Below are 72,089 nucleotides of genomic sequence, written 5' to 3'. Positions count from 1 at the left end.
TACCCTAGAAATAGATGCTGGCAGCAACAGTGATGTGGATGTGAAAAATCACTAAAAATAGTAGGAATGGAATTAAATAGTGAATAAATTATGTAAATGAACCTTAATGAATCCATTTTCATATGGAAGAAACAAAACGGTCATATGAGTTGTATGTTAAAAGATATTTGGGTTTTCGTGAAATAGGGCCAGAACGGTTTCTGGATTCCCTGTTCCGACTTTTAAAATTCATTATAAATTAACCAGAGATAATTAGGAGTCATACCATATATTTATAAATTCCACTTTGAGTCTAGTTTCTATAGAAACAAACGACATCAGTATTGAAGCCCTGCACAGGGAGTTATTCGAGTTGTAACTCACGAAGGTCGGTGTAGTCGACCCCTGTAACATAGGAGACTTTAACTAATAAAATGTACTAATTGGCTCGACCAAAAATTATAGAAAAAAATATGTAGATGGAAATATGAGTGTAGTTTCAGGGAAAAATTACGAAACTGATTTTCAAGTTGTAAAACTCAAGTTATGATTTTTTAAGCGACTAGTACACAGATTGGCAGCTTGTCTGGGAAATTCTCAATAAGTGGTTTGAAGTCTGTTAACACCTCGTGTTCGACTCGTGACGGTCTCGGGTTCGGGTGTTACAATTTTATTAGTATCGAGCTATGGTTTAGTCGGTTCTAGGACTATCATAGCACGTATGAGTCTAGCTATACATGCCTTAATGTTAATGTTTAAATGTGTGATGACTTGACGGTTAAAATTATTGTTTTGATTAGTAAATGGATCCGGTGTAGAGAGAACCTTGGCGGATGACGTTGAAAGTGTAGCGGCTGCTCCTGCACAAGGGGCGTCGCTGTTGAACCTCGGTCATCTGCGAATAATCGGGGTGAGGGGCTAGACAAGCCTTCTTTACCATGATGAATGAGTGGGTCGCATAATATGCCCGAACCAATCCATTGTCCAACAATTCCGAATTTGAATAATCCACCCCAAGAGCCGTAATGCCATCGATTCTCGACCACGTGAAATTGAGTAAGCCACCGTAGACTTGATTAGGAAGCGCGGGCTAAAGAGTTCAGGCCATAGTTCTTGATGATGCCGAAAGGCCGAGTTCGCTTGATAACACTATTCGGTGTTTGATGAATTGTCATGCACACGATGAATGTCTAAAGTGTGCTATATCCTTGTTAAGAGGCCGAGCCTACTATTGGTGGAGGACCTTGATTTCCATAGTTCCAAACGAACAAGTTACTTGGGATTTCTTTCAAACGAGTTTGAAAGAAATATATTAGTCAACTGTCATCGATCAAAAGTGTAAGGAATTCTTGGAACTCAAGCAAGGCCGTATGACATGATCTGAATAAGAACATGAGTTAAGTAAGACTCGGTCGGTATGCCCTAAGTGTGTGGCTGATGAGGTTGCTATGTGCAAGAGGTTTGAAGAAGGATTGAATGAAGATCTAAAGCTACTAGTGGGTATTTTGGAGATAAAAGAATTCATAACACTAGTTGAACGAGCACGCAAGGCGGAGGAACTTGGAAAGGAGAAGAAGAAGGTGAATTTGAAGCTAGAGACTATCGCAAAAGATCGACGGGTAAAGCTCCGTTCTCGGCTGTAAAGAAGTTCGGGAGGACACCAATAAATCGAGGACGATCGCGGAATTTCCATTAGAAACACGACCATTGATTTTACTCCAGAGCTACTTGGTAGCTAGTGTGGGCAATAACCGTCAAGAGAAACACGATGCCCCAATGTGGGAGAAGACACATAGGTGAATGTTGGGGTAAGTCTACCAATAGGGCTTGTTACGGATGCGGTTCGAAGGACCACTTCATTAGAGATTGCACGGAGCTTGATGAGAAGAATAGGATGCAAGGTGCAAGACCTAGTGGAATGACAGCTAGAGGTAAACCACCAAGAATTTCAGGAGGTAGGGATGGTAGTCAGAGAGGGGCCACTGATACGGCTGTTCGGTCTGAGACCCGTACTCCTGCTAGGGCATATGCCATCCGTGCATGAGAGGAAGCATCCTCCCCTGATGTTATCACTGGTACTTTCACTCTCTTTGATACTAATGTGATTGCTTTGATTGACCCTGGTTCTACTCATTCTTATATATGCGAAACCTTAGCATCCAGTAAGACTTTACCTATTGAGTCTACTGAGTTTGTAATTCGAGTGTCAAATCCTTTGGGTCGTTACGTGCTTGTCGACAAAGTGTGCAAGAAATGTCCCCTAGTAATCCGAGGGTCCTGCTTTCCGGCGGACCTGATGCTTTTGCCGTTTGATGAATTTGATGTTATTCTTGGTTTGGATTGGTTGACCGTGCATGATGCAGTTGTGAATTGTAAAAGCAAGACTATTGATTTGAGGTGCGCGAATAACGAGATAATCCGAGTTAAGTCTACGGACTTAAAGGGGTTGCCAGCTGTAATATCAACAATGTTGGCCCAGAAACATGTAAGAAAGGGGTGCGAAGCATACCTTGCGTATGTACTTGATGATAAGGAATTGGAAAAGAAACCCGAATCAGTGCCGGTGGTTTGTGAATACCCGGATGTTTTTCCTGAAAAATTACCGGGTTTACCACCTGTTCGGGAATTAGAGTTTGGTATTGAGCTTGTACTTGGGACTACGCCAATTTCGATAGCTCCGTATTGTATGGCACCAATCGAGTTGAAGGAGTTGAAAGCTCAGTTGCAAGAGTTGACGGATAGAGGTTTCGTTCGACCAAGTTTTTCACCTTGGGGTGCACCAGTGTTGTTTGTGAAAAAGAAGGACGGAACCATGAGGTTGTGCATCGACTATCGTCAGCTTAATAAAGTGACAATAAAGAACAAATATCCGTTACCGCGTATCGATGATTTGTTCGATCAACTGAAGGGAGCCTCAGTGTTCTCAAAAATAGATTTGAGATCGGGCTATTATCAGTTGCAAATTCGGATTCGGACATACCCAAAGCGCCTTGAGCGAGATATGGTCACTCGAGTTCTTAGTGATGCCGTTTGGGCTCACTAATGCCCTGCGGTATTTATGGATTTGATGAATCGGATCTTGGACCGTATTTGGATCAGTTCGTAGTTGTGTTCATTGACGACATCTTGGTCTATTCAAGAGATGAGACCGAACATGTGGAGCACACGAGATTAGTGTTGCAAATTTTACGGGATAAGCGGTTATATGCTAAGTTCAAAAGTGTGAGTTCGGTTAAGAGAAGTTAGCTTCTTTGGTCATGTGGTATCTGCATCGGTATTCGAGTCGACCGAGCAAAATTTTAGCCATACTTAACTGGAAGCCTCCAAGAAATATTCTTGAGGTTCGAGCTTTTTGGGACTTGCCGATTACTACCGACGGTTTGTAAAGGATTCTCGATGATAGCCACACCCATGACGAAACCGCTTGAAAAGATGTCAAGTTTGAATGGATGGAAAAGTGTCGGAAAAGTTTGACCAATTGAAAACTCATTTGACGGAAGCTCCAAAGACTAATACTGCCGAATCGGCAAAGAGTTTGTCATCTATAGTGATGCCTCCCTACTTGGGTTAGGTTGCGTATTGATGCAAGAAGGTCGAGTTGTAGCCTATCGTCGAGACAATTAAAGCCACATGAGAAAAATTATCGACCCATGATCTCGAATTAGTCGCCATCGTATTCGCCTTGAAAATATGGCGACATTACTTATTTGGTGAGAAGTGCCATGTATTTTGGATCACAAAAGTCTCAAATATTTGATGACTCAAAGAGACTTAAATTTGAGACAAAGACGTTGGCTTGAGTTGTTGAAAGATTATGAGCTGGTCATTGATTATCACCCGGGAAAGGCTAATGTGGTTGCGGATGCCTTAAGCCGGAAATCATTGTTTGCTTTACGAGCAATGAATGTACACTTGTCTATCCTACTCGACAATGTGTTAATAGCGAATTAAAGGCCAAACCATTATTGACTCATCAAATTCGAAGCTCGAAAAGTTGATGATGAGTTGGTTGCAAAAGCGGGTGAGTGTGTTCGAACAAGGAATCGGAGTTTCAAATTGATGATGACGATTGTTTGAGGTTCGAAATCATTTGTGTGTTCCAAGAAATTCGAACTCATTTCGATGACTCGAGCGAAGCTCATTGTAGCCGAATGTCAATTCACCCGGGAGTACGAAGATGTACAACGATTTGAAATGTCGGTTTTGGTGGCATGGTATGAAACGAGACATCTCCGACTTTGTTTGAGATGTTTAATATGTCAACAAGTGAAAGCGGAACATCAAGTGCCTTGAGGTTACTTCAACCGATCATGATACCCGAGTGGAAATGGGATCGAGTCACAATGGACTTTGTGTCCGGCCGCCATTGTCGACTAGTAAGAAGGATGCGATTTGGGTTGTTGTTGATAGACCGACTAAGTCGGCTCACTTTATCCTGTCGTCGGATTTTCATTGGATAAACTAGCTGAATTGTACGTTTCTCGATTGTGAGATTACAGTCCGATTTACATTGTGTCGGATAGAGATTCGAGGTTCACCTCGCGATTTTGGATGAAATTGCAAGAAGCTTTGGGTACCAAGTTGCATTTCAGCACCGCCTTTCACCCCTAAACCGATGGTCAATCCGAGCAAATAATTCAGATACTTGAGGATATGTTGAGATGTTGCATCCTCGAGTTCAGTGGTTCATGGGAACGACATTTACCTTTGATTGAATTCTCTTACAACAATAGTTTTCAATCAAGTATTAAGATGGCGCTTACGAGGCCTTGTACGGCGTAAATGCCGTACACCATTGTTTTGGACCGAGCTCGGTGAGAGCAAAATTTTCGAGTGGATTTGATTAAAGATCTTGAGCAGAAAGTAAAAGTAATCCGTGAAAATCAAAGATAGCCTCCGATCGTCGAAGTCGTCGCGGATCTCAAACGAAAAGACATTGAGTATCGGTGGGAGATAAAGTGTTTCTTAAAGTTTCGCCTTGGAAAAAGATACTCGATTTGGGCGCAAGGGCAAATTGAGTCCGAGGTTCATCGGGCCATATGAGATATCCGAACGAGTCGGTCCGATTATGTATCGTCGATTTTGCCCCGAACTTGAAAAGATTCACGACGTCTTTCATGTTTCGATGCTTCGACGCTATAGATCGATCCGTCATGCGTAATTAGTCCATCGAGGTTGAAATTCAAGCCGATATGAGTTATGAAGAAGAACCGATTCGTATCCTAGCTCGTGAAGTGAATGAGTTGCGAAACAAAAGGGTTCATTGGTGAAGGTGTTATGGCTTAAACACGGGATAGAAGAAGCTACTTGGGAACCCGAGAACTCTATGAAAGAGCGATACCCAAATCTATTTACGGTAAGATTTTCGGGGACGAAAATTTCTTAAGTGGGGAGAGTTGTGACACCTTAAAACGACCCTAGTCGGAATGTGGTTTCGGGACCACAAAACCGAGGCATAAAAATAATTTAATATTTATTTTATTGCCTATAATATGTGTTAACTCATGTGTGACATTTTGATGTTTTGATTTAGAGCTATAAATGTGAATTTCACTAGAAAGGACCTAGTAGAAAACTTTGGAAGTATGATGGGGAATGTGTAATGACTAATTAAAGCATGCATGCAAAACAATGGCCTTGCATGTCAAATATCCCTCTTTTATAAGAGGTGGCGGCCATGACAATGAGGGATGGGCAAAACATGTCATAGACATGTTTTGTTGGTGCATTAGGAGAAAAGAAATAAACAAATAAGCATCGGTAATAAAGAATGAAAAAAAAAATGTGTGTGAGTGAACCCCTATTGCCGTGTATTGAAGAAAAGAAGAGAAAAAAATTGATCATCCTTTCATTCTCACTTGACCGAAAATCCTAAGGAAGAAGAGGAATTTTTGCTTCATGTTTGGTTTGGAAGAGGATTAGGAAGGGTTTGGCTATACTTGCATCAAGATTAAGGTATGTTTGAGGTTGTGCCATGAGATTCATGCATGTTTTAGTTACTAGCTTGATGTTCTTATTAGCCCATGGTTCAAATCTTTGTTATATCATGGGGATGGTATTTGGCCAAGGTGGATTTTGTGTTAATGCCATTGCATGTTAAATATGAAGCTTGTTAATGGTATATGTGATGGTGGATTGATGGCTCTTGGACTTTCTTTTTAGTATTTTTGAGTAAGACATTAAGTTCTTTGCTTAATCATGACCAAAATTATGGTGTTGTGATGTATTCGGTCATGGTATATCCATAAGTATGATTCATGCATGTTGCATGGTAGGTAAGATTTGAGCTTTGGATATGTGTTTATATTTGGATATAAACAACTTGAGATTCGGCCCTTGCACCTACATGAATATGTGTTTGCACATGATGAATTGGTATGACATATATACTATTTCAAGGTGTATATTTGCTTGTGATGATGTTTCGATTATGTAGTAAATGAGAGATGTGTATTGAGCTACAATATGTAATGCGTTAGTTAGTAAAATGTATGCTGTTTTTTTTTTGTGTGGTATTAAGTGTAAAATTGGCCTCAACATAGACATGCATATTCGGCCAAATGAAGTAGATTGGTGTGCATGTATTCGGTTAGAGGCAACCGTATTGAAGTCTTATCTTGGCTTAGATAATTGACTAAATGGGTAATAAGTGAGGATGGTTGCCGAATATACAAACATACATATGCATGTGTAATTGAATTATGAATGTTTAGCAAGATGGTTAAACTAGTTGATTTATTGATTAAGCTCAAGGAGTTAAAGAAGGAGAATCAAGCAAGGGAAAGACGAAGGTCATCGAGTAGCCGACTTGGACTGTTTTACCCAACACAAGGTAAGTCACTAAGCATATATTTTGTATTGATTTGAATAGACATAATGTCTATGTAATTATGCCGAAAGGAATGATGAATTTATATACATGTGTGTATGTGGTGATGGAAGTATTGAATGGAAGGAAAAGAGGTGAGATGTATTGAGTTGTTGATTTCGGCACTAAGTGTGCGGGTATAAACATTTGTGATCATGAGAATGGCACTAAGTGTGCGGGTTTAAAACTTGTACAGCACTAAGTGTGCGAGTTTGATCATGTAGCACTAAGTGTGCGAGTTGATTATATAGCACTAGGTGTGTGGACTCACTATATGCTTTTGAATCACTATTGACACTAAGTGTGCGACACTATTGAGCTGATCACGGACAGTGGATCGGGTAAGTACCTTGAGTTCATGGCTAACAGGCGCTAAGTTTATATTTGGGGTCGAGCTTGGTAAGTTTGAACCTATGTGACAATGTAAATTGAAGTCACGTACATAAGAATTATCGCGGAATGAGTGAAAGGTCATGTAGATGTATGATTGAATCGAAAGGTCTAAGGAACTATGGTATAGTTCGGTTTGAATGGAGTAATTAGCCTCGTTCCATTTTGTTTCCTCTTGCGATAATGTTATTAATGGTTGTTAGTGCATTGCTTATGACTTACTGAGTTATATACTCATTCGGTGTTTGCTTGTCACCTATTTTAGGTTTCTTGGACTCGACTTTTTGCGTGTTCGGGACCGTCATCGAAGTCATCACACCGGCTAACAACTTTTGGTATTTTCTTCGTAGTTGGTCTTGGAGTACATTTCGGCATGTATAGGCTATTATGTTTTGTTTGAACTGGGTATGTAAAATTTTGAATAGCCATGCGAAAATGGCTTATAAATGTTTTGAGCATAATGTTATAATCATTTGGTATGTATATGCTCATTAAGAAGCACGGAAATGTTTGGCAATGAATAGCCATTAGAATGGGTCATCATGATTATATTTTGGACTATATATGTAAAAGGGGTGGTTGAATCATAGAAACTATGTGTTAGAGAAAGTCTACCCTAGAAATAGATGCTGGCAGCAACAGTAATGTGGATGTGGAAAATCACTAAAAATAGTAGGAATGGAATTAAATAGTGAATAAATTATGTAAATGAACCTTGATGAATCCATTTTCATATGGAAGAAACGAAACGGTCATATGAGTTGTATGTTAAAAGATATTTGGGTTTTCGTGAAACAGGGCCAGAACGGTTTCTGGATTCCCTGTTCCGACTTTGAAAATTCATTATAAATTAACCAGAGATAATTAGGAGTCATACCATATATGTATAAATTCCTCTTTGAGTCTAATTTCTATAGAAATAAACGGCATCAGTATTGAAGCCCTGCACAGGGAGTTATTCGAGTTGTAATGCACGAAGGTCGGTGTAGTCGACCCCTGTAACATAGGAGACTTTAACTAATAAACTGTACTAATTGGCTGAACCAAAAATTCTAGAAAAAAATCTGTAGATGGACATATGAGTCTAGTTTCAGGGAAAAATTACGAAACTGATTTTCGAGTTGTAAAACTCAAGTTATGATTTTTGAAACGACTAGTACACAGATTGGCAGCTTGTCTGGGAAATTCTCAATAAGTGGTTTGAAGTCTGTTAACACCTCCTGTTCGACTCCGGTGACGGTCTCGGGTTCGGGGTGTTACAGGCCTTTTCTCCACTAAATAAGCACATCAACTTGAATTAATATCCTGAAAATATTAAAACAAGAATTAAGAAAACATAATTAAGAACAAGAACAAGTATTTATCATTAAATTCAGAATATTAAATAATAAGATCCATACTAGGTTTCATCCTCCCTAGGTATTTAGGGAGTTTAGTTCATATTGTAATAGGAAAACATCTCAAAAATAGGAAAACAACAAAACATAAAGAAACCTAAAAACTTCGAGAGAGAAATTGGAGGAAGATCTTCAGTCTTGAAGGTGATCCTACTTCCGAGCTGAATCCGTTAGCGTTCTTCGAGTAATTCCTGTGTTCTACTCTACGTGCCCCCTTAGATCTTCTTCTAGAATGTATTTATAGACTTTTGAATGCTCAGAAACCCTAAAAATTGGCTTTTTCCGCGTGTTTGGGAAACAAGGAGCGATATCGACACAGGCTGGCACATGGGCGTTTGGCCTGCCTGTGTGGATCCTGAAAACTCTGATTTTGGCCCATTTTTCTCTCCTTTTGCTCCCAAATGCTCTCCTAAGTATAGAAACATGAATTTAAGGGATTAGGAGCATCAAATTCACTAAATACATCATTAATCATCCATAAATGCATTAAGAATGGGATTAAAATATGTTACATTTATGGTTTATCACAATCCCTTGGGTATGGTCCTTGGAATACTTCCGTATATCATTGTAAATTTCTATATTACAACTTGACTTATACACTTGTAGTAAAACCACTCTTTTAATTTATATATATATATATATATATATATATATATATTGTTTATTTCAACTCACATACGATGGTCATTACACTAAGGGCACTAGATCCCAACAAGTATGACATGGCTTGACAAGTGTACATCATAATTGACATGACTAAGAAATCTACCTACTTGCCACATCCCAAGTCTGGCGAGTCCAAGATTTAGGCATATTCTAGTAAAATAATTTGTTTGGCGAAGTATAATCCGCCCAATTGCTTACTTTGGCGTATACGTGTAGGCATATAGAAACCACCATATAAGTAAGTGGAGATTTTATTTTAGGATATTATACTATTTAAAGGAAAATATTGTGTTAAGCGAAAAGGGGTAAGCATGATATGAGTTATCGCCAAAGGTATAGTATGCCTTGTTTTTCTGAAGTACTGTGTTAGTTAGGTTGAAAAGTAACCTAGTTAGGAATCAACTGGACAGATTAGTATGATATTTGTAAATGTAGGACTCTCATTTATGTTTCTCTTGAAAATTGTAAGCCATTAAGAAGGACAAATTCTGAAGTTGTGACAATTTTTTAGTTCCACTAAATAGGATGGGTCATATATATGTGTGAGAATGATTCTTTTTTTGCCTTCAATGCTAAGGATTCTTCTTCTTCCTTCAATGCTATTTTTTTATTATTTTTCTTTAAATCCAATGGTATCTTTTCCTCATTAATTTTGAAGTTAAGAATTCTTAGTTTTCTCAGTGATCATTCCATCTCTGGTTAGGTATTATAGCTCTGCATGTTAGATGTTTTGAAAAAGTAAGTCTATATGTGGTATATGAATAGTAAGTTGTAAGTATAAGGTTTTACATGGGGGTTATCAATGATTAAGATGATATTAATTTGTATGTAAATCAGTTTTAATGGTAATCCTATATTATGTAAGTAGTTGTTGCTACTGGTTCGAGAAGGATGGTTGAGTCTGGAGTTTTAAACTATAGTAGGTGAGTGTTAGGTGAGTCTCTATTTTGACTCTTTCATATGAATTGTTCAAATAAGAAATATATATATATGGGATGATTATGTTTACAAAAATTGGTAAGAGTATAAGTATAGTAAAGATGAGAAATGTGAAATGATTATATGTATAAGGTTTTTTTAAAAGAATAATGTTTGGTAAACAAGCAGGTAAGGTCTAATAGACGAGTTGTATGAACCAGAAAAATGTGATCATCTAATTTAATGATCACTGAGCAAATGTTCCTTTGTGATGCATCTGGTAGGGCAATTATATTGCAAACTAGACTGGCAGATCACGATATGAAAACAAGAGTATGACCATGAGGTTGAAACCCATGGCATCTTAATATGATTTGGAACCATTAATGGTGTAGCCTCCAGTAAGATGAAGACTGGAATGGTAGATCACGATACATGAACTTGTGTATAAGTCCATGTGGCTAAAACCCATGGCAAGATATGTTTGTATGTATGTTCATGCTGTAGCCTTTGATAATGTATGAATCGAAATGGCAAATCACCATACATGAAATTATGTTTAAGTCCATAAGGAAGAAACCCATGGCATCTTCTATGATAGTCCGCCGGGATAGTAAACACTTGATTTTGTATAAAACTTTTATGGCATATTCTAGTTGATCCATGTGGCATGTTCAGCTAAGTCTATCTGGTAAGATGTAATAATCTGCTTTTTTGGTACGTTCTGGATAAATTTTGATCACTCTGTAATAAATATTGCTAAGATAAGGTTATGATATGCCTAAGGTTATTTTGGTTGAATTAGATTTATGAAGTAATCGAATAAGTTAAGGAAGTTCTTGGAAAGAAGTATGTTTCTGTGTGTTTAAAAAGGGTATCTACCATGATATTCTATTATTGTTGAAATTAGGTGTATTCGTAGTTATGAGAGACATAAGAAATTGTTAAGTGAGTTCATCTGTGTTATGTAATAGTTAAATCTGAGTTATCTAAAATCTTCCATATCTGAGTTGTATTATGTCCTCTTCTGAAATCAAATCAAATCTGAGTTATTATTATCCTAAGCATTTGGGGTCTTTTGATAAAGTGGTTGTTGAATTCATCTAAATGATCTATGAATTATATTATCATTGTGAGTTTGATGGTATTCAGATCTACGGAAGTATTTTCCAAATGTGTATGTATCCTCCAATGATTAATATATGTGAATAACTATTCTAGAGTAAGTATGTGTGCTAAGAGATGGTCTGTATGAATTGGCTCTGAAGGTATAGTTCTCTTGAGGAATACCTATGATTTATGAAATGTTTAGAAGGATTTTCAATTAGAAAGAATTGGTATGTTAAGAGTATGATAATTGGTGTGTAACTGTATGTCAGAACTGTGATAGTTTCCGCTTGAAATAGAAGTAAGTGATTTAGAAGAGTAGCTAGCGCATTGATGTTCTTTCAATCTTATAAACTATCCTCCAAGGTATTTTGTAATAAAGCTCACTAATTTATCTTGAACTTACAAGATTTGTGTTTGTTTTCAGGTTTGGCAGTTGTTTGAATACGTTATGAGGGATAGGCTAGGAATGCGCCAAGGTAATGGCAAAGTGGGTTATTGCATACAGTGGAATAATGGCATAGTTTAAGGTTATGCCCTAAGAGTCTATCTTTAACAAACTTTTATACTGTAATGAGTTGTAATAAGCCTGTTGTAATATTTTATTTTATTTTATTTTATTTTATTTTAAATATTTTCCTCTATTCTTAGATATTCAATCTTTCATCTAAAATAATAAGAAAAATGTTTTCAGTAAAAGAGTATTTGTCAACTGTTTCAATAATTCAATTAAGTATTTTGTGTAGTAACATCCAAGATCTAAACTCAATGATTCAGGCCGGGTTGAGGGAACTACACTACTAAAATAGTGTCTTTGATAAGGTTTGATCCATATGTGGCCACATCAAAATGGCAATATGAGAACAACTCTTGAAATAGTGATGTTCAAAACATATTTGGTGATTATGAAATACACCAAGAGGCACCTCTTGAGCTAGAAAACTTGTAACTAAGTGTGTAGAACATTAAAAAGGAACTATGTGATTTGTCGTATGTGACAAGTTTGGGTGTGTGAATACAATCTGTGATAGTGTGTGGCCTTACTAGACTTAAATTTTGCACTACTACTTAAGTGTGATTATGCATAGGGATAGAAGGGAAAAGTTTAAGATCTGTGAATAGTGATGGAGTAATGTTAAGACCTTGTTATTTGGAGTAGACTTTTGAAAAAATTCTACTTGTATAGAATCTATTTTAATAAATAAGAAATTATCTTGGAAATTTTGAGACTTTATGGCTTGTGCCTGAGATAAGTGTAATATTGGGTTCTATGAATATGATTTTGAAAATGGATCTTAAATCTGAAAGGTGTAGTAAATTATTGTATATGTGTAATGGGTATATGAACTTTTAGAAGTCATGATTGGAAGAATTCATTTTCCTAGCACATCTGCGGCAATGCTCATGAATATTGAAATATGAGAGAACAACATAACATGTTGATTTAAGGTTGAATTGGCTTAAAGTCATGAATGTTTAAAGGAAGATGGATTCATATCGCTAGTAATTGCCTCGAGGCTTCACTGATGCTGTAGAGTCAGTAGGACCTAGAAGGTAGGGTCAAGAGACGTCATTCTAGTCCAAAACCAAATAAAGATATGAGAATTCTTTTAAAACATTAGATGAGCCTAACATCTCCAAGTGGTCGATCCTATCCCAAAAATGGCTTTGGAGACAATGATGAGGAGTATGAAAGTCAAAATCAAAGAGTAAAATAAAAGAGATGAACACAAGAATTAGTTACATAGTTTAGAACTAACCTGTCATAATTTGATACGTCAAATTAGGCTCTTTCATATACTTAATGAGCTTGTTTTCAATTAGTTTAAAAGTCTTTTTAATGCATTTTATCGATTCTTAGATTTTAGTTTCAATGTTAGCTTTTATTACATTTTATCACTTTTGAGAACCAAACCGGAAAAACTATGCGATTAGAAGTCTAATGGTTAATTTGAGCTTGTATAGGGAGGTGATTGAGGCAAAACATCAATCAGGACCTCTACTATGGTCGAGGTCACGATAGTGGAGCCTATGTGTCACGACCATTACCACGAAGGAGTTGGACTTCACCAAATCTCAACTTGAATTGGATTGTTGTAGATGTCGCGACATTATGCCTTAAAGTCGTGACTTCAAGCTTTCAAGGTTGTAGCTTCAAGCCAAACATCAAAATGAAGGGGATCAAGTAGATTGTGGCCTAGATCATGACACCAACTAGCCAATGTCATGACACTAAGTGCTCTTCAAGCCTTCTTTAAGTCAATTATTGTAGAAGTCAATACACCAAAGCTTGGTTGTCACGACACTAAAGCCTAACAAGTGAAAAATTGCTAGGACAAATATTTTTCCAAATAAGCTCAAGTCATCCACATTTTGAAAGCCATTTTTGTCAATATAAGGGTTGTAGATCACATTTCATTTAAGCTTGCCTATAATTTGTTCATTTTGTAGATCACATTTTGAAGGCTAAGAAGATCGAGTCAACGCTAGGAATCACACTATCCGAGAATCTTGGTAGACTTAATTTCTCAGTTTTGGTATATTGCATGTACTAGGACCTTATGTATTGTCTTGGTAGACTTAATTTCTCGGTTTTGGTATATCGCATGTACGAGTAATATGTTGTGATATGTTATGCACTTGATCAACTTGTGAACTTTTACTTATTACTTAAATGTGTTTGAAAGGTTATGTGTAAAATGGTATGCTATGAGTCAACATGAGCTTATAATGAAATGGATGTATGTTTATAGAAATAGATGTGCTTGTAGCTATAAGCTGGGAATGAATTGTAATGGAATACATTGAGGTGTCAAGGTTGCTAAATGTTTGATGCATAGAGTGAATATGTGATTATGTTAGAGTGTGTTTAAATTTGAATTGCAATTTCCATATGTGTATTTGAAGTGTGTAGGTACCTATGCAAAAAATGAGTGAAATTGAGCAAGAAATGGTTCATTATGGGTTCACACGGCCTGAGACATGGGTGTGTGACTCAGCCATATGAGGTACACGGGCTTGCGGCATGACCGTGTGTAATCTAATAGTTCTTTGCATGCAAGTCAATAAGTTACATGGTCTATCACACGGCCTGGCACATGGGCGTGTAGAGCAACTCAGAGAGTTACACGGCCTAACACACATGCATGTGACACAACTGTGTGACCCTACTTAGAGAGTTACATGGGGGAGGACATGGGCTAGGACATAGTCATGTGTCCCTTGTTCAAAAGTTACACAGCCTGGCCACACAGTCGTGTGCCCCCTGTTTCAAATTTTGCTTCTTTTTCCTGAATTTCTAATTTGGTTTCAAATTAGTCCCGAATTGCTCCCAAGATATTTTTAAAGCCTCGAGGGCTCAGTTTACGGATGACATGTATAAGAATGAATGGTTTATGATATTTTTGAAATTATTGAATGTTATAATGTTTAAAGGTTTCTAATTGATCGATAGTACTCCGTAACCCTAATCTGGCAATGGATACGAGTTAAGGGTGTTACAATTAGAACATGTTAAACATACTTTAAATAAACTTTAATAATAATTAAACATGCATTAAGACCACTTAGCAAAATATCAAAGCAAGTCACATTGGTATCGATACTAGGACAATGGTATCAATATTTTCCTAGTACGGTATCGATACCGTTTGTAGAATCAGTACCAAACCAGTATCTATTTTTTGTCAAAAATCAAAATCTCAGAAAACATCGGTACCTTTGCAAAAGTATTGATAAAATGACTTTGAGTATCGATACTCGTGATATGGTATCGATACCAATTTACGATTTTGACTTCCTACACATTTCAAAAACATAGAGGTATCGTTTTTTACAACACGAATATCGATACCTCTGCTTTTGACCAGAAAAATATAATATTTTTAAGCATATTAGTCATTCCAACTTGTACCAATTCATCATGCTATCATACCATCATCAAATAAACATCAAAACGGCCATAATAACAATCTCAAATATTGAAAGTAAGTTTGAGCAATAATCGACATAATACGAAATGAATCTCATAAACTTAGGAACAAATAGTCTATGGAGGCATCCAAAACATCATGGAAAATATCAGTAAAAGTCTACCACATTACCTTATTCCCAAAATGAAAACAAATAATAATAACACCTACGAAATAACAAAAAAAGGGCTTGCTTGGATCACCCCTTGGAACCATACCGCTCACACTAACACTTAACTACTCTGCAAGGGTTTAAAAGGAGTGGATGAGCTTAACAAGCTCAATGAATGCTCAGAATAACCACAATGTACACACAATATCAAAGGTTAAGCAAGAGCATACTACAACACGCTCACAACAATATTCTAATCAAGTCAAATTAACATGTTAATGTTTCACTAAATCATAAAACTAACATATTCTACTACATGCAATTACACTCTACTCGCTTATATATATAATTCATTTAACAATAATTCATCAAGACTAAACAATGTTTACATGCTTAAATAACTCATAAGTCTAGCTTAGATACTCACAAGCATTCACAAGTTAAATGAAAATGACCCAAACCACAATTACATACATAATTTACTATGAGAACATAATAGCATTTTCATGAAACTTTAATCAACTTATTTAGCATATTATTCACATATTTTTGCATCCATCACCCATCGCATTATCACAATAAATAAGATTATATTTAAATAATAATTTGGCACTTGAGGCTATGAAATATAAAAGTAGGCTCTATCACCACACATCAGATACATGGATCTCCAACAAACCAAATGACTCACCGAGTCAAACATATCCAAAAAGTGAAGCATAAAGCTAACACTCTCTAATGTATCCACAATGCATGCTTATCGAATTCACATTTAATTGCACTTAAAGTGCCATAATAATGCTCATTGAGCCATCATGTATCCAACCACATATGAGTGCATTAAAATCAGTTTATCACATACATAACCTACTACATTAGCATCACACTCCATAATTTAACACATACATATTTACCAATTTTTGCACACTTTCATTGCACATTTATATTGCTAACACAACATCATCACTATTGTTTGGCATATTTAATATGCCCACAACACAATATAATTCACAATAGTCATCATCTCATATCATAATATCGTATCATAATAACCAATCCATAAATATTCTTATAATCACATAATTTACCAAAATAAAACAAGGAAAATAGAAAGTTTACATCGGAACTTAGTTAGAGGTTTAGGCTATTCCTAAGCTCCCATTTAACACTATGAATCATGTCTACTAGCAGCGATTCCGAACACTCACCAATCACGCTTTCGCCTAATTTCTGAAAGCTTAAACTAGTTTTTCCTTACCCTTTTCCTTACTCGTAAAAGGCTCTAACGGTTCTGATGCTTCAACATAATAACCACACGATATACATTCAAAAAATCAGCCAAAGACTCACCACAAGCAGTCAAAAACAAAATTCTAAACTAAGTTCTCAAATAACTAAAACCTTTAACATAACAAACTTTAAATTCGAATATCTCGGTCTATACTCAATCTTTTCAGCTGAAACAAAATCCGTTCATCTTATAATTCACCTACGACTAATTGCCAACTTTTAAACTACATAAAACTACTCAGTTCATAGTATCGACTTTTTTGACATGTTTATGGCTATTTTTTGAAAATTCATTAAAACTCAAGAAATATTTAACGAAACTTAAAAATAAGTTTAGAAACCTCTTAATCATGTCAAAACTAATTAAAAACACTTTGAAACCACGTTTTTACTTAAAATCCCGAAATCCACCATTAACGACTCAATTTTTGACTTTTATTCAAAACATACAATTTAATTGCTAAAAATTCAATTTTAAAGACTGATTACATTAGAACTCATAAGGAATCGAATTGTCGCCTTAGTTGATGAAAATCCAATATTTTGAGCGAAAACCCGAAAGCTTGACAATGGAAAAAACTATGGTGTTTTTTGGTGTTTTTCTTAACTTCTATGGAGATTTATAACTTAAGAGATGATAGAAATCAAAAGGAATTAGAATTTGGAATTCAAAATCGATTGGGAGAGTTGGGAGAACTATGGATGGCGCAAGTATGAGAGAAGAAGAAGACTAACGTGAAAATAAAACTATAAATGGGGTTTTTAGGTTGGATTCTAAAATCTGGTCTAATTGCCTCTTAAAAACTCTAAGTTTTGACTCTTTTACAAATTAGTCTTTTTTTAAAAAAAATTAAAGGTATTTAAAACTCATTTTTAGAAATTGATTTAATTTTCTAAAAGCCATAGATGAAAACATTATCGATATACCTTGTAACAAAAATTCGAACACTTTAAGACTAAAATTCCTAAAATACCCCTAAAACTCCTAGGCCATATTTTGGGGGTGTTACAATTGTAGATGTCCAATATTGTGCCTTAAGGTCATGACTTCAAGCTTTCAAGGTTACAGCTTTAAGCCAAACATCAAAATGAAGGGGATCAAGTAGATTGTGGTCCAGGTCATGACACCAACTAGCCAATGTCACGACACTAAGTGCTCTTCAAGCCTTCTTTGAGTCAATTGTTGTAAAGGTTAAGATACTAATACCTGGGTGTCGTGACACTAAAGCCTAATGAGTGAAAATTTGCTAAGGCAATTATTTGTCCAAACAAGCTCAAGTCATCACATTTTGAAAGGCAATTTTGTCAATATGAGGGTTGTAATGTCACGTTATTTAAAGCCTCTTTATGGCACAAAAATCTAGACATTCAATATTCCTATTATCATCTTTTTCTTCCCTCAATCATTTTAGATTCCTAGGTTTTCCCTTTTCTAGGTTAGATCTATTTTGCCATTTTCTTTATTTTTCTACATTTTTCTTTAATTAAAAAAGGTACAATGGCCTCTTGTGTCATTTTGGGTTTTTCTTCATGATATTCAATAGATTTAAATGTTTTGGTTATTCAAAGTTGCAAAAAAATATTATTTTGGATTATGGATTATTCTTGCCTGTCATCAATTCCATCAAGGACCTCTTCAAGATTTACTAAGCATTTCTTAACCCTTACCTCTTTTGTGATTATTTGATGATTCATTTGAGCATGAAATTGGTTGGACTTTTATGTTTTGATGATGAGTAGGAACTAAACTTTATTGTGGTTGATTGATTGAAATGTTGAATGATTAATTTTAGGGTTAAAAACTAGATTGTGAAAATTAGAATAAATCAAATAAACTTCAAAACCTTGAATTGACAAATCTAAGGGAACATTTAGATAGGTGAAACCGATAGGAGATCTTATTGTTAACAACTTTCATTATCCCGGTTTAGTCTAGTGAGGTCAAGAGATAAATTGGATTAAATTGTATAATTGGGTAAAATGGTGTTTGAGAGATAAAATTGGACCAATTAGGAGTTTGAGCAGTTTAGATCCCTAATACGAAAGCTAATTATCAACATTGATATTAATCGACTACTCTATTTTATCTGATTAATACTTTTGTGATTTTGGTATTTATTTGATTTAGTCATTTTAGATATAATTTAGCTTAATTCAACTCATTATATGGATTGTCGTAATATACTACTTAGTCATTAGCATGCTTGATTGTTGTCCATTCACCTTATCACCTGATCTCCATTGGGTTCGATCCTTGGACTGCTCTAAGTGTTTTAATGTACAATTACAAATATTTCAAAGTGTTTCATTGTACACTTACAAATATTACAACTAACATGTCACATTTGTAGTCAAAGCCACTTTTAAATCTCTATATTTTGTGCTAATTCTCTTCTCGGTGTTGTACATTAGTATGCGGTCAAGAACCCTTTCCTACATCTATGGGGCCTTGTCTAGAGAATATAATACAATATGGATCAATAGTGCAGGTTGTAATCTAACTTCAACCTTACTCCTATGCATCCATTAAAATCATTTTTCCCACTAAGACTTTCCCCTTAAAAGCTTAGTTACAAATTGAACATCAAAATTGTTTGTTTACGATCAATTTAACCTTAATACAAGTTCCTATAATGAAAAAATAAGTGTTCTTTCTAATTCGCCATAGGCATATAAACAAGTCTTCTTTAAATATGCAATTGTAGATTTATAATCCTCTAATTAGTGTACTCAAAAGATAGCAATGTAATTGTGCTCCAATTGATTTTGTTTAAAGCATACAATAAGAAGAGATCTTTAGCAATAGAACTTCTATGGAAATAACATCTCTTCAAATATGGTTGTTGGATCTCACTAGAAGTCTTTGAAAATATTCGTACTTGATCACATATCTTTACCAATCACAAACCAATTTTAACATTGCATATTGCTGCTCAAAATATTCACAGAGATGAAAGAAACTAATAAGATTTTTTTGGTCAAAATATGCCAACATATAAAGCAAATTTGCTTAATAGCTAGATCCAAAGTGAATTGTAACCAATGATGCAACTAACACTAACAAGAGGTTCATTCGACAAGAATTTCAATGCAACTTTTAATCCAAATACAAGAATAGGAGGTATTAGAGTCAGGGGCAAAGTTAAAAAAAAAAATTGGGGGCAGGGGGCGAAATTAGTTTGTAATTTTTACGATAGTAAAAATACAATTTCTCCATTTTAATAGCCTCTATCTTTATAATTTTTAAAGGATTAAATCAAACTTTTATCATTTTTAGTGGGGACAAAGTGCAATTTTACCTTTACTAATTTAAAATTTTAAAATTTTTAAAGGGTCTAAATGAAAATCTTTCCATTTCAAGGGGGCTGGCAGGATTCGCCCCTGATTGGAGTAGTTTATCAAATACTATGAAGGGTTTGTGATGGCTGTTGCAATCTCAAAAATAGATGAAGCTATAGGATGCATGCATGGCCGAGAGACACTTGCAGCAAACAAAGCATTGGAACTGGGTTATTGTAGAAGACAAATTAACCATGTTGCTGCCAAGTCATAGCGGGAGATTACCCTTCTACTATTCATTGGAATCTAATGAAATGGTATTAAACATTACCTAATCAATAAAGCTTCTCCAAAAAAGAGAAAAAAAAAAGTTTATTTAAGAACCGAATCATATATAGATGGAATTGGAAAAAGAAAATATAAAAGATGGAATTGCTCGGACCCACTAGTTGGTTCAATTATTAAAAGGATTTTAGAATGATAGATCCGCCATGGTGCACCCGCCAGCAGCGAATCGCATCACCAAAATAACTCTCATTCAAATTTAAATAAAATAAATTCAACATATTCATTCGCCAATTGCCTGTTGCCTTTCTAGACTTCTTTTTTCTTTCATGTTCAACTCCTCTTAATATTTTTTTCTCACTGCTTTTAATTTAAAAATTAAAAGTCTAATTGCTACAATTGTTATTTTTATTAAATTAAATATATGATATTTATTTAAGTTTATTTTAAATATTTTATTGAGTTGATGTTACAGGTCAATGAACACCAACTCAATTATAAATTTATTAAAATATTCTCTCATATAAAATTTAAGAGTATTATTGTTTTTAAATATAATAAATCAATAAAAATTGATCATAATAATATGTGATCCCAAAAACACGATGTATGATAAATAATTAATTTTACTATTATAATTAAAGCATCAAATTTTTATATGAATTTTAATAAATATATTTGTTAAACCTTTTCACCCACGTAATGAATGTGTCGTAAATCTAGTTCTAATTATAACATAATTGAAATTTAGTAGAAACCAATTAAAATTGTTGTTAATCAGTCTTCAATTTAAAATCACAAAAGTAGAATGTGACTAGATTTTTGGCATTAAAAGTGAAAAGATTAAATTTAAAAAATTTAAAGAGTATAAGGACTGAGAGAAATATTAAACCATAATAGTTATATAATAGCATGAGTTAATTGCATTAGGCATCCTCAAACTATGTTCCTCATTAAAAATTAATCCTCAAACTTCAAAACATTTAATTACATCTCCAAATTAGTGTTGTTATATCAATCAGGGCCTTTTATTATTAAAACTGTTAATTAAATCGTTAAATGACACGCCAGATTTTACATAACTAAATTTAGAATAACAATTTTAAAGATATAGAACATTGTTGCATAAATTTCAAAAGTAAAAACTAAAAACTAAAAATAAGGTAAAACTAAACAGAAAAGAGTGAACTATAAAGTTTTTATACAAATTTTGAAAACCTCAAAACTAACACTTTTAAAACATCTATCTTTACAATATTCATTTTCTTAAATTTTATTTTAAATTATGCCACGTAAGATCCGAGTGTTATTTAATTGTCATTTCGAATAACAAAGGACTTAATTGATATGACTTCAATAATTTAGGGATGTAATTAGAATGATTTCAAGTTTAGGGAACAATTTAAAATGAAACTCATAGTTTAGGGATGTTTGATGTAATTAACTCTAATAATATTGCTTAGAAAATATTTGTTACTTTGTATAAAATGGTTTTTATTGAAAACATGTGGAATAAGCCAATTTAGCCCGGGCCCAAATAATAAAAATAAATCAAACCAAAAAACTAGAAATATAATAACAAAATCTACAGCCCAAGTCCATTTTTAATATGGCCCAATACGGCCTAAATGAAGAAACCCTAAAGCCCAACAACCTAAACCTCTTTTCAGTAAAATCAAAAAACCTTAAAGTCCTTGCACCGTTGCCCTTGTCCACCTCAGCAGGCGCAGGCTCGAAAGCCTGATGCACCTTGGCCGCCGTTGCACCGAAATGTCAAGGGCTTGCTTCTCTGCTCGTCGTTGACTCTACCACCCCTACAAAAATGAAAAGAGTGAAAAGACAAGAAGCAAATGAACAATAGTAGATGAACAGTAGATATAATAAAAAGAAAATATGTAAATCGGCTATAAAGGCCGAATTCAAGATTTAATTTTTTTTACATGGAAAAATACAAAAAAAAATTCAAGTTTAAAAAAGGTAGCATATTGTTTTCTAATTTTTAATTTCGAAGCAATTAAAAAAATAATAAGTAAAAATAAAACAGGGTTACCTGCCTTTTCGTCTTCGCACCGCCTTCGGTGTCTTTTTCGATTCGAGAGGCCATCAAATCCTTGGGGATTCGACCAAGGCCGCAGCAGAGGGCGTCACGAGTCGAAGAGTTTCTTCTTTTTAGGGGGGTTTTGGCTTTAGTTTTTGGTAGTTTCAACTCCAAATCAGAGTTCTACGCAAAGAAACAAAAAAATTAGAGGATTTTGGTTTTTTTCTGGCCACCAAAGTTGGCGGTCGCCGTCGCCGATGACCGGTGGCCATGGCGAACGGACGACGACCTTGTGGCCGGAAGGGGAGAAGGTTTTGAGAGAAAAAAAAACAAGAGAAGAGTTTTTTTTAAAAACAAGGTTTAAAATTATTTTTTGGTCTAATTTTTTGCTTTTATATAGGGTCCTATATGACGTCGTTTTGGGCTCAATTTTTAGACGCCAAAAGAACATCGTTTTAACGCAATTCGAATATCCGACCCGACCTAATCCTAGGATCCGCGTGTTTTCCCAGCAATGGGATATTTTCGCTCCTGGTCCTTCTACTTTTGGACCCCTTTTTAATTCAGTCCTAATTCACTTTTTTTTTCTTTTTTAGATTGTACCTTTTAATTTTAATTCATTTTTAATTTAGTCCTAATATCGTTGACCCCTCGAGGAGTGACACATGTACTGTTTTGGACTAATTATCCACAGGGTCCTTGAACTTTTTCTCTGCATTTTAATTTAGCCCCTTTTTATCATATTTTTTAATTTAGACATTAGATTTTCTTGGACCTTCAATTTAGTCCTTTATTCCCTATTTCTTTAATTATGTTGCGATTTATGGCTTAATTTTAGTTTAAATTTCAATTTAATCTCTCACTTGATTTATTTTGCCTCTTTCATTTATATTAACACTTAGAGTTTATGTCATTTACGTGTCTTTTATTTATACGTTTGATTCTTATTTTATCATTATTGTTCTTCTTCTTCTCATTATTGTTATTATTTATTGTATGTTGATTATTTATATTAGAATTAGAATAGTAATTATGGATTGATTGATTTATTTGTTTGTTTATTTATGTATTATTTCCTTACCCTTTTTATTTTAAAATTTTATTACTCATTTTCTTTTATTTGCACATTTTTGTTGCCCTACTACTATTATTATTAGTAGTAGTAGTAGCGATAATATTATTGACATTATTTATTTTTCTTTGATTATTTATATTAGTATTAGAGTAGTAAATATTATGTGATTATCGCCATTATGTTTATTATGAATTGGTTTTATTATTATATTTGTATTATTGTCATTAACTAGCACGACAATTTTTTATTTTTTGTATATTTATTGTTCCATTTTAATATACTACCATTTCATTTTATTTCATTATAACCATGTCATGACCCGTGTTTCAATATATTTATCCATTGTTGTACTATACCCAAATAAGATAAATACTTGTTGTTTTAATTTGTTATTACTTGATAAAGGAAAATTTTAAAACTAAGGCAATGTTTCGTATTTGGAGATTCGAGAAGTCGTGTCGTAACTTACGGGTTAGACTTTCTCCTTGAACCTAGATAACCGAACATCCTTTTTAAAATGAAAACACATGAGATTTAATTAATGATCAAATAATGAGCAAGCTTATTTTTTAGGCTTATTTTTGAGGATTCGAAACGTCGTGTCCTAACTTACGGGACATGGTCATTTTGTTTACCTTTAGATAAGAAGGCCTTTCACATATGTTTTGATTTACTTAAGTGATTTAATTAAAAATATTACTATGCAAGGTGGGATCGTGTTTTAAATTCTCTTCAAATTTTCAATTCTCGACACTAGGATATCAGTTAATTAACTAGGTACCAATTTTGGGCGTTACAAGTGTGCTAATCATTCCTCGTGCATAACCGACTCCCGAACCCAATTCCTGAATTTTGTAGATTGAAAAGTATCGTTTCACTAAGTCTAGCATTTTATTAAAATGCTTTTAAAGGTGATCCAATCATACCTAAATAAAAAGATTGGTGACGACTCCATTTTCATTTATTTAAATAAAAAGTCGAACTCAAGAAAAAGGTTTCAACAGCTTGGCGACTCCACTGCGGACAAAAATAAGAGAGTCAAGCCACGAGTTGAATACTTTTGGTTTTTTGTCAAAAATTAATAATTTGGTTTAAATTTACGACCCCTCCATTGCATTTCATCCTTCATTTTTGTGGTCTTCATCCTTTTGTTATATAATGATATGTTTGTTTTAATTGGTTTCAGTCTCTTAGTATGTTTCTGCATATTGCATTGCATAATCGTTCGATTTTTCCCTTCTTAAATGGGAGTGAGAAGCTATTCCTTCTTGGGGTCTTCACCTCCATATAGGATAGTTGCTTTCAGGATATATTTGTACCTATGTCTTCGTAAAATCTTTGTCTCCGTAAGTCATAGGAAATGTATTCCCATTAACCGAACTTGGTCCGTATGAGCCTATAATGGGTGAGGATCGTACTTTATAACCAAACCGCATAAATGAGCCCTAAGAGCCTACCCTGTAATGACCTAAATTTTATGGGTATCGAAAAGTGTATTTTTAGGTCTCCGTTTTCATGAAACGGATTCGTAAATATTTAATAAAAATATTTACGAAGTTAGTTGTGTGACTAATTAGGTTTTGGATAGGTGAATTTGTCTAAATTAAGAGTAATTAGGTATAAAGACTAGATTGCAAATAAGGTAAAAGTTGAATTATAGATTAAAGGAAAAGTAAATGGACTATATTAATAATTAAGCCATAATGAAAAGTGTATGGTAATTGTAAAATACATGTGTAAAAATAATAATCATATGTATATAATAATAAAACATGTATTCCTTATTATTTAAGTAAATGTTATTTTATTATTATATTATATTATATTATATTATATTATATTATATTATATTATATTATATTATATTATATTATATTATATTATATTATTATAATTAAAACATAAAATAAAAGAAAAAGAAACAAAAAGAACACAAACGTAAAATGAAACAGAGAAGAATAGGGAGAAATAGAAAGGAGAAAAGAAAAAAGGGAAATTAGAGTTTTTAAGGTTTGAAGTTTAATTGGTACGTAAATTTAGCCCCTTTTCTTGTAATTTTGATGTTTTTCGAATCCTAGAACAAAATACTACTTGATTTATGTTGAAATTTTAGAAGTTAGTGAATTTCTAGAAGTTGTTCATGTTAAATAAATTGAAGTGTTAGGGGCCAAATTGATAGACTTTCAAGTTAAAAGTGAAAAAGGGATTGAATTGTAGAATAAATCATAAGTTTTGAGCAATAAGGACTAAATTGTGAAATTTCAAAATTAGGGTTTTTGTGGTGAAATTAGAGAGTTGAAATTAGTCTAAAGTGGAAATTGAATAAGATATGGAATTAGTTTTGAAAAAATAAAGTTAGTCTCGGTTTAGGGATAAAATTGGAATTTAGGCCAAAAGTTGAGTATAAATTAAAATATTCAATGTGAAATTGTGTGTATTGATGATTTTAAATTGTTTTAATTTTCGTTGCTAACGTCGTGCCGGAAATATCAGCTAAGAAGGGAAAAGAGAAAGTTGACGAGGAGTGACTCCGAAATTACAGTTTGTATTTCTATAATTCGAATTTAATAATTAATCGTTGTAATTATTATTTCATGTGAATGGTAAGTGGATAGAGGTGAGTATTGGTGTTATGGTATTGAAATGAATTGAATTGAATTTATGAGTATTTCTGATTATTTGAACTGAAATATATATATTGGTTGGAAATTGAAAAATGAATTGAAACCCTATTAACTGTATCAGGCTGAGTCAGATATAGTTGGCATGCCATAGGATTGGAAGTGTTCAGGGATTATTTTGACTTCGAATCAATGAGACACTGGGTGTCAAACTATTGCTTTGGATAAATTCAATGAGGTACTGGGTACCAATTTACTTCGGCAAGGCAGATGAGACACTGGGTGTCAATTTATTACTTTGAATTATTCGAAAGGCCATGGGTGCCAAACTGGTGTTTTTGGTTAGATCCGTGTATCCGTGCGAGTCCAAGTTGTGTTAATAGGGGTAAATAAATGAAATGGCAATATGAATGATATTGGATGATTTTGAATATGAATTAGAATGGGATATTGAATTGAAATATGAAAATGAAATGTATGAACCATGGGTTCATGAAATGGTTATTAATATAGTTCATGAAATGGTTATTGATATAGTGAGATGATGTGTGAATCAAAGTGGAGAAAAGCTATTTGAAATAGCTATTGATGAGAAATGAAAGTTTAGTGCATGAGTTGATTTATTAAAAGACTAATGTTTTTGTAAGGTTAAATGTGCTAGTTTTATTATTTTGCTTTAAGAATTTGGATTATAGAAATACCACTAAGTTTATACTCAGTGTACGGTTTGTTTTTCGTGCGCAGGCTAGGTTAAGATCGAATTGCGGAATTAGCATCCAAAGCTGACCCCAAACTCAAAATGTAGTGACGTATATTTCTTTTTGAAATTGATATGTACCTAGGATGTTGTGTTTGTCATTTTGAAAAGTTTTTGTAAATAATATTATAAGATGATATTGGTTGGTTATATATAAACATATGTGTTATGTTGAAGTTATAAAGTGCTATGTTAAAGCTATTGCAAAGTATAAATGAATAGGCAAAATTTAGGTTAAATTGGTATGATTTAGAAATTGGTTTAATTGACGATTATTTGGATTGTCTTGATAATATAAGGTATCTATGAGGGTTCAATGATTAGACACTTAGGATGTATATTTTAACAAGTTTTAGAGATGTTTAATCGTGTTTTGAAGTGGTTGAATGATTGGATTTTGAGTTGCTTGTTGTTTGAGTTTGCAGGGTTGGTAAACTTGATGTTTAAGGTTTATTTTGAGTCTATACGGCCAGACACACATGCGTGTTACTAGACCGTGTGAGACACATGGCTAGCACACGAGCATGTGCTCTGGCTGTGTGAAAACTGCACTTTATTTTCAAAAACTAAATTGACCACACGGCCTAGCACATGGGCGTGTAAGTTAAATTAGAAAGTTACACAGGGTAGGACACGGCCTGAAGCACTGGCATGTCATAGGGTCACATGGGCATGTCCCTTGGCCACACGAGCATGTGTGCCCTACACCTAGGAAAAATTTTAAAATTTCGCGAAAAATTTTCAGAGAACCTAAATTAGTCCCGATTTTTTCTAATACATATTTAGGGTCTCGAGGGCCTATAAGAAGGACGATATGATTAATTTTTTATGTGTATGCTAACTAATTTGTTTAATGTTCATATTTGATATGAAAAGTTCGGTAATGCACCGTAACCCTATTCCGGTGACCGGTAAGGGTTAGAGGATGTTACATACCCTAGGTAGAACTATATCTAACCCCTAGTGGTCACCCAATTAGGTGTTCTATTTCTTATTTCTTGCTTTGAATTCTAGATTTGTATGAAATATACTGATTTATTTCATTTTGTTTTGGCTGTGTTTGCATTGCATTTTCATCATAAAAAAGGGTATTAATTCATGTTCAGTGCTAAATAAGAGTTTATCATGGAATAGAGATTTCTTGATAAAGTGGAGGACAATGCAGCCATCTGAATATGGTCTAAGAAGACACAACGAGAAAAGGGTGATAGCCTGTGAGAGGGGCAGGTCAGAGATATAGACCACGTTATGAGTGAAGCTTTGGTCCGAGAACAAGAAGTAGCTGACCACTTGCAGACCCCAGCCAGTCAAAGCCTGAGATATGAATCGGAGTCTGATCGGGGCCAAGAATTAGCTTTGTTTCTTGGGAAAGTTAAGGTTTTGAATGTGAAGGAAAGGTTGTATATGTATCCGCTTTATGTAAAGAGATTCATTTTCTAGTAAAGTTATTCTAATAGAATTGAATCAGAATCAACATCTTTTTTTGCATTCATTTTACATTCATCAGCATTACATTACATTTCATCATATGCATAAAGTTTCATAAAAAGACCCTAATTAATCAAAATTATGACAGTTACCCTAGAAACCAATAAGAATTTGCTAGCCGAATATCGTTATGATACCCACAGTAAAACTAGAGCCATGGATCAAAGGTTAGAGAGATTAGAACAAATTCAGAAGGATATGCAAGATCAGTTGCAAGCGCAGTTACAAGAACAATTAGCTAAGGTACAGCAAGACATGAGGGATCAAATACAAGAATCCCAACGAAGCATGATAAGCCAGTTGACCCAGTTGCTAGCCGAATGGATTAAAAATGGAAAAAGTACTGTAAATAACTCTGAGGATGATAATGAAGATGCTATATACCCTCCAAGCTTTACCCCAGTAAATGTCCAAGCCCAACTGGATACATATCCATGAAGAGTACCCATTACCATTAGACCACAACAATATCAAGTCGGCCCCTCAACACCGGTTAATTACTAGACGGGTTCATGTTCTGATCCTGAGGATAACCTGACTTATCCAGTTGTGCCCAATTTAAATGACATGATTGAAATGGATAGAACAAGAGTTCACTTTTCGAAATAGCTAGAAGATTGGTGCAAGTGGTTGGAGGAGAAATTCAGAGCTATGAAGAATGCTGACTATCTTTGCGGGGTTGACGCTAAGGATTTGAGCTTAGTCTGAGATCTAGTACTCCCACCAAAATTCAAAACTCTAGAATTCAAAAAATATAATGAGACTAGTTATCCTAAAGCCCATATCACAATGTTCTGCCGAAGGATGACGGGATACGTCAGTAACAACCACTTATTAATCCACTGCTTCTAGAATAGTCTGATCGGGTCAGTCGCCAAGTGGTATAACCAGTTAAGCCGCGCCAAAATCAACTCTTGGAAAGACTTGGCACAGGCTTTCATGAAATAATATAGTCATGTGACCGATATGACAACCAACAGAATTACGCTGCAGAATATGGAAAAGAAGCAAAGTGAAAACTTCAGGTAGTATGCTCAGAGATGGAAAGAGGTGGCAACGCAAGTCCAACCACCTCTTTTGGAGAAAGAAACGACAATATTTTTCATAAACACTTTAAAAGCCCCGTTCATTAACCATATATTAGGAAGTACTACCAAAAGCTTCTCAGATATAGTAATGGCTAGAGAAATGATTGAAAATGCAGTAAGGAGTGGAAAAATAGACGTGGGCGAAAAAGCTAAAAAATCAGCCTCGAGGAAGAAAGAAAATGAAGTGAACACCGCAGGCATGTATAATAAAGGCTATTTAAAATTGGTCACTATGGGCCCACTAAGGACCAGTGACTGCCACAACTAGCCATCAAGGCCCTTCGAGGTAAGAATCCAACTCAAGATCAAACACAGAAAAACTTCAGTTCACACCCAACCTAATGACATATAGGGAGTTATATCAAAACTTGTTCGATGCACATGTGGTATCCCTATTTTACTTCAAACCTATGTGACCTCCATTCCCAAAATGGTACGATGCGAATGCTCAATACGAGTACCACGCAGGAATAATGGGACACTCAATTGAGAACTACACCACATTTAAAAAGTTGATTGAGAGGTTCATCAAGATAGGGATCCTAAGGTTCGATGATCCATCGGGACCTAATGTGGCAGGAAATTCGTTACCCAGTCATTCAGATTAAAGGGTAAATGCGATAATTCAGAGTGGAGAAAAGAGAACCAAAACTGACATGACAGAAGTTAAAACCCCACTAAAATAGGTTTGACAAAAGATGATAGACGGAGGATTAATCATGCAAGATTCAGAGGAAAGACCTAAAGAAGTGAGGAGTTACTGTGAGTTCCACGCTGAAGAAGGTCATGAAATCCAGGAGTGCGCTGAATTCAAAGCTTTGGTGCAAAGTCTAATGGATAAAAAAAGTTTGGAATTCTTTGAAGAGGTCAAAAGCCTGGAAGGAATGTTGAGAAACCAAAGCATCAACGTCATATCGGAAGAAAAAATTGGGAAAGAAAACCTATCAGGCATTCGTTCCTATATCCCCGGAAGTGTTCTGAACAATTGGACTGCGGAAGAGAACCCTGTAATTTTTAGAACTAATTCAAAGTAATGTTTAAAACACACTTATTACTCTAAGCTTGGGAGCAATAAGAATCCTTTTATGAAATAGGCATATCTCCAATCTCTTTATTTCAATAAAATGCATCTTTGTATCTCATTTTGGTAAATATTCTTTTATTTTTTCCATTTCATTCATACTCATACCATACAGATAGTTATTCTTAGATTAATTTCTTATTTGGGTCTTCCTTCATTCCTATAACAAGTCTCCAGATATCAATGGTATGAGTGACGCTGCTACTAACTTAGAATCTCTGTTTGAGCAAGATATGTGTCCAGAAAAACCTTAAAACTTTGAAGATGATTGAGATTGTAACCTATCTCCTGATTTGTTAAGGATGGTAGAGCAAGATGAGAAACAAATCCTACCTTACAAAGAGTCAGTAGAAATTGTAAGCTTAACAGAAGAGAAAGAGGTGAAAATTGGAGCTTACATCACCGCAGAGACAAAGAGAGACCTCATTGAGTTACTCCAAGAATTCAAAGATGTCTTTGCATGGTCGTATCAAGATATTCTTGAGCTAAGTACTGATATCGTGGTACACTGGCTCCCTATAAAGGAAGAGTGTAAGCAGGTCGAATAGAAACTCCGAAGGATGAGGCCTAACGTCCTGTTAAAAATAAAAGAAGAGGTTAAGAAATAATTCGACACTGGTTTCTTGCAAGTGGTCAAATACTCGGAGTGGGTAACTAACATAGTCCCCATACCTAAGAAAGATGGGAAAGTACAAATGTGTGTAGACTATAGGAATTTAAACAAAGCCAGCCTAAAAGATAATTTCCCATTGCCTCATATCGACACCTTAGTGGACAACACGACAAGTTGTTCACTGTTCTCCTTTATGGACGGCTTCTCCGGATACAACCAGATTAAGATGCATCCTGAAGATATGGAAAAGACCACATTTGTAACCATGTAAGGAACATTTTGGTATAACGTTATGTCATTTGAACTAAAAAATACCTGAGCAACATATCAAAGAGCCATGGTAACTTTTTTTCATGATATGATGCACAAAAAAATTGAGGTTTATGTTGACGATATGATTGCAAAGTCCTGAGCAGAAAAGGAGCATGTACAAGTCTTGAAGAAATTGTTCTTGAGATTGAGAAAATTCCAACTGAAGCTCAATCCAACAAAATGTACCTTCGAAGCTAGATCTGGAAAATTGCTAGGGTTTGTAGTCAATGAAAAGGGGATCGATATCTACCCAGATAAAGTTAAGGCTATACAGGAGTTGCCTCTGCCGTACACTTAAAAAAAAGGTCCGGGGCTTCCTAGAAAGACTAAATTACATCACCCGTTCATTTCACAATTAACCGAGAAATGCGAACCCATATTTCGTCTCCTTAAGAAACATAATCCAGGTGTATAGGATGAAGAATGTCAAAATACTTTTGACAAGGTCAAACATTACTTGTTTAATGCCTCAGTACTGATGTCAGCTAGTCCAAATAAGCCATTGATGCTATACTTGGCAGCATTTGGGAACTCTATGGGATGCATGCTTGGCCAACACGATGAGTTAGGAAGAAAAGAAAAGGCGATATACTACCTCAATAAGAAATTTACTGAATGTGAGACAAGATATTCACTAATTGAGAAGTTGTGTTACGCCTTAATCTAGACAACTCGGAGACTAAGACAGTACATATTGTACCACACAACTTGGCTAATCTCAAAAATAGACCCTCTAAAGTACATGATGGAGTCAATTGCTTTAAATGGAAGAATGACCTGATGGCAAATTTTGCTTTCTGAATTTGATATAATTTATGTGAACCAGAAAGCAGTAAAAGGGAGTGCAATAGCAGATTTTCTAGCCAGTAGAGCTCTAGAAAATTACGAGCCTTTGAACTTTGATTTCCCGAATAAAGATCTAATGTATGTTGCAACCACTGAAAAAAATGCTCAAGAAGGACATCCTTGGAAACTAAATTTTGACGAAGCTTCAAATGCTATAGGTAATAAAATCGAGGCAATCCTGGTATTCCTAAATGGAGATCATTATCCCTTTACTAGTAAATTGCATTTTGATTGTATGAACAATATGGCAAAATACGAAGCATGCATCATGGGTATCCATGCAGCCATAGAACACAAGATCAAAGTACTAGAGGTATATGTGGATTCTACACTAGTGATCTATCACCTCAAAGGTGAATGGGAGGCGAGAGACCCCAAACTGATCAACTATCATAGGTTGGTTCTTGAGTTAATTGAGGAGTTTGTTGACATCACTTTCTGCTACCTCTCACGAAATGAAAATCAGATGGCTAACGTGCTGGCTACTTTAGCTTCCATGATCAAAATGAACAAACAAGAAGATGTAAAACCTATCCAGATGAGTATTTTTGAGGCTTCGACTCATTGTTACAACATCAAAGAAGAAGAAAAGGATAATCACTCTTGGTACCATGATATACTGTGATATGTAAAGAACCGTGAATACCCCGATCAAGCAACTGAGAATGATTAAAAGATGTTGAGGAGGCTAGCCAATGACTATGTCTTAGATGGAGAGATCCTGTATAAAAGAAAAAAAGATCAGATGCTACTAACATGTGTGGACGCCATTTAGGCCAAGAAGATTTTGGAAGAAGTCCATGAGGACGTTTAAGGAATGCATGCTAATGGTTTTACAATGGCCAGACGAATTATAAGATTCGGGTATTATTGGTCCACCATGGAAGGGGATTGTATCAATTATGCCAACAGATTTCATAAGTTCCAAATTTATGGAGACAAAATTCATATGCCTTATTCACATTTTCATGTTATGACTTCTCCATGGTCTTTCTCCATGTGGGGTGTAACATCCTAAATTAGGGGCTAGTCGAAACAGTGGTTTTGAGACCACAAATTCGAGATAGAAATAATTATTTTATGGTTATTATGAGGTCTATGATATATATGCATGCTTGCGTGAAAATTTCATGAGGAAATTCTATGCATAAAATGTCCAATTGAACTTTAGGGACTAAATTGAATAAGAAGCAAAACTTGTGTTCTAGAAGCTTTTAGTATGAAATTTCTTTAGATTATAAATTAGAAGGTCCTAATTAGCAATTTGACAAATTTCTATAATTTTGGACAAAAATAGACATGCAGAGGAAAAATTTGAAAGAAAGGCTTTAAGGGCATTTTAGTCATTTGGTAATTAAAAGAATAAAAAGGGAAAAATCAAAGCAAAATTTTCTCATCTTCTTCATGTGGCTGTCGAAAATTCTAAGCACTCCATAGCTAGGGTTTTTGACATTTTCAAGCTCAATAGTAAGTGTTCCTTAGCCTGTTTTTAATGTTCTTTACATTTTTGAAGTCCTTCTAGCTTGATTTACCTATTTCTACCCTTATTTTGAAGTAGGGTTTATGTTTAAAAATTTACCCATGTATGACATACATGTATTTTGATGTTTAATAGAGGAATATGAAAGTTTGGTGTAAGATAAACATCTTAAAAAAAATATGATTTTGATGAAAAATATGGGCTGTTATGAGTACAAGAAAAATTCAGCTAGGCTTGGGTAACAAAAAAAATGCATGCATTTCATTTTACGAGCCTAGGGACTAAAATGTAAATAAGTAAAAAGTTAGGCGTAAAAAGGTCAATTTTACTAGAGTGTGAATTATGGGTTGATTTGAACAATGTGAATATTAAAAAAATTTAAATTTGTCATTATAAATCAAGAAAAATGTGATTTGGGTCTTGACCAGGGAAAGCATAAAGTTTACGACGAATAGGCTCATTTCTTATGATTTTGTACCGATGTAAGTACATGTGTAAATAATGTGGTATTGTTGCATATTTCTAATGATTTGATATTATGTGATAAATAATTGATTTCTATTATGTATGTTACGCTTAATGGGTGTTATCAAAGTATAAATGATATTATGATTGTTATTCACGACATCACAGGCAAGTACGATAAGGATGCCATGTGCAAGTGAGGAAAATCTCGTTTGAACCTTAGGAATAGTTTAGGATACAAGTGACATGTCACTAGGGACAATGTGATCCGAACTCATTGAGTATGGTCTGAGTTCGTGATATATGTGATTCATGTAATTTGGTTCGGGTGCTAGTCTTGGGCATCCCACCGGTGGCTAGGTAGTCCTGAGTGTGTCGAATACCTGACAGCTTGTATGAGTAGCCCGTGTAGTTACGCTCAGACCTACAGCTTATGTGAGCAGGCCCGTGAGTAACTCTATTATGAGCGTTACATGTTATGAGGTAACTTTGGCTATATATGTATGTGTGGCACTTATGTTTAAGTTTTCGCGTATCCAATATTATTCCGAGTGTTCAAGGGTAATCCAATGGATGATGTGGTGAAAGTCCCAAAAAGGGGCATGTTAAAAAAGGCAGATTATGAGTTATTCTACGAGATGGTACAGGTATGTACACTAAACTCATGAGTAATGCCTTGATATATGATGTTTCATGATAAAGAGGTATATAGGTAATAAGTAAGGCAAAATTTTCAAATGATGAAAAAACTTATGTTTAGGTTTATAATTATGTTTATTATGTTATTGCATGATATTTGTTTGCTTACATTGCATATTATTTGCATATAAACTTACTAAGCTTTAATGTTTACCCCATTTCCTCTCCATCTCGTGTAGTCCCGCCAAGCTAGCTAGGGGATCGGAAGTTGTTGGAGTATTCGATCACACTATCAAAGGAACATTTGGGTATAGTGATTTTAATATTTTTTAGTATGGCATGTATAGGGGACTTGGTTAATTTGTGATATGTGTCATGCTATTTTTTCGAAATTGATGATTCATTTTGTAATAGGCATGTAATATGGCTTATTTTTTATTACTGGGTTGTAACATCTAATTGTTCATACATACATGTGCTAATGCCTTGATGATGTACTATGTAATTGTTTGATGGATATAAGATGAGATGTGAATTAAATGTTTGAAGATAAGGGATGACTTAATGACTTGAGATGATCATAGTAAATAGTTTATAACTTGGAATTAAAATGACAAATCTTGTTTATGCATGAAATTGGTATGGAATACTTCTAAAAAGGTATGGCTAATTGAATGTGAAATAAAATGATTCTAAGAGGACATGATAGTGCCATGATATTGAATATTTGAGTGTTTAAATAGGTTATGTTGCATGCTATGAAACATGTTTGAGTAAATGAGTGCTTAAGGGTGGCAATTGGCTTGGTAGATAGCCTCTAAATTGTCCATACGAGTAGACATACGGGGATGTGTCTAGGCCGTGTGTGACACACGACCTGCCCCATGAGTGTGTTGTCTGGCCTTGTGTCCCCTGTACCTTTTTTTCCAAGTCAGTATGCCCAATAGTAAACACACGAGCTAAGACACGGGCGTGTGTCTTGGCCATGTGAGGGACACGGCCTACTCATATGGGCGTGTACTCTAGCCGTGTGAAGTCTGCACCATTTTTATGAAAAATTCATTTTTTTTTTAATTCACCACACGGTCTAGACACATGAGCATGTGATACAGGCATGTGACATTATTTTGGTGCTGACGTCATAGTCAGAGAGTTACACGGCCGGAAGACAATGGCGTATCGAGAGCACACGGGTGTGTCCCATGTCTCACACGGGCGTGTGGCTCTGTATTAAAGAAAAATTTTTCAAACTTTTCTAAAGTTTCCGGTTTGGTCTGGAACTAATCCCAATGCATGTTTTTGGACTTCGTAGGTCCATAAAAGGGATAATGTACATGTGTTTGATTCATGTTAAATTGAATGAAATTTTATGTCTCGATTTTGTAAGAATGTTTATGTTTAAGTCCGATAACTCCTCGAACCCTTTCCTGGCGTCGGATACAGGTAAGGGTGTTACATTTAGTGGTATCAGAGCTACGGTTTAGTCAGTTCTCAGACTACGTAGCGTGTGTTTGAGTCTAGCTACAATACATATATTATGATAGTGTGACAACTCCTGAAGATTTTAAAATATGTTTTTATATAGCAAATGGATTCCGATAGAGCAGTGGCAGATGATGTAGAAAGTAACGAACCTACTCCCACAAAAGGAACAGTGTCATCCGATAGTAGACCTGAGACTGTTTGTAGAGGAGAAGGAGGCAGAGAAGCCTTTCTCCACATGATGAATGCCTGGTACATAGAGTTCGTTCGAAAGAACTCGAATGCTCAACCTCCCCCACCTCCTCCAAATCCTCAACCTGCACCTGTGATACCTCAAGGTATAGATTTTATGAGATTTTCTAGAACACAAGTCGATAAATTCGAAAGCAAGGTGCTGAGGAGTTTAGGGCAAATACTGATGATGACTCTGAAAAAGCAGAGTTTTGGTTAGAAAATTCGCTACGGGTATTTGATGAATTGTCCTGTACACCCGAGGAATGCTTAAAATGCACTATATCTTTATTAAGGGATGCAGCCTATCACTGGTTGAGAATGCTGGTATCTGTGGTACCTCCAGAGAGGGTTACTTGAAAATTCTTCAAGAGGAATTCTGAAAAAAGTACATTAGCGAACGGTTTATCAATCAGAAGCGTAAGGAATTTCTGGATTAGAAACAGGGTCGTAGGACAGTAACTAAATATGAGAGGGAATTCGTCATACTCAACAAATATGCTCGGGAGTGTGTATCTTCCGAGGCTAAAATGTGCAGAAGATTTGAAGATGGACTTAATGAGGACATCAAGACGTTAGTAGGCATTTTTGAGTTAAAAGAATTTGTAGTACTTGTTGAACGGGCTTGTAAAGCCGAAGAACTAATTAAAGAAAAGAGGAAAGCAGAGTTTGAGGCTAGAGACACAAGAAAGTGGCATACTAGTGAGTCATTTCCATCCCAATCTAAAAAATCTAGAGAGATGTACTCTCGTCCACATATGTCAGCTGGGCATTCGCACGAGAACTATAGAAAGCATAATTCGGGCTTTAGATCCCAGGCTACATCTATGGCTAGTGTGGGTAATGCTAAACCTTTCAAACCCGAGTACTAGCAACATGGTAGACGTCATTTGGGTACTTGTAGAGTGAGTGATGGATCTTGTTTCAAATGTGGTTATCTAAACCACTTCATTAAAGATTGTCCCGAGATGATGGAGAAAGAAAGATTTTAGAGTTCAAGACCGAGTGGCATAGCTCCTAAGGGAAGACCCCCGAGAAATACTGGGAATAGGTCCGGTAGCGAATGTGATAAGAGACACAGCAGTGAGGTCTGAAGCTAAAGCTTCGACTATAGCCTATGCCATACGCACGTGTGAAAACGCATCTTCTCCCGATGTGATCACTGGAACTTTTCTCTCTTTGAAACTACTGTTATTGCTTTGATAGACCCTGGCTCTAATCATTCTTATGTGTCTATGAAATTGATATCTAGCATGAATATACCTATTGAGTCTACAGAATTTATGATTAAGGTGTCAAACCCATTAGGAAAGCATGTGATAGTTGATAAAGTATGTAAGAAATGCCCTTTGGTGATTAGAGGTTATTGTTTTTCGGCCGACTTAATGTTTTTGTCGCTTGATGAATTTGATGTCATATTGGGTATGGATTGGTTGACACTTCATGATGCTATAGTGAATTGTAGATGGAAAGTTATTGAATTGAAATGCGAAAATGGTGAAATTCTTCAGGTTGAACCAGATGAGTCAAATGGGTCGCCAATTGTAATTTCCTCTATGTTAGCTCAAAAATGTATAAGAAAGGGTATGAAGCCTATTTAGTATATATATTAAATACAAAGGAATCTGAATTGAAAATTGAATTAGTGCCAGTTGTATGTAAGTACGCGGATGTATTTCCGAAAGAATTAAGTACACGGATGTATTTCCGAAGGAATTGTCAGGTTTGCCTCCAATTAGAGAAGTTGAATTTGGTATTGAACTAATGCCAAGGACAGCACCTATTTCTATTGCTCCGTATAGGATGGCCTCGATTGAGCTAAAAGAATTGAAGTTACAATTACAGGAGTTGGCTGACAAAGGTTTTGCGAGACCAAGCTTTTCACCGTGGGGTGCTTCCGTATTATTCGTGAAAGAGAAGGATGGTTCCATGAGATTATACATTGACTACTGACAGCTTAATAAGGTGACAATTAAAAACCCCCTACCAAGGATTGATGACCTGTTCAATCAGTTGAAAGGAGCGACATGGTTCTTTAAGATTGATTTGAGGTCCGGTTACTACCAGTTACGAGTTAAAAAGTCGGATGTGCCTAAGACTGCTTTTAGAATGAGGTATTGCCACTACGAATTTTTTGTTACCCATTTGGGTTAACGAATACTCCTGCTATGTTTATGGATTTAATGAACTGAATATTTCGGCCATATTTGGACAAGTTTGTTGTGGTGTTCATTGATGATATTCTAATTTATTCTAGATATGAGACAGAGTATGTCGAACACTTGAGAACTATATTGCAGACTTTGAGAGACAAGAAGTTGTATGCTAAGTTCAGTAAAAGTGAGTTTTAGCTTCGAGAGGTCAGATTCTTAGGCCACATTGTTTCATGTGATGGTATTCGAGTTGATCCTAGTAAGATTTCTGCTATCGTTGAATGGAAGTCGCCAAGGAATGTAACTGAAGTTAGGAGCTTTTTGGGTCTGCCTAGTTATTACAGACAGTTTGTGAAGCGATTCTCTAGGATAGTTACTCCTATAGCGAGATTACTCCAAAATGATGTCAAGTTTGAGTGGCCAAAAAAAGTGTCAGCAAAGATTTGAGAAATTAAAAATGTTATTGACTGAGGCAGTAGAGTTAGAATAGCCGGAATCAGAGAAAAAATTTGTAATTTACAGTGATGCATCTTTGAATGGACTGGGTTGTGTGCTTATGTAGGAAGGCAAAGTAGTAGCTTATGCTTCTTGGCAATTGAAGGCTCATGAGAAAAACTATCTGACGTATGATCTAGAATTAGCCGCCATAGTATTTTCTTAAAAGATTTAGTGACATTTTGGGGAGAAATGTCATGTCTATACAGACCATAAAAGTCTTAAGTATCTGATGTCTCAAAAGGACTTAAATTTGAGGCAATGAAGATGGCTTGAATTGTTAAAAGGCTATGAGCTTGTAATTGATTATCACCTTGGTAAAGCAAATGTGGTCGCCGATGCCCTGAGCAGGAAGTCTTTATTTGCTTTGAGATATGAACACACGACTGACCTTGTCCAATGATGGTGCAATTCTAGCAGAGTTGAGCGCTAAACTGACTTTTCTCCAACAGATTTTTGATGCTTAGAAAGTTGATAAAGAATTACAAGCAAAGAGAATTTTGCATGAGTCACAGTGAACCAGATTTTCAAAGAGACTCTGATGGTTATTTGAGGTTCAGTGGTAGAATTTGTCTTCCGAAGAATACCATGTTTATTCGAAATATTTTGCATGAGGCTCATAACGGATGTATGTCCGTTCAACCGGGTAGCACAAAAATGTTCAACGACTTAAAGAAAATGTATTGGTGGAACGGTATGAAAAGAGATATATCTGAGTTTGTATCAAGGTGTATGATTTGTTAGCAAGTAAAAGCCGAACTCCAGGTACCTTCAGGTTTACTTTAGCCTATTTTGGTTACCGAATGGAAATGAGACTGAATTACTGTGGATTTTGTGACAGGTTTACCATTGACACCAAGAAAGAAAGATGTTGTTTGGGTTATAGTTGACAGGTTGACTAAATCGACTCATTTTATACCGGTACGCACTGATTATTCACTTGATAAGTTGGCAGAATTGTATGTTTCTAAAATTGTAAGATTCACGGAGTACTTTTGTCAATAATTTCTGATAGAGATATGAGGTTCACATCACGATTTTGGAAAAAATTACAAGAGGTTTTGGGCACGAAACTGAACTTTAGTACCGCTTTTCACCCATAAATCGATGGGCAATCTGATAGGGTAATTTAGACACTTAAAGATATGCTCAGATGCTGTGTTCTTGAATTACAAGATAGTTAGGAAAATTATCTACCCTTGGTCGAATTTGCCTACAATAATAGTTATTAGTCGAGCTTGAAAATAGCACTTTACGAGGAGTTGTATGGACATAAATGTTGTACACCTTTATATTGGATTGAACTTAAGGAGAATAAGATTCATGGAGTTGATTTGGTTAAGGAAACCGAAGAAAAGTTGAAGGTAATTCATAATTGTCTGAATGCGGCATCGGATAGACAAAAATCGTATGTGGATTTGAAAAGAAAAGAAATTGAGTATCAAGTGGGTGATAAAGTATTCTTGAAAGTATCTCCCTAGAAAAAGGTTTTGATATTTAGTAGAAAAGGCAAGTTGAGTCCTTGTTTCATAGGACCTTACGAGATCACCGAAAGAGGAGGGCCTGTTGCTTATCGATTGCCTTTGCCATTAGAGTTAGAAAAGAGTCATAATGTGTTTCACGTATCTATGTTGTGTCATCATCGATTTGATCTTTCATATGTGATTGCATCGACAGAGGTTGAAATTCGACCGGATATGACTTAAGGTGAGGAACCGGTTAAGATTTTGGCTCGAGAAGTCAAACAATTGAGAAACGAAAGTATTGCTCTTGTGAAGGTTTAATGGCATAGAATGGATTTAAAGAAGCTACATGGGATCCCGAGGAGGCTATGAAGAAACAATACCCAAACCTTTTTACTAGTAAGATTTTCGGGGACGAAAATCTCTAAAGGGGGGAGAGTTGTAACATCCTAAATTAGGGGCTAGTCAGAACAGTGGATTCGAGACCACAAATCTGAGATAGAAATAATTATTTTATGATTATTATGAGATCCATGATATGTATGCATGCTTGCGTGAAAATTTCATGAAGAAATTCTATGCATAAAATGTCCAATTGAACTTTAGGGACTAAATTGAATAAGAAATAAAACTTGTGTTCTAGAAGCTTTTAGCATGAAATTGCTTTAGATTATACATTAGAAGGTCCTAATTAGCAATTTGACCAATTTCTATAATTTTGGACAAAAATTGACATGCATAGGAAAAATTTGAAAGAAAGGCCTTAAGGGCATTTTAGTCATTTGGTAACTAAAAGAATAAAAAGGGAAAATTCAAAGCAAAATTTTCTCTTCTTCTTTAGGTGGCTACCAAAAATTCTAAGCACTCCATAGCTAAGGTTTTTGACATTTTCAAGCTCAATAGTAAGTGTTCCCTAGTCCGTTTTTAATGTTCTTTACAATTTTGAAGTCCTCGTAACTTGATTTACCTATTTCTACCCTTATTTTGAAGTAGGGTTTATGTTAAAAAAATTATCCATGTATGACATACATGTATTTTGATGTTTAATGGAGGAATATCAAAGTTTGGTGTAAGATAAACATCTTTCACAAAGTGATTTTTCATAAAAACAACTAAAAATGACTATTTTGTAAACGGTGTAAAATAAGTGATAAAAATATGATTGTGATGAAAAATATGGGTTGTTATGAGTACAAGGAAAATTCGGCTAGACTTGGGTAACAAAGAAAATACATGCATTTCGTTTTACGAGCCTAGGGACTAAAATGTAGATAAGTGAAAAGTTAGGGGTAAAAAGGTAAATTTTACTAAAGTATGAATTATGGATTGATTTTAACAATGTGAATATTAAACAATTTAAATTTGGCATTATAGATCAAGAAAAACGTGATTCGGGACCGGGAAAAGAATAAAGTTTACGACGAATAGGCTCATTTCTCATCATTTTGTACCGAGGTAAGTATATGTGTAAATAATGTGGTATTGTTGCATATTTCAAATGATTTGATATTATGTGATAAATAATTTATTTCTATTATGTATGTTATGCCTAATGGATGTTATGAAAATATAAATGATGTTATGTTTGTTATCCACGACATCACGAGCAAGTACGATAAGGATGCCATGTGCAAGTGAGGAAAATCCCATTTGAACCTTAGGAATAGTTTAGGATACAAGTGACATGTCACTAGGGACAATGTGATCCGAACTCATTGAGTATGGTCTTAGTTCGTAATATATGTGATTCATGTAATTTGGTTCCAGGTACTGGTCTTGGGCGTCCCACCGGTGGCTAAGTAATCTTGAGTGTGTCGGATACCTGACAGCTTGTGTGAGCAGCCCGTGTAGTTACGCTCAGACTGACAGCTTGTGTGAGCAGGCCCGTGAGTAGCTCTATTACGAGCGTTACATGTTATGAGGTAGCTTTGGCTATGTATGTATATGTGACACTTATGTGCAAGTTTTCCATGTATCCAATATTATTCTGAGTGTTCAACGAGTAATAAAATGGATAATGTGGTAAAGGTCCCAAAAAGGGGCATGTTAAAGAAGGTATGATTATGAGTTATTCTACAAGATGGTACTGGTATGTTCACTAAACTCATGAGTAATGCCTTGATATATGATGTTTCATGGTAAAGAGGTATATAGGTAATAAGTAAGGCAAAAGTTTCGAATGATTTGCAAACTTATGTTTAGGTTTATAATGATGTTTATTATGTTATTGTATGATATTTGTTTGCTTACATTGCATATTATTTGCATATGGACTTACTAAACTCTAATGCTTACCCCCATTTCCTTTTCATCCCGTGTAGTCCTGCCAAGCTAGCTCGGGGATTGGAAGCTGTCGGAGTATTAGATCACACTATCAAAGGAACATTTAGGTATAGTGATTTTAATATTTTTTAGTATGGCATGTATAAGGGACTTTGTTATTTTGTGATATATGTCATGCTATTTTGGCCAAAATGTTAAGGCCTATAGTGTTGATGATTCATTTTGTAATAGCCATAAAATGTGGCTTATATTTGATTACTGGGTTGTAACATCTAATTGTTCATGCATGCATGTGCTAATGCCTTGATGATGCGCTTTGTGATTGTTTGATGAATATATGATGAGATGTGAATTAAATGTTTGAAGATAAAGGATGACTTAATGACTTGAGATGATCATAGTAAAGAGTTTATAACTTGGAATTAAAATGACAAATCTTATTGGTGTGGAATACTTTTAAAAAGGTATGGCTAATTGAATATGAAATAAAATGATTCTAAGAAGACATGTTAGTGCCATGATATTGAATATTTGAGTGTTTAAATAGGTTATATTGCATGCTATGAAACATGTTTGAGTAAATGAGTGCTTGAGGGTAGCAATTGGCTTGGTAGATAGCCTCTAAATTGTCCATACGGGTAGACACACAGGCATGTATTTAGGCTGTGTATCATAGGCATATTGTCTGGCCGTGTGTCCCTTATACCTTATTTTTGCAAGTCAATATGCCTAGTAGTAAACACACAGGCTAAGACACGGGCGTGTGTCTTGGCCGTGTGAAGGACACGGCCTACCCATATGGACGTGTGAAGTCTGCACCATTTTTATGAAAAATTCATTTATTTTTAATTCACCACACGGTCTGGACACACGGGCGTGTGATACAGCCGTGTGACCTTATTTTGGTGCTGACGTCATAATCAGAGAGTTACACGGCCTAAAGACAAGAGCGTGTCGAGAGCACACGGGCGTGTCTCTTGTCTCACATGGGCGTATGGCTCTATATTAAAGAAAAATTTTCCAAAGTTTTTTAAAGTTTTCGGTTTGGTCTGGAACTAATCCCAATGCATGTTTTTGGAATTCATAGGTCCATAAAAGAGACAATGTACATGTGTTTGATTTATTTTAAATTGAATGAAATTTTATGGCTCGATTTTGTATGAATATTTATGTTTAAGTCCGGTAACGCCTCGAACCCTATCCCGGCGTCGAATACAGGTAAGGGGTGTTACATGGGGCATGGATGTCATTAGGCGGTCTTGCTAAAAGCTTCCAATGGGTATAGATTCATCTTTATGGTCATTGATTACTTCACAAAGTGGGTAGAGGCCACTTCTTACGCCAATGTCACGAAGTCGACAATCAGCAAATTCTTGAAGAAAGGGTTCATATGTCAGTCTGGAATGTCAGAAAAGATCATATCTAACAATATACTGAACTTGAACAACAATACGATAGCGGAGGTCTGTAGTCAATTCAAGATCAAACACCACAACTCGTCACCATATCGCCCAAAAATAAATGGTGCGGTAGAGGCAGCCAATAAGAACATTAAGAAGATCGTGGGGAAAATGACTGAGACTTATAAAGATTAGCATGAGAAGTTACCATTTGCCTTCTATGCTTATCGAAAATCTTTCAGGACCTCCACTAGGGTAACACCTTTCTCATTGGTTAATGGAATGGAAACGGTTTTGCCTATTGAAGTTGAGATTCCTTCTATCCGAGTTTTGTCAGCATTGAAGTTAGATGAAGCAGAATGGATCCAATCCCGATATGATCAGCTGAACTTGATTAAAGAGAAGAGGTTGAAAGTTATCCGTCATGGTCAGATGTATAAAAAAAAGAATGATATGAGCTTATGACAAAAAGATTTGCCCTATAGAATTCCATGAGGGGGACTTGGTATTAAAAAAGATCTTTCCCATACAAAAGGACTTTAAAGGAAAGTGGATGCCAAACTGGGAAGGACCTTATGTGGTAAAGAAGGCATTTTCTGGAGGAGCATTGATTTTGACCGAGATGGATAGTAAAAGCCTACCTAATCATGTGAATTCAGATTCAGTCAACAAATACTTCACCTAAAAAAAAGGGAGAGGCCAAGGCGAAAACTCACAAGGGGCACATTAAGACTAAAGGAGTTTTGAGTTGAAAACCCAGAAAAGGACAGCTCAAATTCGGATTGAAGATTGAACATGTGATGGTCGGGTCTTCTCAGAATTAAGAACGTTACATCTTGAGGCATCAACGAAGTACTCTAGATCTCCTAAACACATATCAGGCTCAAAAAGGTCCTCGAGAAGTTAATGCGGAGAAACTCATGCTACGATATCTGAGGCACCTAGTTTCATCTTATTCATTTTGTATTTTAGCAACGTTTGCTATTTTGATTAATCTATTCATTTCGAACTTTGCTCCCAATAAATTTGAACCTTGTCCATTGTTACAATCTTTTTCATGCATTTTTCATTGAAATAACGATCAATGGACTAATAATATTCAAATAAAAGGATTTCTTGCATATTGTTCTAAAAGTTTTCTAAATAGTACAAGGACTTGAAACAGGACCACTAGTCAAAACTAACCAAATCTAAGAGTTGGAAAGGTTTGGGAATGAATAGTTTAAATTGTGATTATTTCATCGGGTTTTCTGTCAAAGATACCAACTGAATAAGAAGACAAGGTAATTCCTCAGTGATAGAACCTTGATGAGCAGCGAGCAATGTCAACTTGAGCATTAAAAGCGGATCATTCTTAAAAAAATGACATTTTGCATTCATGCAAATATCATTCATACATATCTAGTTAGGAGTATTTGATTCGTTCTAATCATAACATCCTAATCGCTTGGAATAAATATAGGCCCAAATGGATTTTACAGGTCATGTTCCCTATAGAAAGGTGTAACAGATCAGTGAAATAACAAATCCTATACCCCTGAAGTTGTAATGGGACGGATTGAAGTCATCGTGGCGAGTCTTATCTCCCTAAAGTTGCAATGGAGTAGATTGAAGATAGCAAATTTTATCTCTCTGAAGTTGCAGTAGAGCAAATTAAAGTTACAATTCTATCTCTCTGAAGTTGCAGTAGAGCAGATTGAAGATAGCAAATCTTATCTCTCTGAAGTTGCAGTAGAACAGATTGAAGTTACAAATCTTATCTCACTGAAGTTGTAGTGGAGCAGATTGGAATTACAAATCTCATCTCCCTGAAGTTGCAGTGGAGCAGATTGAAGATAGCAAATCTTATTTCCCTGAAGTGTAGTGGAACAGATTAAAGCTACAAGTTACAAACCTTATCTCCCTGAAGTTGTAGTGGAGCAGAATGAAGATAGCAAACCTTATTTCCCTGAAGTTGTAGTGGAACAGATTAAAACTACAAGTTACAAATCTTATCCCCCTGAAGTTGCAGCGGAGTAGATTAAAACTAAATCCTATACCTCTGAAGTTGCAGTAGGTCAGACTAAATCTAGCATGGCGAATTTTATCTCCCTGAAGTTGCAAAGGAGCAGATTGAAGTTACAAATCTTACCTCCCTGAAGTTATAATGGAGCAGATTGAAGTTACAAATCTTATCTCCCTAAAGTTGCAGTGGAGCAAATTAAAATGAATATTATCTCCCTAAAGTTGCAGTAGAACCGATTGAAGTTACTAATCTTATCTTTCAAAAGTTGTAGTGGAGTAGGTAGATGCAACAAATCCTATACCTCTGAAGTTGCGGTAGGTTAGAATGATGTTACTTGGAAAAGAGAAACACCAAATAAGTCGAGATTCGGCAAGGCCAAGCAAAATTGACCCTTTTTAAGGTCTTTGCTCTATTCTCATTGCACGTCAACGAGAAAAGAGGGGCAGCTGTAATAAGCCAATTTATCCCGGGGCCAAATAATAAAAATAAACCAAACCAAAAAAACTAAAAATATAATAACAAAATCTACAATCCAAGTCTATTTACAATATGGCCTAAATGAAGAGACCTTAAAGCCCAATAACTTAAACATCTTTTCAATAAAATAAAAAACCCCTAAAGTCCTTGTATTGTTGCCCTTATCCATGTCAGCACGCACGCCCCAAAGCCTGACACGCCTTGGCCGCCATTGCACCGAAATGGCAAGGGCCTGCTTCTCTCTTCGTCGTTGACTCCACCACCCTTGAAAAAATAGAAAGAATGAAAAGATAAGAAACAAATGAACAGTAGTAAATGAACAGTAGATATAATAAAAAGAAAATATGTAAATCGGCTATAAAGGCCAAATTCAGGATGTAATTTTTTTTACACGGAAAAATACAAAAAAAAAACATCAAGTTTCAAAAGGTAGCATATTATTTTTTGATTTTTATTTCCGAAGCAAATAAAAAAATAATAAGTAAAAAAAAAGGGTTACCTGACTTTTCGTCTTCGTGCCGCCTTCGGTGTCTCTTCCGATTTTAGAGGCTGTCAAATCCTTGGGGATTTGGCTGAGGCCGCAACGGAGGGCGTTGGGAGTCGAAGAGTTTCTTCTTTTTTTGGGGCTTTGACTTTAGTTTTTGGTAGTTTCAACTCCAAATCAAAGTTCTACGCAAAGAAACAAGAAAAATGGAGGATTTTGTTTTTTTCGGGCCACCGACGGCCTTGTGGCCTGAAGGGGAGAAGGTTTTGAGAGAAAAAAATCAAAAGAAGAGTTTTTTTTTATTAAAAAAACAAGGTTTAAAATGATTTTTTGGTCTGATTTTTTGCTTTTATATAGGGTCCTATATGACGTCATTTTGGGCTTAATTTTCAGACACCAAAACGACGTCGTTTTGGGCTTAATTTTCAGACACCAAAACGACGTCGTTTTGACACAATTCAAATATCTGACCCCACCTGATCCTAGGATCCGCGTGTTTTCGCGGTAATGGGATATTTTCACTCCTAGTCCTTCTACTTTTGGACCTTTTTTTTTAATTCAGTCCTAATTTCGCTTTTTTCCTTTTTTAGATTGTACCTTTTAATTTTAATTCATTTTTAATTTAGTCCTTATATCATTGACCCCTCTGGGAGTGACACGTGTAATGTTTTGGACTAATTGTCCTCGAGATCCTTGAGCTTTTGCTCCACATTTTCATTTAACCCCTTTTTATCAAATTTTTTAATTTAGACATTAGATTTTCTTGGACCTTTAACTTAGTCCTTTATTCCCTATTTCTTTAATTATGTTACGATTTATGGCTTAATTTTAGTTCAAATTTCAATTTAATCTCTCACTTATATTAACACTTAGAATTTATGTCATTTACGTGTCTTTTATTTATACGTTTGGTTCTTATTTTATCATTATTGTTCTTCTTCTTCTCATTATTATTATTATTTATTGTATTTTGATTATTTATATTAGAATTAGAATAGTAATTATGGATTGATTGATTATTTTATTACTCATTTTCTTTTATTTGCACATTTTGTTGCCCTTGCTACTATTATTATTAGTAGTAGTAGTAGTATTGTCATTATTTATTTTTCTTTGATTATTTATATTAGTATTAGAGTAGTAAATATTAAATGATTATCGCCGTTATGTTTATTACGAATTGGTTTTATTATTATCTTTGTATTATTATCATTCACTAACACAACATTTCTTATTTTTCGTACATTTTCGTTCCATTTTAATATAATACCATTTCATTATAACCATGTTACGAACCGTGTTTAAATATATTTATTCATTGTTGTACTATACCCAAATAAGATAAATATGCATTGTTTTAATTTGTTATTACTCGAGAAAGGAAATTTTTAAAATTAAGGCAATGTTTCATATTTGGAGATTCAAGAAGTCGTGTCCTAACTTATGGGGTTTGACTTTCTCCTTAAATTTGGATAACCGAACATCCTTTTTAAAAGGAAAATACATGAGATTTAATTAATGATCAAATAATGAGCAAGCTAATTTTTGAGGATTCGAAACATCTTGTCTAACTTACGGGACGTGACCAAAAATAAATTCCTATGACAAATATAATAAGCGAATAGGGTCGAATCTATAGAGACTGATTATCTAATTTTTGCCTTTTTTGTGACCAGATTTGCTATCGCAGTAACGGTTAATAGTGCTAAAAAAAAGAGAAATAAAAATGAGGAGTTTAAATTGATTAAGATAATAAGAGAATACAAAGTGTAATAAAATAAAATAAAAATAGATTCAAAATAGCAAAAAAATAAATTTAAGCAAATAAAGTAAATTTGTAAATAAAATATTTTAAGCTTAGCCTTAGCCTCAGTGTACTTCAATCTTAAATCGATTATTGAAATAGATTTTCTCTTGAAATCGTGGAAAGTGAGAAGGAACAAGACCTTGGAAGAAATTAAACCAAAAAGTTGACATAAAAACAGAAAAAATAATAAAACAGCAATCGCAAACACGCAGGAGGGAAAAAGGGAGAGAATTTATTAAATGAGAAAGTTAAAGTCTGTTTTTGGTTGTAGTGTTTGGTTGTAGTGACTAATTATTTATATATACTTTTAGAACTAAAATTTAACTAGATTTTTCTTAAATATTATGAATAAATAATTTTAAATATTATTAATAAATAATTTTAAATATTATCACTAAATAATTTAAAATTTAAATTAAATTTAAATTAAAAATTAAATTTAAACTAATTACGAGTTATAACAATATAAAAATTCTTTAATATTTATCCAGCTACTTTTTGAATTTTTAATCCTTCAATCAAGCGCTCTTCTTTGTTTTTTGTTCTAGTGTAACCCATTTTTATAAGAGTTTAAATTCAACACACCAACTTCATCACTAAGAAAAATTCAAATTTAATAATATTTTATTCGATAATTAGTCCAAAATAAATATATTAAAATACGAATTATCTTACAATCAATGATATTTTAATAATAATATCTAATTAAATTAACCTCAAGTTAACTCATTAATGCAATTAAGGACTTATAAATATAAATAATTGAAATTTAGTAAAAATCAATTAACATTGTTATTAATGTTGAGCAAGAAAAACCGAAATCAAATTGTTTCTATAGTTATCTGATATCAAATCAAATTCAACCAAATCAACTTTCATTTTTATTTAATATATAATTAATTTTTAGTTTTTATGATATAAAAATATTTTATATTTAAAATAATGAAAATAATTTAAAAGTTTTTGAAAAAGTATTATTTTTAAAAATATTTATGAAAAAGAGTCTGAAATTTTATCAAATAATATTAAAAATTATAAAACAAAACATATTTTATTAAAATCAATCTGAAAATTCAAAATAAAAATTAATAAAAAATCGACAACTGAATTCAGTCGAACCGGATTATGATGAATAGTTAAGAAATTAAAAAACCGACAGAATTGAACCATATTATCCTAGGTAAGAAGACTAAATTTTAAATATGCAAAGAGTAGAAGGACTGATAGAAGAATAAGACCATAATAGTTACATAAGTATAATTGAAAGAACAATTTTCTTCCTTTATTTTATAGCCTTCATCTTCTTTGCTCTCTCTGTATTCCTTAAATACCACTCGCATCCTTAGTTTGGACCAACCTACGTCTCCTAATCCGACGGTCGAGATGGCTCTATCACACCTCGCCGCTTCTGCTTCTCGCTCATCCAGTCTTCTTAAACCCCTCTCGTCGGCTCTTTCCCTCCGACGCTCGATCTCCGGCGATAACTCTCCCTTGACCGTCGAGACATCCGTTCCTTTCACCTCTCACCAGTGCGAAGCTCCCTCACGTTCCGTCGAGACCAATCCGAAGGAGCTCCTTACCTTTTTCCGAGACATGGCGCTGATGCGTCGGATGGAGATCGCTGCCGATTCACTCTACAAGGCTAAGCTTATCCGTGGTTTCTGTCATCTATACGACGGGCAAGAAGCCGTCGCCGTTGGCATGGAAGCCGCCATTACCAAAAAGGACTGCATCATAACTGCCTACCGCGACCACTGCACGTTCGTCAGTCGCGGTGGAACCCTGCTGGAAGTTTTTGCTGAGCTGATGGGACGCCAGGCTGGTTGCTCTAAAGGCAAAGGAGGTTCGATGCATTTTTACAAGAAGGATTCGAATTTTTATGGCGGTCACGGGATTGTTGGAGCTCAGGTTCCGTTAGGATGTGGCTTGGCGTTTGCGCAAAAGAATTCTAAAGACGAAACCGTGACTTTTGCTTTGTACGGTGATGGGGCCGCTAATCAAGGGCAGTTGTTTGAGGCATTGAATATCTCTGCGCTTTGGGATCTGCCTGCAATTCTAGTCTGCGAGAACAATCATTGTGAGCAATTGGAATGCAATATTTTTGGTTTATGATATTCAGTTTTTTGGTAGATTTTCTTATTTAATTGTAATGTACAGATGGTATGGGGACAGCAGAGTGGAGAGCCGCGAAGAGTCCAGCGTACTACAAACGTGGGGATTATGTTCCTGGTTTGAAGGTGAGAATTAGTTGGTTTGTTGAGACAATGGTTTTGTTAAGTTGCAATTTATTGGTTCTTGAACTATGTGACTGTAGATGTCATAGTACTGTATGCGGAAAAACTGTGATAGTTGTGATTTTGCGCTACGTGAAAGTACTTATGCTGATTTAAAACGGAGGTGTATGGCTTTGTTCTGATAATCCTTTTAGATTAGAACTTAAATGGGATCTCAAGGGCTTTTTACTGCTTAGACAGTTATTCTATTTGGTTCTTAATATAAAAGTTTGTTTTCTTCTAAAGTTCAGGGTTTGATGCAAGCAGAGAGTTTTCTAGTAGACCTACTGAGAGAAAACCTTTTTCAGCTATAATGATGTAATTTTTTATTTTATATTTTATTTGTAGATTTGAGGTAATATATGTTTGAAGTTCCTTTCCTGGATGATAGACAATAAATGTATTTTGTAATATTGCACTTTAGTTCTAGTTGTCATAAGCTTCTTGTCCTATAGGTGGATGGCATGGATGCCCTTGCTGTGAAGCAAGCTTGCAAGTTTGCCAAAGAGCATGCATTGAAGAATGGACCAATTGTAAGTTTATTCATCCAGCTCCTGACTTTGAATTTCTTTTTTACTCTTTACCCTTTGTAAGATCTTAATATTTGTTTAATTTGTATTATCTTGTTTACACTTACTGCTATTAAACAATCAAATTTCTCTGCTATGTAGCAAGCAAGTTCTATTACTCCTACATGATTTACATTATAATAGAAGTCTTAGTTCCTCTATGGTTAATATGCTCACTTTGACTGAGAAGTCACATGTTTCATTTAGAAACCCTTTTCCTATCAATCAATCTTTTAGTTTATTACCTACGAAGAGCAAGCTGGGAGTAAAACTCTTCCTTGGAAAATTTTGCTTACTTCAAACTATTTTCTTCTTGCAACAGTCCTACATAACGTCTCTAAGATTCAGAGTGCTAATAAATTTCATCTTTACGTAATGCAACATGAATGCTTGTATCACATCCCAAGCCTTAAGATGGGAAATGGGGCACTCATTGAGACTTGATTGGAAGAGTGCTAAAATACAAGATATCAGCATTCTAATAGTTTAGTCCTGACAGATAGTGCAACATGAATGCTTGTATCATGTACCAAGCCTTAAGATGGGAAGGTCACTCCTTGATATTGAATTTCAAGAGGGCTAAAATACAAGATATCAGCACATAACAGAATAGACCTATGCAAAGCACTTGTTAACCTGGGGTGGGTATGAGTGCCTATCTAATGGTACTGTCCTGTTTTAATAATAACATGTTTGGTTTCTCAAGGGAGGAATAGGTAAGGGAAATGAAGCAGAAGTTTGGTTTTAAGTTATTTGGAGAGCCTAAGAGAGAAAATGGAAACTGAAACAAGCAAATTCCTTCAGTTATTTACATATTGAGAGAAGTGAGAGAAAAATGAGATGAAATTACAATTAAAGAAATATGACCACTTTTTGGCTATGGATTGGGCATATACTTGGAGAGATTTTAAAAGTGGATCAAGTTGATAGTTAGATTATCTTCTCCTTTTAGGATTATCTATAAGGATGGACTTAATAACCTTCTCTTATTTGCTTTCCATTTCTCTCACTGGTCTTATTAATGATGTGCTTTATCCGAAGCCTTTCAGATAAGTAGTATTAAGGAGGAAAAATCTTTGTTTTGTAGCTATTGGAGCTTTGTAGATGTACATGCTGTCAGAGTTGTAACCTGGAAGGTTAAACTAATCTACTTAAATTAGGAAGTTTATCTCTACAAAAGAGTAAGCCAAAACTTATCTATTTTGGCTAGTATGTGCAAATCCCACCCATTTATAGGCTTAGAGGAATTTTCTGAAGCCTGGTTAACTTATGGATCTCGATTGTGGCACTGAATTGCCAGAAGTCATCTTTTTGCCTGCATGTTGATTATATTTAACCTGGCTCTAGATGAATAGCATTTTAGGTGAGCTGAAACTCTGCAGTGCTTATCCAGAACAAACATCAGAGATTTTCTGGAGAAGTTTTCCTGGCTGTAAAGTTGCTTGAGAAATCTTCATGACACCTAAAAAATAGGTCTAAATTTGCGGTCAATGGCAAGCTTAACTTGGAAACTTTTATAGAAAGGATAAGTAGCAATGTCATGTTACACAAGTTTTATGGGAATCATGCATTCCAATGTCAGATGCTTACTGTCAACAGCTTCTTTATTATGCCACAAGGAGATTATGGTACGGCAGTCACTGATTGGATGATAAGACGCCTTTGGTGCTTGTATCTAATGAAAAGTTGGTTGCAGGGACAACCTGTTTGTCTAAGAAAAAAGAATATTTTGAGGCACAACTGTTATGGAATTTTTTTTTTCATTCCCACATATAAAAGCTAAAAGTAGCAGTACCCTAAAAATAATTGATGCTTATAGGATAACTCAGTAACTTCAAATATGCTTGCTAGACAGAAAAGTACATTAGGTGCTTGCCATGGAAAATTATTCTGTGTCTCTCTATTCTAAATTAATGGGGCATCTGTACCTGGTTTTTGGCTGGGTATTAATTAGTCATTGTTTCAGTTCTTTCTCCCTTCTCTTTTTCAGAAAAATAAATGCTAGTGACTTGTAATTTTAAAGCAAGAAGATTCTGTAAATTATCATCAACTGGAATTTTAGGTCCTTACTTCTGTAACTCACAAATGTGTTTAAAGCTATATTGCTTAAACTCTTCATTTTTCTTGAAGTACTTATTGGCGATGCCCATTTTCAATGCTTATTTGTGAATAGATGACTTATGACGATATGACCCTCCAAGGGGCCCGCAAAATATATAGAAAAACTTCAAAATTCAACATAACCATATCAGACACATACCCGAGTCTGAATGACATAGGTTTAAAGTTGTGAAAAATTTACTTTATACCGAAGATATATGATTCTGAAGTTCATGGATGTTTTTAGTAATGATGAGGCATGTTTATTTGCTTCTACTTCCTGTCGGAAATTTCATGCTACTTTCAATATTTCATTGCATAATTGACATATTTTTTATTCCTGTTGCTTGTGAGCAGATTCTTGAAATGGACACATACAGGTATCACGGCCACTCCATGTCTGATCCTGGAAGCACCTATCGAACACGTGATGAGATTAGTGGTGTTAGACAGGTTGATACACAATTCATGTTACTTTCTCGAGGACTTATTTGTTAAATATTAAATATTTATTCTTGTAATTTAATCAATTTATTCTTGTAATTTAATCAAGTAATACAAAACTGACATTCTAGATGTATGTTTCTAGGAGCGTGATCCAATTGAAAGAATCAGGAAGCTGATATTGTCTCATGATCTAGCTACTGAAAAAGAGTTGAAGGTATTTGAGTCACTTTTGGAACTATCAGCATTCAAATGTTGTTATGTATTGTTTTGGGTAGTGAAAATATCAAAATATGGAAAATATTTCAGGATGTTGAAAAGGAAGTGAGAAAAGAGGTAGATGATGCAATTGCTCAAGCTAAGGTTAGAAATTTTTTGCTGCTTTCATTCTGAGTTTTTTTTTTTTTTAATGAGTTTATTTGTATTTTATGTTTACTGAAGTTTTGTTTAGTTATTTGTGGATACTAAAATTCTTCTTTTTTCCTTTTTAGGAAAGTCCAATGCCTGAACCTTCTGAACTCTTCACAAATGTGTATGCGAAAGGTTTGGGTGTTGAGGTCAGAATCATTTGCTTAAGATATAAATACATTTACAGTATTTGCCTATCATTATCTTCGCTAAGGTTTCTTAATTCAATTCGTCAGTAAATTTTGAATTTTTGCTTACATGATTGCTTACCGTGAGATAAGAACCTTATCCTTCTAGCAAGTCCATTCAACTGATAATAATTTGAAAAGAATGATAAAAAATTGATTTTTAATTAAAACTATTTTTGTAAGTTATTAAATTTGAACTTTTAACTTCTTAGTACCCATATTTATTAAATTAAATACATATTTAGAAATAAAGCAACATTTAGTCTCTTAACTTGTAATTTTTCGCAATTTGATCCTTGAATCATTAGTCCTGGAACTTGATAACTATTCCCAATTTGGTCCCCGAACTTAGATTCCATTAAAGTGATGACATGGTACTCTGAGATCATTACTTGAAAATTTTTTAAAATATATATAAAATCTTGAAAAAGCACAAAGATAATTATTAGAAAAATATAAAATGTTTTAAAAGTTTTTAAAAAAAGTTTAGGCAATGATGTGACATGATTTCGAATCCAAGTTCAGGGACAAATCGGGAAAACCTTTTAAGTTTCAAGACTAATATGGACCAAGAAAAAGTTCAGCGACTAAATGTTCAATAAATAGGTTGCATTTGTGAGAGAAGTAATGCATGAATATTCATATTTAATATTATTTTGTAACTGAATAATCTGATTCAACCTGTTCAATAAATGAATGAATGATCCAAAGGTCACTGGAATGGTCTCTGTCTGATTTAATATTATTGTTATCATTTTGTTTCATCCGCAGTCATTTGGAGCAGATAGGAAAGAAGTAAGAGCTACACTTCCATAGTTTGAGGCTTCTCTGGAGTGAGTTCACTAATTTTTAATTCGTTGCCCACCAATCAATCTTGCAAGACTGAAAAGAAATAAAGCAGCTAGGGAAGGTGATCTGATTTCCCGGCTATCAATTTGATTTTGCACTTCTATTTGTATTTGTATAGAATACTTTATTTGGTTCCTCTCTATAGATTATGGACGGAGTTGTTATGTGTAATGTTGTGGTTTATCCCACGGTTTTACATTACCTATGATTTGATTAAATAGGTTGCATTTCTGAGAGAAGCAATGCATGATTATTCTTTTCTTCAAATGGAGAAGAGCTTTTATGCTCTCTCATTTATAGCTCAAAGGTAAGTTTCGTCAGATTCATTCTTTATTAGCTTTACCTGAAATTAATGATCCATGTCGCTACATGAAAATTGAATCAACGAGGAATCTTTTAATATAATGTTTCCCGAATTTACAAGTCTTAACAGTCAGCAAAGATACGAACATTCACTACTATAAGCAGAGGCAGTACCCGGTTGGCTTGAGTTGCCATATACCTCCGTAGCTTCGTATGTTCCTGTAAGGTGAGTATCAAACCGGTCGTGCTGTTAATCTCATTATTGATAGAGATCTCCAGGGGGTTATTGCTGAAGAAGTCTTTCACACAAGTGGTCACTAACTCCTCGACTGATTTGAATACAAGCCAGTAGCTAGTAGGAAAATCGTGCTCATGGGATACAATTTTGGAATATGGAGAAACCATCAATACCAAGTCCTAATTTAGTAGCGAACCAAACAAGCTGGGCAAAGATGCGGTCCGTGAACATGTGAATGCGATCATAGGTCTCACAGCTCTGTTGGCACGGCACATCCAGTATTAATATATCCTGGTCTTTACTGGGAAGATAGTTTTTCCACAAAGAAAGAGGAAGCTTGCGCGTAGGTGTGTGAGAAATGATTAGTGTGTACTTTGCCTTAACCCCATTCAATAGCTGCCTGCCACTCTAGACCTGTTTATGCAAAGATCGAACGGCTCAGTTTGGGTTTTACTGACAGGGAGTCCTGTTGGCCCCAAGTATCCTTTTTGAACTAAAACGGCTTTAACCCCAACCTCCTTGCTTTTCGGTTGACAGGGGAGGAGGTCCCATTTAGCAAAATGCAGATATATGAACACTTGAAGGATAACAGAATGGAAGAGGGAAAAAAAAAGTTTGTTAAAAAATTATCTCATTTTAAAAGGCCATCAACGTCCCAACCAACGTCCCAACCAACAGAATCTTGATTAAAAAAAAAAAAAGAAAGAAAAATATTTGCCCAAATCTACATATTCCGAAACAAAGCATAAAAAAGGATATTTGAAGAAATCTCCGATGGTGCAACATCCCATTCTTTTCTTCCATCTCCAGTTTCCTCATTTGTCATTTAAAACACAAAAGACCCAACCCTTATGCAGGAAAAAAATCCAAACACTCCTATTGGGTAATAACAATGATCCTTCAATAAGCTGCGTTTTCGCTTACAATGAAGCCGAAGACCATAATCTTCTTATTTTTCGACTGAAAGTTGAAAAGAAACGGTCTCTCTTTTTCTTGGTTTTTTTCTTTTTTGAAGAATAATGCGTTTTATTTTATATGCGGCCGCCCTTTTACTTCTTCATTTCTTGCTCACGGTATGGTTTTGTCTTGCTATTCGGACCACAGTCGGAGGAGATGGGTTGGGGTTCCGGTTTCCGGAGGCACCGTATTACCGTAACGGAGTGGAGTGTCCGGTTTCCTCCGGCGACCGCAATTTAGTCCAAGTGGCAATGACTTTAGACTTTGAATACTTGCGGGGGTCGATCGCCGCCATCCACTCCGTCGTCCGCCACGCTTCGTGTCCTGAAAACATCTTCTTTCACTTCATTGCCGCCGTGTTCGACCCCGCGAGTCCAAGAGTCTTGAGCAAACTCGTTCGCTCCACATTCCCTTCACTCAACTTCAGAATCTACATCTTCCGCGAAGACACAGTGATCAACTTGATCTCTTCTTCAATCCGGCAAGCCCTCGAGAACCCACTGAACTACGCTCGGAACTACCTCGGGGACATGTTGGATCTCCAAGTAGACCGAGTCATTTATCTCGACTCAGACCTGGTCCTCGTCGATGACATCCTCAAACTCTGGAACACAACGTTGACCAACTCTCGAGTCATCGGCGCACCCGAATACTGCCATGCAAACTTCACCAAGTATTTCACGGCCGGGTTCTGGTCGGACCCGGTAATATCCCGGGTTTTCCGCTCCAGAAAGCCGTGTTATTTCAACACGGGAGTAATGGTAATGGATTTAGTGCGTTGGAGAGAAGGGAATTACAGGAAAAGAATAGAGAATTGGATGGAAATACAAAGGAAAAAAAAGATATACGAGTTGGGCTCATTGCCACCCTATTTGCTGGTATTTGCTGGGAATGTAGAAGGCATTGATCATAGATGGAACCAACATGGGCTTGGAGGGGACAATATACGAGGTTCATGTCGGTCGTTGCATCCGGGTCCGGTCAGCTTGTTGCATTGGAGTGGGAAAGGGAAGCCATGGGTTCGACTGGATGGTGGAAACCCGTGCCCTCTTGATCATATTTGGGAATCCTATGATCTTTACAAAGGGAATTTAATCAAACACCAATCTTTTCCTTCTGCTTTTGCCAATTTCTTTGAATACCCCAGCTATTTGTTTTGATCTCTCTTTTTTTCACTTCTAGAAACAATGGTGATTTTCGTGATTTATATTTGTTTGTTGTACATAATCGAACTGAGTGAGAGATGAATAACCCTACCTCCTTAGTTTCCCTTTGAATTTTTCTCGGATTTCTGAATTTCAATTTCCTGCAGCTTTTCTTGGGTGAAAAGGAAAATTGAAGAAAATCAGAGCTTTTCTAATTCAAAGCATTTCCTTTCTTGGATTTCATCGAATGAATGGTTTCTTGGAAAATAAGGTAGAGTAAAAATGGGAGATAAGCTTGACCTTAACCTTTGTGCAAGAATCTTTGTAGAGGCTAATAGGTTTGCATGGACCCTAATGCGCTGGGGAAGATGAAATAGTCATATGGATTTTAGTCTGGTTATTTCAAGAAACGAGTCAATGTGATTGAACCCGTATTCATCTGCTAGTCTGGCCTCCTCAATCTCAATAGATCTTTTTTTTTTTTTTCAGGCAAGAAGATATTGACACAATCAATACAAATTACCAAACAATATTTGCAAAGTTAATTGGGATATCCGAAGAAATTGAAGGGAATGAAAGCCAAACATATTGACTCTAGTAAAACCAAGTACTTAGGAACGGTGGTAGTACTAGTTTTTGGTTTAATAATTATGAGTGGGATTGGTTGATGCAAAATTTTAGTCCTGCTTGGTTTGATCAATTCGGTTTATAAAATAAGCTTAAAATTTTATTTAAATTTAGTTTATATTCCAAACTTGACTCGACCGTAATAATTTTTTTTATATAAAAATAAACTTAAAAAATATAAAACTATAAAAACACTAAAAATATAAAAATAAATATTTCCTAACAAATTAAAAATATAAAAAAATATAACCATATGATTCAAGTGGGGTTGGGCTCGAGCCAAAAAATTCTACCTGAGACCTGTCCCCTTTTAAAAATGAGCTTTATTTTTTTGTCAAACTTATTTTTCAAACCTACCTCCAACTTTTCAAAAAAGCCTCCACACCTGTATGAATTACTCGACCCATCTTAACCTTCACTAGTTACACCTTATCGTTTAAGACTTCTTATGTAAACATGGTTTTTGATAATGATATTCATAAATAAAAAATTATCCTAATTTATTTTTTATTAATAAATAAAATCAATCTAATAGCAATTGATTATAAAAACGGTAAATTTAACCAACAATCACTCAACTTTGGGATAGTTGACAAAATAGTCACATTGGTTTCATTTCAGTCACTCAACTTTGAAAAAGTGACAAAAAAAAGTCCTTTTTTCCATTTTCTGTCACAAATGTCACAGCAAAGTGACATGACAGATAACGACGTGCTTGGTATCAAAAAACCCTCTAGCTGGCCGGTTACTACCAATTTAACAGCCCTATCAACACCAATTTAGGGTTTAAAAAGAGAAAAAGAAGAAAAAGAAGAGGAGAAGAATAAGAAGAGGAAGAAGAGAAAAAATAGAAATGCCTCCAGTTTTCAAATCAATTCTGTACTGCATCTCTGCAAGTGATTCCTCTAAACCCCAAAGGTAACGATCTAAGGCCAAAGCTTTAACCCAATTGCTTTATATTCTTCTGCAGTTACTCAAGCATGGCTGTTGCAGCTTCAAACCAGGAAGCTGTTGCTTTGGGGGTCATAGTAACACAAGGGGAAGGCAATTTACCCAAGCTTCTTCTCACTTCTAGTCATGGTAGGTAATGTTTAAATCTTCAAGTTTTGAAGAAATGACGCACTTTTTGCAAGATTTTCTTTTTTGGGTCTTTTCCAAATTTATTCAACTCCCTTGCTCGTTCAATTTATGGGTCAATTCTTTTTTTTTCTTTTTCATTGATTCGGGTCTAAAACAAATTTAATTTGTTTTTGTTTTTGGGTGTTTTAGTGAAGTTGAGATTTACCTATTTGGTGGTTGCATTACATCTTGGAAAGTTCCAAGTGGGAGAGGCCTTCCATTTGTACAGCTTGATGTTGTATTTGACAAGAAAAAGCCAATCAAGTTGATTCTCCATCCCTCACTCTACTTATACATGGCTGTCCATGTAAGTTTTGAGGGCTTCAGACGGTTGTAGAAGTACCTCTTGCATTTCGAATTGGAAAAGAGGAAGACCTGTGAACCTCTACGAACAAATTTGATACCTTTCACAGGGTATATTTTGGCACCACTAAATCGACAAAGCTCCGTCTTAAGAACCATGACTGTTGTTGCTCTATTTTTTTGGTATGGAAACCCTTCTTCTCCATTTCTCTTATTCTTCTTTTTACCCTTAACCAATCACCTTCTCTTTTCTCTTTGTCCATTTGACTACTTGTCCAACGTGACAAGTTAACTAGCCACATCAGTTAGTTAACTTGTCACATTAGCGATCCTGTTAAGACACTAATAGAAAATATTAATCAGGGACTGTTTTGTCATTTTTTGATAACCTTAGTGACTGCTATGTCACTTTTGATGTAATTTATCAAAAGTTAGGATAATGCTCAAAATTCGTATTTTCAGGCTGGAAATTGCAAACGGCAAAAAGGAGAAGAAAACAAAATAATGAAAATTCCGTTTGGAAATCGATTTAGGATATTTTGTTATTGTTTGTAAAGGCTCTTATATCCTTTCGCCACGTTAGCGTAACGCGTGGGTAAAAACGAAACGGATTCCGTTTCTCCTCATTCCTCATCGTCGTCAACCAAAACAAAAGTCAAAGCTAAAATGCTACCTCAATAATTCCCCCAACCACCAAAACGGACCTTTCTCCCTCAATATCCAACTCTAATGGCTCTCAAATTTTAGGGCAAATTTCATCTCTCTATCTCTCAGCCATCCTCAATCCCAATCCCAACCCCATCATCTCTTCTTTCTTTCCCATGCCTCGATTCTTCAATCCTTTCCTCTTATCCTTATTTTTCTGTGTTTTAGGGTTAGGGTTTGGCGTTGATTTCGGTCAAGCTTTCAAAGTCCCCTTTAGGGTCAATGATGTTCTCCCGGTGCTTCCGCGCCAGGTATCTTGGCCGGTCTTGAACACTCTTCATTCCGCCGTTGACTTGTTGCCGGCTTTTGTCGGATCCGTGACCCCGAACAATGGCTCAATTGATTGGAAAGGAGCTTGCTTTCATGGAAACGAGGCTCGTCTCGAGTTCACCAGTAGCGATCGCGACGATTCGGGATTGGGCGGTGGTGTGCTTCACCTCACGGTTCGTATTTTTGACCTGTTGATCATTATGACCTTGGTTGTAATTGAAGCCTCTTTATTGACAAGTTAGTTACTTATTTTCGTGTCATTAATCCTCAGTTTATTGTTGTTGTTTGAGTTTAATTACATTTAGTTTAGTTGCTTTAGAGTGTTCACTTGAATCACTTTCCTTTGTGTTTCTTCCTAGTTATGAGTTATGGAGTTTATTTAGGGCTACTTGTTTATGTTTAGTAGACTATAGGTGCTGGTGTTTTAATAAGTTTTGGCAACTTTAAGTTGTTTATTTAAACTTGAAATCCTTTAATTTTCCTTGGTAGACTAAAAACCCCAAATCGAAAATCTGGTTGGTATCTTTTCTCTTTAGTCTTGGTTCAGAGATGAGGGTGATTATTTTACATACTATGGTTAATTTTGGCGTTCTGATTTTCGCTTGAACTGTAAAAATTTTCTTTTACAGACATCTGAAGCGCACAGCTGGACTTGTATGGATCTTTATGTCTTTGCAACACCTTATAGGATTACTTGGGATTACTACTTTTCTGCTCGAGAGCATACATTGAAATTTGATTCTTGGGAAGAAGCTGCTGAATTGGAATATGTATGTTTCGATTAAGTTGGTCTTTGAATATCACTGAACTTGTTTAATGCATGGAAATGACAGTCTTTTTTTTTTTTTTTTTTTTTTTTTTTTTGTGCAGGTAAAGCAGCATGGAATCTCAGTATTTCTAATGCCATCTGGAATGCTTGGCACATTGCTTTCTTTAGTTGATGTATTGCCTCTGTTTTCAAATACTGTCTGGGGTCAGAATGCCAATCTTGCTTTTTTGAAAACACACATGGGTGCTTCATTTGAAAAGCGTCCTAAGCCATGGCGCACAGTGTTAAATCCAGAAGATGTGCATTCTGGTGACTTTTTGGCTGTGTCAAAGATCCGTGGTAGGTGGGGAGGATTTGAGACATTAGAAAAATGGGTGACTGGAGCATTTGCTGGTCATACTGCGGTTTGCTTGAAGGATGACATGGGTAATCTATGGGTTGCTGAATCAGGGCATGAAAATGAAAAGGTATGCTATAAATAACACATTGATTGCCGATTGTTAATAACTTATATTTATTTGTTGTGCTTTGCTTCCTTTTCTCTTTATTAGTCTTACGATGTCCAGTCAGAAAAAATTTATGCATATACTGCTCAATCAAAGAAAGTTTTTGGATTTAAAAGTATTTAAATGTTGTCCTGGGTTCAATAACTTTTGGTTTTAACTCCTTGTTGTTTTATGATGTATCATCACCTTTTAACTATTGTCAGGTTTTGATCACACTGTTCAAGTTAACATTTTGCTGTGATCAATCCCCTTCTTCCTTTGGTTGGGTTAAGGGTATGTTGGAAGGGACTGTTTTCGATTAGAATGGTGGGAGGTCCTGAAATTTTAGTATGATTTTGTAGGGTATTTATTGCCCAGGAAGGAAGATTTATGAAGATACCAGAATTAAAAATACAAAGTTGGGATTTCTTATGCCATTAGCTTGCATGAATTTTGCAGGGCGAAGAAATTATAGTGGTTATTCCATGGGATGAATGGTGGGAGCTGTCACTGAAGGACAATTCTAATCCACAGATAGCCTTGCTTCCTTTACATCCAGATATACGTGCAAAGTTCAACTCCACCGCAGCATGGGAGTATGCTCGGAGCATGTCAGGCAAGCCATATGGTTATCACAACATGATATTTAGTTGGATAGACACTGTAGCTGACAACTATCCACCCCCTCTTGATGCTCACTTGGTAGGCATCTTCTCTGATCATTCTGCACATCCTGAGGATGCTCTTCTATAGTCGTATTCAGGATGAGCTGCAGATGGTTCTACTGGCAAAAAACATTGAGATACTGAGCTTGCTAAATGACTTGTTTCGCAAGTGCTAACAAGATTTTTTATTGCAGGTCATTTCTGTCATGTCTATGTGGACTAGAGTGCAGCCAGCATATGCTGCAAATATGTGGAATGAAGCGTTGAATAAGCGGTTAGGGACTGAGGTATTGTGCATAATTGTCCTTCCTTTTATAAATTTATAACTAAACTTTATGAGAAATAGTGATTCCTCTTTTCCTGCTTTCTTTCTTAGTCTCTAATAAATAATTTTGGACTTCTAGTGAAGTATGACATGGGAAGATGTAAGTAAATTAGATATATAATCTGTTATGGTGAAATTGTAGGATTTGGATCTGTATGGAATATTAGAGGAGACTGAAAGGCGCGGGATAACCTTTGATCAATTACTCACTATCCCGGAACAAGATGAATGGGTCTACAGTGATGGGAAATCAACAACATGTGTTGCCTTTATCCTTGAGATGTATAAAGAGGCTGGGGTCTTTGGTCCCCTTTCAAACTCGATTCAAGTAACTGAATTCACTGTAAGTATCAGCAGTTTGGTCATCTTTCCATGTCGATATTCTTTTGACTTGAACTGAACTGATAAGGTTTGACAAGAGTTATTATTTACAGATCCGTGATGCATACATGCTTAAGATATTTGAGAACAACCAAACGAACCTGCCTAGTTGGTGTAACAATGGGGATGGCCGGCTTCCGTTCTGTCAGATTCTGGGTGAGTATTGGATGGAATTGCCATTTTATAACAGTTTAGAACCATATGCCAATATGAATGAAAATTGCCCATCCTTACCTCCCATTTATGATAGGCCTACGAGATGTTAAAAGCTGATAGCAATCTATTTGTCGTTTGTCGCTATCCCACTCATGCTTGTATTAAATGCAAAGACGCCTTTCTGGAAAAATCCTCACTGTACCTGCACTATATATATATGCGGCCACTCAATTTCTGTAAATAGTACTTTCAGTGTTAGTAAACATAATTTGTGTGATAGGGCCCCTAAAATCTTTGAAGCCCAGGCCCATATTGTGTTCTGCCCAATATTTGGAGTTACCACAAGTGAGCTTGAAGTCATAACACGAGCGAACTCTTGAAATTGAGTTGCTCATTTCTCGTGCCAGTCGTTAAATAAAGAATTTAAAGAATATCAGAGGTATTTATGGTTGGAATAAGTTACTCGTGTCAAATTTTCCAAGTTAGGCTCAGTTAAAAAATATGTCCAATTTTGTTCTTCAGTTTTAGATCTGTTAATATTTTTAAAAAGAAATAATTATAAATAATGTACCTTTTATGATGTTCATATTATATTTAAATTTTATGTAATAAAATAATAAATAAGATATTACAATATTAGAAAAAGGTGGAGTTTGAACTTGTAATATTGGAGTACACGTCTGATTTAAAAATTTTCACTCACTTTTAAACATAATATTTTTGTTTAAATGTTTTCAAATATCAAAGTCGGTTTAATCTAATATTTAATATAGTCTACAATCCGATACTCGGCGTTTAGATATAAGTTAGGGTATTGTTCAGCCACAAAAATCCGATTATAAAACTTAGAAATATAGTCGCTAGTTACATGGAAACAACAAATTTAGTTCACCTAAACAATCATTTGAGTTTGATGCTATTTAGTTAAAACCCTCCCATGATTTCAGTTCAAATATTCTAGAAAAAACTCCGCTCATTTTCTTCCGATCACCTATTAGTATTTTTTAGAGTTAAAACTATATCAACAATTTACCATTATAACCAGTTATTACAGACATTCAACTGTATAACTCAATTCAAATTAATTAACCAAAACAATCTATGTCAAATTCATATATGATGAGAATCAAACTTGATTTTGAAGTTCAAAAACCCATATTAGTTAAATGCTGATTTAGCCTTCAAAGTTGTATCTAATTACCACTTTAATAATTAAATATTTTTGCTTCAATTTGCCCCAAAGGTGCAAATAAGGAAGATGGAAAATTTTAAAATAACAAAAAAAAACAGAAATTTTAAAATTCTAAAATTTCCAAATATTAAAAGATACATTTATTTTAAAAAAGTACAAAAAAATTCGATAAAGGAGGAAATTTTAAAAAATGTAAAAAATCAAAATTTTAAATTATTTTTAATACACATAAAACATGACATATTGCTAAATTAAAACAACTCTTATAGTCCGGGATGAAATCATAAAAATATATAAGAAAAATTTAATAATAAAATTTTAAAATTACATAAAATTCAAAAATGTGAAAATTCAAAAGGGGGAGAGAGCTCAAGGTTATTGAAGGCATCATCCTCGTTGATGGATCGGAAAAAATTGAAAATATTCTGTAGTATATTATGAAATACACACATTTATATATTTTTCTAACAAATTATTCAATTTTTTAAGAAACTGTTAATTTTGAAGTTGTAATTAAATTTAGATTGATATCTAGTGAGTTAAATGAATTAAATCCAATACAAATCTCATTATTAGGAATAAAAATATAATGAGTGAAAAATAATACAACAAAAGGTTCATTTAAAAAAAAAATCTCTTTATCAAATGTAGATGTATTTATGGGTCGGGTTATTTGTTCAAGTTCAAAGGCCCACTCGAAATTTGAGAGAGTTTGGATAAAAAAATTCAGCTTGAAAAATAGGCTACAGTAAAAAAACAAAAAAAAAAGACCCGTTTAAAATACAGGTCGTACTCGAGCTTAAACATTCAATGCCCAAGCTTAGAGTCAAACAAACTGTTATAGGAAACACTACCATGGAGTCAAAGTTTATTGCTCTGGAGTTGGCTAGTAATGAGACTCAGTGGTTGAAAACCTTCTTAGAAAATATTCCATTGGGCACAAAGCCAACAACTTTTATTTCCATGCATTGTGATTGTCAATCGATAATAGTCATTATAAAGAGTAAAACTTTCAATGAAAATAATAGACATATTTGTCTAAGGCATGATATGATCAAGCGACTATAAAAAGATGGCGCAATATCAATTGATTATGTGAAGTCAAAGGTAAATTTGGCCAATCATCTAACTAAACCCATAGGAAAGAAATTAGTAAATGAAACATCGAGGTGAACGAAACTATTGCCAAAAGATGATATTAAAAATTGATGTGAGCTCATAATTATTGGATGATTACAAGATCACTTGTGTGCTCAAACGTTTCTAACATATATGAAAATAAGTAAAAACAAAAATTAAAGTAATTAAATAACTAAAGGTAGGACCTTCGACACATAACGAACTTAGAAAAGAAGCAACGATTTAGAAGATCATGACCCATTTTTTATAAAGTTGCAAAGGAATCGAAAAGTTATAAAAGCATGAGATCGAGACCCTTTTAACTATAAAGAGTTAGGAACAATCAATATAATTGATCGCCACACTCTGAATAGAGATGAGAAGGGGGATAAGATCAAGATAGTTTAAATCCACAAGATAAAGTCTTGATAAGTTTGAATATATATTCTAAAGAACAAAGAGAATAATTCTAACAATATTATAATTTCGTCAAAAGGTCTATAAAATTTTACAATGAAGCCTATTTATAGGATAAACTAAGTAAACTAATGACCACAAATGATAACTAATGATGCTTCTAGACTAGTGTCATAGATGCACTCCAATATTCATAAATATACAAATTCAAAGAATAATCCGAATGGACAACATCCCTCTTTGGCTGTCCAAAGCATGTAGTATAGATTTTGTAATAATTTGTTTTTCAATAGTTTCGGGACCACAATTTTGATGAGAGAGTTCATGGATATATTTAATTAATATTTATAAGTTAAATATAGTATAATAGTGAATCATGATTTAATAAATTTTATTAATTGATTAGTTAGTCAAGGTACAAGTGGTGCGTACCTAAAGTCAAGTAGTTTTGAAAAATAAGGTTTTGGGGCCTCATTTCTATAAATCAAGCCTGTAAATATTTTTATTAAATATTTAAGGAGCCTTTATATAGGTGAATTGAAGTTTGGTCCAAAATTTTAATGAATGGTTAGTAATTGAGGAAAAAAGGACTAAATTGTAAAAATCATAAATATTTAATTTTTATGAAATTTTATTTGATCAAGGGATTAATTAAGTTTAATTAAGCGATTTAAGTGATAATTAAGCACTTTTTAAGAAAGTGGGACGGTTGGTATTAATTTAAGCTAAAATATGTGTTTAATTAATTAAATAAAAGTTATTATAATCTATGTTAAACACTGAAACATTTTTGTCATCTTCCCCACCCTTTGTTTTCACCATTCGAAGAAAGAAAGAATAGAAGAAGCCATATCCTAATTTCTTGAAGCTTACAAGTCGTGCATGTAAGCTAATTTAAAGTTCATTTTAGTAAATTTTATATTTTTGAGATTGTTGCAATTAAGTTCAGTTAATTCATACCTCCATTTTCAAAACTGTCAAAGATTTAAAAAATTACCATTAATGTTATTTGAAGTTTTTTAAAAAAATGTTTATGGTAGATTTTGGAGCATAGAAATGAAATAGGATTAATTTATTAAGTAAATTTGGTTAGTTTTGAGTTAAGGACTAAATTGTGAATATATTGAAATTGATATGAAATTTTTATAAATTGTGATAATAGGAAGCTGTATATGGACAGAATTGGAGTGGGTTCAAATTTGGAGTTCAAATTTGGAAGATATAATAAGTTCGATTTTAGAGACTAAATTGAATAAAATGAAAAAGTTTAGAAGCATTAAAATAATAAAATTAAACTTATATATACTTATAATAGGATAAGATAAGATATTTAGAATTGATCAATTGAATTGATTTATTGAATAAATCAGAAATTGGACCAAATTGAAGAAAATCGAGGAAATGACAAAGTGATGATTAGTCCTTAGAAAGTTGTTTGATTGTTATCTTAACCAGGTAAGTTCATATATGATGTTTGTGTTAAATTGTTATGCATTTAGAATTATAATTATAATGATGTTTAATTGTTTACGATTCAATAACAAAAGGTGAGATAAAGAATTAAATTGAATACGATGAATTGCAAATTGAAATAATTATGGAATTGACCTTAAATTGGACTAAAATAGGATATTTTATGTGATGAGGTGATGATTTAATGAAATGAGCTGACTTGATTTGATTTAGACTGGTTGATAGTGATAAGGACTAACTTGAATATATATGAAAAATGTATATTTATATATATGTGTGTAATTGAATGCATATAGATATGATTGATGATGTCATAAGTATGGATGAATGATTTAATGATGAAAATATATGTGAGTTGAGATGTTGATTGATAATCAATTAACCGTTGGGGTAGAGTTGGATATAGTTGGCATGCCATAATATAGGAAAAGTTTAGGGTTACTTCGACTACGAGTCTATGAGGCACTAGATGCCAATTTGCTTCAGTTATACTGATGAGACACTGGGTGTCAAACTTATTGATAGCACTGGGTGCAACTATTTGCTTTGGATTTATCTGATGAGGCACTGTGTGCCAAACTGGTGTGTTGGTTGGATCCATGAATCGTCTGAGTCCGAATTGTGTTAATAGGGAAATAAATGGTAAAAACAAAATATTTGATATGGAAAATGACATGAAATGGATTATGAAATTGTGAAATGAGTTAGGAACATTGATTGATTATGTTCACTAAATCCATGAATTTGAAAATTGAGATAGAATGTGTTTTGTAATTTGTATTATGAAATGAAATAGTAATTGATATTAAATTGACAATTGATATATATATTTGATATAAAGATGAATTGATATGAAATGGGAATGAATTTCATACGAGTTAATATGAATTTGATTGAGAATTCAAATTATGAAATGAAAAATAATGTTTGACATTAATTTGAAATGGGATGTATTAAGGGTAAATAGGTGGTATGATATGATTAAGATAGTGAGTTGGTTAAATGTGTAACGCCCCCACGCCCGAGACCGTCGTCGGAGTCGAGTATGAGGTGTTACTAAGCTTAATTTAACATATTTAGAACTTTGGATTATTTATTTCTACATTCGCAGCTTTTAAGCTACTTGCATCACAGTCACAAGAAAAATCATAGCTCGAGTTACAAAACTCGAAATCAAGATCCGTAAATTTTCCCTGAATCTAGACTCATATATCTATCTACTAATTTTTTTTCTAGAATTTTTGGTTGGGCCATTTAGTACAGTTTATTAGTTAAAGTTACCCCTGTTTCAGGACTTGACTGGTCTGACCTCTGTTTACTGCAAACCACATTTCTCTCTGTAAAAAATTCATATGAATATGAGGTTTATTTATCCTGAAACTAGACTCAATAAGGATTCTGAGAATATAAAATAAACTACCTAATTACATCTTTACAATTTATGGTGAATTTCTAAAGTTGGAACAGGGGATTCAGAAACTGCTATGACCCTGTTTCACTAAAATTCTAATATCTTCTAACATATAATTCCTTTTCTTGTTTCATTTGTTTCATGTGAAACTATACATAATAAGCTTAAATTTGATATGTAGTTCATCACCAAATTCAATTTCTATGATTTTTAGTAAATTTTCAAACTCGCGTCAGTGTTGCTGCAGTATCCTGTTTATGGCAAATTTCATCCCTTTTGATGAGTTTTTATACACTAAGTATCTTATTAATTTTCCTTATCATCAAACATAATCTAAACTAACTATTTTCATAATTTATCATTATCAAACATTTCCTCAACCATTCCATTACCATACCATAAGATCATTTACACAAAATAGATATATTGCTATACATGTCATACTTAAATTTACAAGCCTTTACCAAAAGTCTTAGGATAGTGTGGTGAGCCTTGACCTATCCCGACTCTGAGCTGGCTTGGCCAAAACTACAATGAGTAAGAAGGAGGGAGTAAGCATAAATGCTTAGTAAGTTCATATGCAAATAATAAGTAACTTAACAAACAGTCATACCAATCAACATTAGCATGCATCACTAAAACACATGTCACATTTCTAATCATTTTTCATCATCTTATTACCATTATCGTGGTTGTATCAATACTCAGCCCGAGGGTTAAATACATACCTGTTCAAAATATCCATTTCACATCACTTACCAATACGTCTCTTTACATCTCAAATATTCCTCCATTTGAGTAGAGCTTTACCCGTTGAACACATCGGAATATAATTCGGATACATGGATAACTTGCACATAAGTGCCATATATGAAATCAAGCAATCATGTAACCCGTCCATAAGTGAACTCGGACTCAACTCAACGAGCTCGGGCGTTCACATCCATAAGTGAACTCGGACTCAACTCAACGAGCTCGGATGCCTAGTTACATCTCACGAACTCGGGCTCAACTCAACGAGTTCGGACATTCGCATCCATAAGTGAACTCGGACTCAACTCAACGAGTTCGGATGCTCAACCATCCTAGTGACATGTCACTTGTATCCTAATCTATTCCTAAGGTTCAAACGGGCTTTTTCCTTGAACACTTATCGTTGCCGTCTTCCGTAGAATGCCGAAATCAATACTCGGTAACAATTATATTTAACAAGTAGCTCGCATAATTTACATATTATTTGAAATTAACCACAAAGCATACATTTCATAATTAAATTCAGCATAGCATATAATTAACATCAATAACTTAAAAATAACAATTATGCTACTTTATTTACACATGAACTTACCTTGGTACCAAAATACAAGGATTTTGCAGTCTAGTCCACAATCTTTTCTTTTCCTCGATTGAGGTCGATTCCACGTCTTTCTTGATCTAAAATAACACATTTAGCTTATTTAATACTCACATTATCAAATTAATCCTTAACTCAAATTTTGGCAAAATTACAATTTTACCCTAAACTTTTGCATATTTACATTTTTGCCCCTAGGCTCTGGATTAAACTTTATTCCTTATTCTTATGTTTTACAACATGCTGATCACTTTTCTCTTCTATGGCAACATCAAATTCTCACTCTAACATGTACTTGTGACTATTAGGTATTTTTACCGATTAAGCCATTTTACTCATTTTTGCTTAAAATCGAGTAGTACAAGTTGTCTAACATAATTTAAAACTTCATATTCTATCATAAAACATCAAAATACACAAATTTCACCTATGGGTATTTTTCCAAATATAAACCCTAGGTTAAATTATTGCTAACATAAGCTTTATCGAGTTAGGGATCTCAAAAGGTAAAAATCATTAAAAGCGGGCTTGGAATCACTTACTATGGAGCTTGGAAGCTTGAAACAAACCCTAGCTATGGAGAACCCTTGAAATTTCGGCCTAATGAAGAAGATGGACAAAATTGGCTTTTAATTTTGTTTTTAATTCATTTTAATAACTAAATGACCAAAATACCCTTACTACTAAACTTTCCAAAATTCCTTCCATGTCCTAATTTTGTCCATGAACTTAAAATTGGTAAAATTGCTATTTAAGACCTCTAATTAATATTTCAAAGTAATTTCATACTAAAAAC

At 34.6% G+C, this 72,089-nt stretch overlaps 4 protein-coding genes across 4 annotated transcripts; all 4 read left to right on the top strand.

The window, feature by feature from the left end:
* The first annotated feature begins 32,260 nt into the window (after positions 1–32,260).
* LOC108450834 (uncharacterized) lies at positions 32,261–32,809 on the top strand. Its single transcript, XM_017748607.1, has one exon. It carries the CDS (start codon positions 32,261–32,263, stop codon positions 32,807–32,809), a length of 549 nt encoding a protein of 182 aa, XP_017604096.1.
* A 17,503-nt stretch (positions 32,810–50,312) lies between these two features.
* On the top strand, positions 50,313–56,118 carry LOC108450833 (pyruvate dehydrogenase E1 component subunit alpha, mitochondrial). Its single transcript, XM_017748606.2, has 8 exons — positions 50,313–51,125; positions 51,206–51,285; positions 51,777–51,854; positions 54,348–54,443; positions 54,580–54,651; positions 54,744–54,797; positions 54,926–54,991; positions 55,802–56,118. The coding sequence occupies exons 1-8, from the start codon at positions 50,432–50,434 to the stop codon at positions 55,844–55,846; spliced, it is 1,185 nt and encodes a 394-aa protein (XP_017604095.2). The 5' UTR covers positions 50,313–50,431; the 3' UTR covers positions 55,847–56,118.
* A 148-nt stretch (positions 56,119–56,266) lies between these two features.
* LOC108453320 (probable galacturonosyltransferase-like 9) lies at positions 56,267–58,584 on the top strand. The gene has a single exon (XM_017751349.2). It carries the CDS (start codon positions 57,440–57,442, stop codon positions 58,535–58,537), a length of 1,098 nt encoding a protein of 365 aa, XP_017606838.1. The 5' UTR covers positions 56,267–57,439; the 3' UTR covers positions 58,538–58,584.
* Positions 58,585–61,167: 2,583 nt separating this feature from the next.
* LOC108453319 (uncharacterized) lies at positions 61,168–64,785 on the top strand. Its single transcript, XM_017751348.2, has 7 exons — positions 61,168–61,719; positions 62,176–62,316; positions 62,417–62,782; positions 63,260–63,502; positions 63,660–63,752; positions 63,933–64,133; positions 64,225–64,785. The coding sequence occupies exons 1-7, from the start codon at positions 61,393–61,395 to the stop codon at positions 64,435–64,437; spliced, it is 1,584 nt and encodes a 527-aa protein (XP_017606837.1). The 5' UTR covers positions 61,168–61,392; the 3' UTR covers positions 64,438–64,785.
* The last annotated feature ends 7,304 nt before the right edge of the window (positions 64,786–72,089 follow it).

Source organism: Gossypium arboreum, chromosome 5 (assembly GCF_025698485.1).
Source record: "Gossypium arboreum isolate Shixiya-1 chromosome 5, ASM2569848v2, whole genome shotgun sequence".
Lineage (NCBI taxonomy): Eukaryota > Viridiplantae > Streptophyta > Magnoliopsida > Malvales > Malvaceae > Gossypium > Gossypium arboreum.
The sequence above is the reverse complement of the archived record's forward strand: the minus strand, read 5'-3'. Positions and strand labels throughout refer to the sequence as shown.

What these genes read in the sequence shown, in the direction of transcription:
- LOC108450834 (XM_017748607.1), top strand. Translation starts at nt 32,261, where the DNA reads ATGTATGTTGCAACCACTGAAAAAAATGCTCAAGAAGGACATCCTTGG.
- LOC108450833 (XM_017748606.2), top strand. Translation starts at nt 50,432, where the DNA reads ATGGCTCTATCACACCTCGCCGCTTCTGCTTCTCGCTCATCCAGTCTT. An exon ending in ATTATGTTCCTGGTTTGAAG is followed by an intron (nt 51,286 to 51,776) that starts GTGAGAATTAGT and finishes CTTGTCCTATAG; the next exon opens with GTGGATGGCATGGATGCCCT. An exon ending in CGAAAGGTTTGGGTGTTGAG is followed by an intron (nt 54,992 to 55,801) that starts GTCAGAATCATT and finishes TTTCATCCGCAG; the next exon opens with TCATTTGGAGCAGATAGGAA.
- LOC108453320 (XM_017751349.2), top strand. Translation starts at nt 57,440, where the DNA reads ATGCGTTTTATTTTATATGCGGCCGCCCTTTTACTTCTTCATTTCTTG.
- LOC108453319 (XM_017751348.2), top strand. Translation starts at nt 61,393, where the DNA reads ATGCCTCGATTCTTCAATCCTTTCCTCTTATCCTTATTTTTCTGTGTT. An exon ending in GTGGTGTGCTTCACCTCACG is followed by an intron (nt 61,720 to 62,175) that starts GTTCGTATTTTT and finishes TTTCTTTTACAG; the next exon opens with ACATCTGAAGCGCACAGCTG. An exon ending in AAGCTGCTGAATTGGAATAT is followed by an intron (nt 62,317 to 62,416) that starts GTATGTTTCGAT and finishes TTTTTTGTGCAG; the next exon opens with GTAAAGCAGCATGGAATCTC.